This window comes from Lampris incognitus, chromosome 8 (assembly GCF_029633865.1).
Source record: "Lampris incognitus isolate fLamInc1 chromosome 8, fLamInc1.hap2, whole genome shotgun sequence".
Lineage (NCBI taxonomy): Eukaryota > Metazoa > Chordata > Actinopteri > Lampriformes > Lampridae > Lampris > Lampris incognitus.
Genome location: NC_079218.1, coordinates 59,298,898 through 59,370,986, shown reverse-complemented (window position 1 = coordinate 59,370,986; position 72,089 = coordinate 59,298,898).

The window sequence follows — 72,089 nt, the reverse complement described above, 5'->3', positions numbered from 1 at the left end:
TGACTCTTCACATCTGTGTTCTGACCCGCAACTCATGCTGGTGACTCTTCACATCTGTGTTCTGACCCGCAACACATGCTGGTGACTCTTCACACCTGTGTTCTGACCCGCAACACATGCTGGTGACTCTTCACATCTTTGTTCTGACCCGCAACAAATGCTGGTGACTCTTCACACCTGTGTACTGACCCGCAACACATGCTGGTGATTCTTCACATCTGTGTTCTGACCCAAAACACATGCTGGTGACACATCACACCTATGTTCTGAACGGAACTCATGCTGGTGACTCTTTGACCCACAACACATGCTGGTGACTTTTCACATCTGTGTTCTGACCCGAAACTCATGCTGGTGACTCTTCACACCTGTGTTCTGATCCGCAACACATGCTGGTGACTTTTCATATCTGTGTTCTGACCCGTAACTCATGCTGGTGACTCTTCACACCTGTGTACTGACCAGCAACACATGCTGGTGACTCTTCATATCTGTGTTCTGACCCGCAACTCATGCTGGTGACTCTTCACACCTGTGTACTGACCCGCAACACATGCTGGTGACTCTTCACACCTGTGTACTGACCCGCAACACATGCTGGTGACTCTTCACACCTGTGTACTGACCCGCAACACATGCTGGTAACTCTTCATATCTTTGTTCTGACCCGCAACTCATGCTGGTGACTCTTCATACCTGTGTACTGACCCGCAAAACATGCCGGTGACTCTTCACACATGTGTACTGACCCGCAACACATGCCGGTGACTCTTCACACCTGTGTTCTGACCCGCAACACATGCCGGTGTCTCTTCACACCTGTGTTCTGACCCGCAACACATGCTGGTGACTCTTCACACCTGTGTACTGACCCGCAACTCATGCTGGTGACTCTTCACATCTGTGTACTGACCCGCAACTCATGCTGGTGACTCTTCACATCTGTGTACTGACCCGCAACACATGCTGGTGACTCTTCACATCTGTGTACTGACCCGCAACTCATGCTGGTGACTCTTCACACCTGTGTTCTGACACGCAACTCATGCTGGTGACCCGTCACACCTGTGTTCTGACCCGCAACTCATGCTGGTGACTCTTCACAACTGTGTACTGACACGCAACTCATGCTGGTGACCCGTCACACCTGTGTTCTGACCCGCAACTCATGCTGGTGACTCTTCACACCTGTGTTCTGACCCGCAACACATGCTGGTGACTCTTCACATCTGTGTTCTGACCCGCAAACCATGCTGGTGACTCTTCACATCTGTGTTCTGACCCGCAACACATGCTGGTGACTCTTCACTCCTGTGTACTGACCCGCAATACATGCTGGTGACTCTTCACACCTGTGTTCTGACCCGCAACTCATGCTGGTGACTCTTTGACCCGCAACTCATGCTGGTGATTCTTCACATCTGTGTTCTGACCAGCAACACATTCTGGTGACTCTTCACACCTGTGTACTGACCCGCAACACATGCTGGTGACTCTTCACATCTGTGTACTGACCCGCAACACATGCTGGTGACTCTTCACATCTGTGTACTGACCCGCAACTCATGCTGGTGACTCTTCACACCTGTGTTCTGATACGCAACTCATGCTGGTGACCCGTCACACCTGTGTTCTGACCCGCAACTCATGCTGGTGACTCTTCACAACTGTGTACTGACACGCAACTCATGCTGGTGACCCGTCACACCTGTGTTCTGACCCGCAACTCATGCTGGTGACTCTTCACACCTGTGTTCTGACCCGCAACACATGCTGGTGACTCTTCACATCTGTGTTCTGACCCGCAAACCATGCTGGTGACTCTTCACATCTGTGTTCTGACCCGCAACACATGCTGGTGACTCTTCACACCTGTGTACTGACCCGCAACACATGCTGGTGACTCTTCACACCTGTGTTCTGACCCGCAACTCATGCTGGTGACTCTTTGACCCGCAACACATGCTGGTGATTCTTCACATCTTTGTTCTGACCAGCAACACATTCTGGTGACTCTCCACACCTGTGTACTGACCCGCAACACATGCTGGTGACTCTTCACATCTGTGTTCTGACCCGCAACTCATGCTGGTGACTCTTCACATCTGTGTTCTGACCCGCAACACATGCTGGTGACTCTTCACATCTGTGTACTGACACCCAACTCATGCTGGTGACTCTTCACACCTGTGTTCTGACCCGCAACACATGCTGGTGACTCTTCACACCTGTGTACTGACCCGCAACACATGCCGGTGACTCTTCACATCTGTGTTCTGACCCGCAAACCATGCTGGTGACTCTTCACATCTGTGTTCTGACCCACAACACATGCAGGTGACTCATCACACCTATGTTTTGACCCGCAACTCATGCTGGTGACTCTTTGACCCGCAACACATGCTGGTGGCACGTCACACCTGTGTTCTGACCCGCAACACATATTGGTGACTCTTCACATTTGTGTACTGACCCGCAACACATGCTGGTGACTCTTCACACCTGTGTACTGACCCGCAACACTTGTTGGTGACTCTTCATATCTGTGTTCTGACCCGCAACAAATGCTGGTGACTCTTCATATCTGTATTCTGACCCGCAACTCATGCTGGTGACTCTTTACATCTGTGTTCTGACCCGAAACTCATGCTGGTGACACTTCACACCTGTTTACTGACCCGCAGCTCATGCTGGTGACTCTTCACACCTGTGTTCTAACCCGCAACACATGCTGGTGACTTTTCACATCTGTGTTCTGACCCGAAACTCATGCTGGTGACTCTTCACATCTGTGTTCTGACCCGCAAACCATGCTGGTGACTCTTCACATCTGTGTTCTGACCCACAACACATGCTGGTGACTCATCACACCTATGTTTTGATCCGCGACACATGCTGGTGACTCTTCAAACCTGTGTACTGACCCGCAACACATGCTGGTGACTCTTCACACCTGTGTACTGACCCGCAACACATGCTGGTGACTCTTCACACCTGTGTTCTGACCCGCAACACATGCTGGTGACTCTTCACACCTGTGTTCTGACCCGTAACACATGCTGGTGACTCTTCACACCTGTGTACTGACCCGAAACTCATGCTGGTGACTCTTCACACATGTGTACTGACCCGCAACACAAACTGGTGACTCTTCATATCTGTGTTCTGACCCGCAACTCATGCTGGTGACTCTTCACACCTGTGTTCTGACACGCAACTCATGCTGTTGACCCGTCACACTTGTGTTCTGACCCGCAACTCATGCCTGTGACTCTTCACACCTGTGTACTGACACGCAACTCATGCTGGTGACCCGTCACACCTGTGTTCTGACCCGCAACTCATGCTGGTGACTCTTCACACCTGTGTTCTGACCCGCAACACATGCTGGTGACTCTTCACATCTGTGTTCTGACCCGCAACTCATGCTGGTGACTCTTCACATCTGTGTTCTGACCCGCAACACATGCTGGTGACTCTTCACACCTGTGTTCTGACCCGCAACACATGCTGGTGACTCTTCACATCTTTGTTCTGACCCGCAACAAATGCTGGTGACTCTTCACACCTGTGTACTGACCCGCAACACATGCTGGTGATTCTTCACATCTGTGTTCTGACCCAAAACACATGCTGGTAACTCATCACACCTATGTTCTGAACGCAACTCATGCTGGTGACTCTTTGACCCACAACACATGCTGGTGACTCTTCACACCTATGTACTGACCCGCAAAACATACTGGTGACTCTTTACACCTGTGTATTGACCTGCAATACATGCTGGTGACTCTTCACACTTGTGTACTGACCCGCAACTCATGCTGGTGACTGTTCACATCTGTGTACTGACCCGCAACTCATGCTGGTGACTCTTCACGTGTTCTGAAGAGCAGCACATGCTGGTGACTCTTCACATCTGTGTACTGACCCGCAACACATGCTGGTGACTCTTCACATGTGTTCTGACCCGCAACACATGCTGGTGACTCTTCATATCTGTGTTCTGACCCGCAAATCATGCTGGTGACTCTTCACACCTGTGTTCTGACCCGCAACACATGCTGGTGACGCTTCACACCTGTGTTCTGACCCGCAACACATTCTGGTGATTCTTCACACCTGTGTACTGACCCGCAACACATGCTGGTGACTCTTCACACCTATGTTCTGACCCGCAACTCATGCTGGTGACTCGTTGACCCGCAACACATGCTGGTGACTCTTCACACCTGTGTTCTGACCCGCAACACATGCTGGTGACTTTTCACATCTGTGTTCTGACCCGAAACTCATGCTGGTGACTCTTCACACCTGTGTTCTGATCCGCAACACATGCTGGTGACTCTTCACACCTGTGTACTGACCCGAAACACATGCTGCTGGCACGTCACACCTGTGTTCTGACCCGCAACACATGCTGGTGACTCTTCACACATGTGTACTGACCCGCAAAACATACTGGTGACTCTTTACACCTGTGTACTGACCCGCAACTCATGCTGGTGACTGTTCACATCTTTGTACTGACCCGCAACTCATGCTGGTGACTCTTCACACCTGTGTTCTGACCCGCAACACATGCTGGTGACTCTTCACACCTGTGTTCTGTCCCGCAACACATGCTGGTGACTCTTCACACCTGTGTACTGACCCGCAACTCACGCTGGTGACTCTTCAAATCTGTGTTCTGACCCGAAAACCATGCTGGTGACTCTTCACATCTGTGTTCTGACCCACAACACATGCTGGTGACTCATCACACCTATGTTCTGACCCGCAACACATGCTGGTGACTCTTCACACCTGTGTTCTGACCCGCAACACATGCTGGTGACTTTTCACATCTGTGTTCTGACCCGAAACTCATGCTGGTGTCTCTTCACACCTGTGTTCTGATCCGCAACACATGCTGGTGACTTTTCACATCTGTTTTCTGACCCGAAACTCATGCTGGTGACTCTTCACACCTGTGTACTGACCCGCAACACATGCTGGTGACTCTTCACACCTGTTTACTGACCCGCAACACATGCTGGTGACTCTTCATATCTGTGTTCTGACCCGCAACTCATGCTGGTGACTCTTCACATCTGTGTTCTGACCCGCAACACATGCTGGTGACTCTTCACATCTGTGTACTGACCCGCAACACATGCTGGTGACTCTTCACACCTGTGTTCTGACCCGCAACTCATGCTGGTGACTCTTCACATCTGTGTTCTGACCCGCAACACATGCTGGTGACTCTTCACATCTGTGTACTGACACCCAACTCATGCTGGTGACTCTTCACACCTGTGTTCTGACCCGCAACACATGCTGGTGACTCTTCACACCTGTGTACTGACCCGCAACACATGCCGGTGACTCTTCACATCTGTGTTCTGACCCGCAAACCATGCTGGTGACTCTTCACATCTGTGTTCTGACCCACAACACATGCTGGTGACTCATCACACCTATGTTTTGACCCGCAACTCATGCTGGTGACTCTTTGACCCGCAACACATGCTGGTGGCACGTCACACCTGTGTTCTGACCCGCAACACATATTGGTGACTCTTCACATCTGTGTACTGACCCGCAACACATGCTGGTGACTCTTCACACCTGTGTACTGACCCGCAACACTTGTTGGTGACTCTTCATATCTGTGTTCTGACCCGCAACAAATGCTGGTGACTCTTCATATCTGTATTCTGACCCGCAACTCATGCTGGTGACTCTTTACATCTGTGTTCTGACCCGAAACTCATGCTGGTGACACTTCACACCTGTTTACTGACCCGCAACTCATGCTGGTGACTCTTCACACCTGTGTTCTAACCCGCAACACATGCTGGTGACTTTTCACATCTGTGTTCTGACCCGAAACTCATGCTGGTGACTCTTCACATCTGTGTTCTGACCCGCAAACCATGCTGGTGACTCTTCACATCTGTGTTCTGACCCACAACACATGCTGGTGACTCATCACACCTATGTTTTGACCCGCGACACATGCTGGTGACTCTTCAAACCTGTGTACTGACCCGCAACACATGCTGGTGACTCTTCACACCTGTGTACTGACCCGCAACACATGCTGGTGACTCTTCACACCTGTGTTCTGACCCGCAACACATGCTGGTGACTCTTCACACCTGTGTTCTGACCCGTAACACATGCTGGTGACTCTTCACACCTGTGTACTGACCCGAAACTCATGCTGGTGACTCTTCACACATGTGTACTGACCCGCAACACAAACTGGTGACTCTTCATATCTGTGTTCTGACCCGCAACTCATGCTGGTGACTCTTCACACCTGTGTTCTGACACGCAACTCATGCTGTTGACCCGTCACACTTGTGTTCTGACCCGCAACTCATGCTGGTGACTCTTCACACCTGTGTACTGACACGCAACTCATGCTGGTGACCCGTCACACCTGTGTTCTGACCCGCAACTCATGCTGGTGACTCTTCACACCTGTGTTCTGACCCGCAACACATGCTGGTGACTCTTCACATCTGTGTTCTGACCCGCAACTCATGCTGGTGACTCTTCACATCTGTGTTCTGAGCCACAACACATGCTGGTGACTCTTCACACCTGTGTACTGACCCGCAACACATGCTGGTGACTCTTCACACCTGTGTTTTGACCCGCAACTCATGCTGGTGACTCTTTGACCCGCAACACATGCTGGTGATTCTTCACATCTGTGTTCTGACCGGCAACACATTCTGGTGACTCTCCACACCTGTGTACTGACCCGCAACACATGCTGGTGACTCTTCACATCTGTGTTCTGACCCGCAACTCATGCTGGTGACTCTTCACATCTGTGTTCTGACCCGCAACACATGCTGGTGACTCTTCACACCTGTGTTCTGACCCGCAACACATGCTGGTGACTCTTCACATCTTTGTTCTGACCCGCAACAAATGCTGGTGACTCTTCACACCTGTGTACTGACCCGCAACACATGCTGGTGATTCTTCACATCTGTGTTCTGACCCAAAACACATGCTGGTAACTCATCACACCTATGTTCTGAACGCAACTCATGCTGGTGACTCTTTGACCCACAACACATGCTGGTGACTCTTCACACCTATGTACTGACCCGCAAAACATACTGGTGACTCTTTACACCTGTGTATTGACCTGCAATACATGCTGGTGACTCTTCACACTTGTGTACTGACCCGCAACTCATGCTGGTGACTGTTCACATCTGTGTACTGACCCGCAACTCATGCTGGTGACTCTTCACGTGTTCTGAAGAGCAGCACATGCTGGTGACTCTTCACATCTGTGTACTGACCCGCAACACATGCTGGTGACTCTTCACATGTGTTCTGACCCGCAACACATGCTGGTGACTCTTCACATCTGTGTTCTGACCCGCAAATCATGCTGGTGACTCTTCACACCTGTGTTCTGACCCGCAACACATGCTGGTGACGCTTCACACCTGTGTTCTGACCCGCAACACATTCTGGTGATTCTTCACACCTGTGTACTGACCCGCAACACATGCTGGTGACTCTTCACACCTATGTTCTGACCCGCAACTCATGCTGGTGACTCGTTGACCCGCAACACATGCTGGTGACTCTTCACACCTGTGTTCTGACCCGCAACACATGCTGGTGACTTTTCACATCTGTGTTCTGACCCGAAACTCATGCTGGTGACTCTTCACACCTGTGTTCTGATCCGCAACACATGCTGGTGACTCTTCACACCTGTGTACTGACCCGAAACACATGCTGCTGGCACGTCACACCTGTGTTCTGACCCGCAACACATGCTGGTGACTCTTCACACCTGTGTACTGACCCGCAAAACATACTGGTGACTCTTTACACCTGTGTACTGACCCGCAACTCATGCTGGTGACTGTTCACATCTGTGTACTGACCCGCAACTCATGCTGGTGACTCTTCACACCTGTGTTCTGACCCGCAACACATGCTGGTGACTCTTCACACCTGTGTTCTGTCCCGCAACTCATGCTGGTGACTCTTCACACCTGTGTACTGACCCGCAACTCACGCTGGTGACTCTTCAAATCTGTGTTCTGACCCGAAAACCATGCTGGTGACTCTTCACATCTGTGTTCTGACCCACAACACATGCTGGTGACTCATCACACCTATGTTCTGACCCGCAACACATGCTGGTGACTCTTCACACCTGTGTTCTGACCCGCAACACATGCTGGTGACTTTTCACATCTGTGTTCTGACCCGAAACTCATGCTGGTGTCTCTTCACACCTGTGTTCTGATCCGCAACACATGCTGGTGACTTTTCACATCTGTTTTCTGACCCGAAACTCATGCTGGTGACTCTTCACACCTGTGTACTGACCCGCAACACATGCTGGTGACTCTTCACACCTGTGTACTGACCCGCAACACATGCTGGTGACTCTTCATATCTGTGTTCTGACCCGCAAGTCATGCTGGTGACTCTTCACACCTGTGTACTGACACGCTACACATGCTGGTGACTCTTCACACCTGTGTACTGACTCGCAACACATGCTGGTGACTCTTCACACCTGTGTTCTGACCCGCAACACATGCTGGTGACTCTTCACACCTGTGTTCTGACCCGTAACACATGCTGGTGACTCTTCACACCTGTGTACTGACCCGAAACTCATGCTGGTGACTCTTCACATCTGTTTACTGACCCGCAACTCATGCTGGTGACCCTTCACACCTGTGTTCTGACCCACAACACATGCTGGTGACTCTTCACTTCTGTGTACTGACCCGCAACACATGCTGGTGACTCTTCACATTTGTGTTCTGACCCGCAAACCATGTTGGTGACTCTTCACATCTGTGTTCTGACCCACAACACATGCTGGTGACTCATCACACCTATGTTCTGACCCGCAACTCATGCTGGTGACTCGTTGACCCGCAACACATGCTGGTGACTCTTTACACCTGTGTTCTGACCCGCAACACATGCTGGTGACTTTTCACATCTGTGTTCTGACCCGAAACTCATGCTGGTGACTCTTCACACCTGTGTACTGACCCGAAACACATGCTGCTGGCACGTCACACCTGTGTTCTAACCCGCAACACATGCTGGTGACTCTTCACACCTGTGTTCTGACCCGCAACACATGCTGGTGACTCTTCACACCTGTATACTGACCCGCAACACATGCTGGTGACTCTTCACACCTGTGTTCTGACCCGTAACAAATGCTGGTGACTCTTCACACCTGTGTACTGACCCGAAACTCATGCTGGTGACTCTTCACATCTGTTTACTGACCCGCAACTCATGCTGGTGACCCTTCACACCTGTGTTCTGACCCACAACACATGCTGTTGACTCTTCACTTCTGTGTACTGACCCGCAACACATGCTGGTGACTCTTCACATTTGTGTTCTGACCCGCAAACCATGTTGGTGACTCTTCACATCTGTGTTCTGACCCACAACACATGCTGGTGACTCATCACACCTATGTTCTGACCCGCAACTCATGCTGGTGACTCGTTGACCCGCAACACATGCTGGTGACTCTTCACACCTGTGTTTTGACCCGCAACACATGCTGGTGACTTTTCACATCTGTGTTCTCACCCGAAACTCATGCTGGTGACTCTTCACACCTGTGTTCTGATCCGCAACACATGCTGGTGACTTTTCATATCTGTGTTCTGACCCGAAACTCATGCTGGTGACTCTTCACACCTGTGTACTGACCCGAAACACATGCTGCTGGCACGTCACACCTGTGTTCTGACCCGCAACACATGCTGGTGACTCTTCACACCTGTGTACTGACCCGCAAAACATACTGGTGACTCTTTACACCTGTGTATTGACCTGCAATACATGCTGGTGACTCTTCACACCTGTGTACTGACCCGCAACTCATGCTGGTGACTGTTCACATCTGTGTACTGACCCGCAACTCATGCTGGTGACTCTTCACGTGTTCTGAAAAGCAGCACATGCTGGTGACTCTTCACATCTGTATACTGACCCGCAACACATGCTGGTGACTCTTCACATGTGTTCTGACCCGCAACACATGCTGGTGACTCTTCACACCTGTGTTCTGACCCGCAACACATTCTGGTGACTCTTCACGCCTGTGTACTGACCCGCAACACATGCTGGTGACTCTTCACATCTGTGTTCTGACCCGCAAACCATGCTGGTGACTCTTCACATCTGTGTTCTGACCCACAACACATGCTGGTGACTCATCACACCTATGTTCTGACCCGCAACTCATGCTGGTGACTCTTTGACCCGCAACACATGCTGGTGACTCTTCACACCTGTGTTCTGACCCGCAACACATTCTGGTGACTCTTCACACCTGTGTACTGACCCGCAACTCATGCTGGTGACTCTTCACACCTGTGTACTGACCCGAAACACATGCTGCTGGCACATCACACCTGTGTTCTGACCCGCAACACATGCTGGTGACTCTTCACACCTATGTACTGACCCGCAAAACATACTGGTGACTCTTTACACCTGTGTATTGACCTGCAATACATGCTGGTGACTCTTCACACCTGTGTACTGACCCGCAACTCATGCTGGTGACTGTTCACATCTGTGTACTGACCCGCAACTCATGCTGGTGACTCTTCACGTGTTCTGAATAGCAGCACATGCTGGTGACTCTTCACATCTGTGTACTGACCCGCAACACATGCTGGTGACTCTTCACATGTGTTCTGACCCGCAACACATGCTGGTGACTCTTCACATCTGTGTTCTGACCCGCAAATCATGCTGGTGACTCTTCACACCTGTGTTCTGACCCGCAACACATGCTGGTGACTCTTCACACCTGTGTTCTGACCCGCAACACATTCTGGTGACTCTTCACACCTGTGTACTGACCCGCAACACATGCTGGTGACTCTTCACACCTATGTTCTGACCCGCAACTCATGCTGGTGACTCGTTGACCCGCAACACATGCTGGTGACTCTTCACACCTGTGTTCTGACCCGCAACACATGCTGGTGACTTTTCACATCTGTGTTCTGACCCGAAACTCATGCTGGTGACTCTTCACACCTGTGTTCTGATCCGCAACACATGCTGGTGACTCTTCACACCTGTGTACTGACCCGAAACACATGCTGCTGGCACGTCACACCTGTTTTCTGACCCGCAACACATGCTGGTGACTTTTCACACCTGTGTACAGACCCGCAAAACATACTGGTGACTCTTTACACCTGTGTACTGACCCGCAACTCATGCTGGTGACTGTTCACATCTGTGTACTGACCCGCAACTCATGCTGGTGACTCTTCACACCTGTGTTCTGACCCGCAACACATGCTGGTGACTCTTCACACCTGTGTTCTGTCCCGCAACACATGCTGGTGACTCTTCACACCTGTGTACTGACCCGCAACTCACGCTGGTGACTCTTCAAATTTGTGTTCTGACCCGAAAACCATGCTGGTGACTCTTCACATCTGTGTTCTGACCCACAACACATGCTGGTGACTCATCACACCTATGTTCTGACCCGCAACACATGCTGGTGACTCTTCACACCTGTGTTCTGACCCGCAACACATGCTGGTGACTTTTCACATCTGTGTTCTGACCCGAAACTCATGCTGGTGTCTCTTCACACCTGTGTTCTGATCCGCAACACATGCTGGTGACTTTTCACATCTGTTTTCTGACCCGAAACTCATGCTGGTGACTCTTCAAACCTGTGTACTGACCCGCAACACATGCTGGTGACTCTTCACACCTGTTTACTGACCCGCAACACATGCTGGTGACTCTTCATATCTGTGTTCTGACCCGCAAGTCATGCTGGTGACTCTTCACACCTGTGTACTGACACGCAACACATGCTGGTGACTCTTCACACCTGTGTACTGACCCGCAACACATGCTGGTGACTCTTCACACCTGTGTTCTGACCCGCAACACATGCTGGTGACTCTTCACACCTGTGTTCTGACCCGTAACACATGCTGGTGACTCTTCACACCTGTGTACTGACCCGAAACTCATGCTGGTGACTCTTCACATCTGTTTACTGACCCGCAACTCATGCTGGTGACCCTTCACACCTGTGTTCTGACCCACAACACATGCTGGTGACTCTTCACTTCTGTGTACTGACCCGCAACACATGCTGGTGACTCTTCACATTTGTGTTCTGACCCGCAAACCATGTTGATGACTCTTCACATCTGTGTTCTGACCCACAACACATGCTGGTGACTCATCACACCTATGTTCTGACCCGCAACTCATGCTGGTGACTCGTTGACCCGCAACACATGCTGGTGACTCTTTACACCTGTGTTCTGACCCGCAACACATGCTGGTGACTTTTCACATCTGTGTTCTGACCCGAAACTCATGCTGGTGACTCTTCACACCTGTGTACTGACCCGAAACACATGCTGCTGGCACGTCACACCTGTGTTCTAACCCGCAACACATGCTGGTGACTCTTCACACCTGTGTTCTGACCCGCAACACATGCTGGTGACTCTTCACACCTGTATACTGACCCGCAACACATGCTGGTGACTCTTCACACCTGTGTTCTGACCCGTAACAAATGCTGGTGACTCTTCACACCTGTGTACTGACCCGAAACTCATGCTGGTGACTCTTCACATCTGTTTACTGACCCGCAACTCATGCTGGTGACCCTTCACACCTGTGTTCTGACCCACAACACATGCTGTTGACTCTTCACTTCTGTGTACTGACCCGCAACACATGCTGGTGACTCTTCACATTTGTGTTCTGACCCGCAAACCATGTTGGTGACTCTTCACATCTGTGTTCTGACCCACAACACATGCTGGTGACTCATCACACCTATGTTCTGACCCGCAACTCATGCTGGTGACTCGTTGACCCGCAACACATGCTGGTGACTCTTCACACCTGTGTTTTGACCCGCAACACATGCTGGTGACTTTTCACATCTGTGTTCTCACCCGAAACTCATGCTGGTGACTCTTCACACCTGTGTTCTGATCCGCAACACATGCTGGTGACTTTTCATATCTGTGTTCTGACCCGAAACTCATGCTGGTGACTCTTCACACCTGTGTACTGACCCGAAACACATGCTGCTGGCACGTCACACCTGTGTTCTGACCCGCAACACATGCTGGTGACTCTTCACACCTGTGTACTGACCCGCAAAACATACTGGTGACTCTTTACACCTGTGTATTGACCTGCAATACATGCTGGTGACTCTTCACACCTGTGTACTGACCCGCAACTCATGCTGGTGACTGTTCACATCTGTGTACTGACCCGCAACTCATGCTGGTGACTCTTCACGTGTTCTGAAAAGCAGCACATGCTGGTGACTCTTCACATCTGTATACTGACCCGCAACACATGCTGGTGACTCTTCACATGTGTTCTGACCCGCAACACATGCTGGTGACTCTTCACACCTGTGTTCTGACCCGCAACACATTCTGGTGACTCTTCACGCCTGTGTACTGACCCGCAACACATGCTGGTGACTCTTCACATCTGTGTTCTGACCCGCAAACCATGCTGGTGACTCTTCACATCTGTGTTCTGACCCACAACACATGCTGGTGACTCATCACACCTATGTTCTGACCCGCAACTCATGCTGGTGACTCTTTGACCCGCAACACATGCTGGTGACTCTTCACACCTGTGTTCTGACCCGCAACACATTCTGGTGACTCTTCACACCTGTGTACTGACCCGCAACTCATGCTGGTGACTCTTCACACCTGTGTACTGACCCGAAACACATGCTGCTGGCACATCACACCTGTGTTCTGACCCGCAACACATGCTGGTGACTCTTCACACCTATGTACTGACCCGCAAAACATACTGGTGACTCTTTACACCTGTGTATTGACCTGCAATACATGCTGGTGACTCTTCACACCTGTGTACTGACCCGCAACTCATGCTGGTGACTGTTCACATCTGTGTACTGACCCGCAACTCATGCTGGTGACTCTTCACGTGTTCTGAATAGCAGCACATGCTGGTGACTCTTCACATCTGTGTACTGACCCGCAACACATACTGGTGACTCTTCACATGTGTTCTGACCCGCAACACATGCTGGTGACTCTTCACATCTGTGTTCTGACCCGCAAATCATGCTGGTGACTCTTCACACCTGTGTTCTGACCCGCAACACATGCTGGTGACTCTTCACACCTGTGTTCTGACCCGCAACACATTCTGGTGACTCTTCACACCTGTGTACTGACCCGCAACACATGCTGGTGACTCTTCACACCTATGTTCTGACCCGCAACTCATGCTGGTGACTCGTTGACCCGCAACACATGCTGGTGACTCTTCACACCTGTGTTCTGACCCGCAACACATGCTGGTGACTTTTCACATCTGTGTTCTGACCCGAAACTCATGCTGGTGACTCTTCACACCTGTGTTCTGATCCGCAACACATGCTGGTGACTCTTCACACCTGTGTACTGACCCGAAACACATGCTGCTGGCACGTCACACCTGTTTTCTGACCCGCAACACATGCTGGTGACTTTTCACACCTGTGTACAGACCCGCAAAACATACTGGTGACTCTTTACACCTGTGTACTGACCCGCAACTCATGCTGGTGACTGTTCACATCTGTGTACTGACCCGCAACTCATGCTGGTGACTCTTCACACCTGTGTTCTGACCCGCAACACATGCTGGTGACTCTTCACACCTGTGTTCTGTCCCGCAACACATGCTGGTGACTCTTCACACCTGTGTACTGACCCGCAACTCACGCTGGTGACTCTTCAAATTTGTGTTCTGACCCGAAAACCATGCTGGTGACTCTTCACATCTGTGTTCTGACCCACAACACATGCTGGTGACTCATCACACCTATGTTCTGACCCGCAACACATGCTGGTGACTCTTCACACCTGTGTTCTGACCCGCAACACATGCTGGTGACTTTTCACATCTGTGTTCTGACCCGAAACTCATGCTGGTGTCTCTTCACACCTGTGTTCTGATCCGCAACACATGCTGGTGACTTTTCACATCTGTTTTCTGACCCGAAACTCATGCTGGTGACTCTTCAAACCTGTGTACTGACCCGCAACACATGCTGGTGACTCTTCACACCTGTTTACTGACCCGCAACACATGCTGGTGACTCTTCATATCTGTGTTCTGACCCGCAAGTCATGCTGGTGACTCTTCACACCTGTGTACTGACACGCAACACATGCTGGTGACTCTTCACACCTGTGTACTGACCCGCAACACATGCTGGTGACTCTTCACACCTGTGTTCTGACCCGCAACACATGCTGGTGACTCTTCACACCTGTGTTCTGACCCGTAACACATGCTGGTGACTCTTCACACCTGTGTACTGACCCGAAACTCATGCTGGTGACTCTTCACATCTGTTTACTGACCCGCAACTCATGCTGGTGACCCTTCACACCTGTGTTCTGACCCACAACACATGCTGGTGACTCTTCACTTCTGTGTACTGACCCGCAACACATGCTGGTGACTCTTCACATTTGTGTTCTGACCCGCAAACCATGTTGATGACTCTTCACATCTGTGTTCTGACCCACAACACATGCTGGTGACTCATCACACCTATGTTCTGACCCGCAACTCATGCTGGTGACTCGTTGACCCGCAACACATGCTGGTGACTCTTCACACCTGTGTACTGACCCGCAACTCATGCTGGTGACTGTTCACACCTGTGTACTGACCCGCAACTCATGCTGGTGACTGTTCACACCTGTGTTCTGACCCACAACACATGCTGGTGACTCTTCACTTCTGTGTACTGACCCGCAACACAAACTGGTGACTCTTCATATCTGTGTTCTGACCCGCAACTCATGCTGGTGACTCTTCACACCTGTGTTCTGACACGCAACTCATGCTGTTGACCCGTCACACTTGTGTTCTGACCCGCAACTCATGCTGGTGACTCTTCACACCTGTGTACTGACACGCAACTCATGCTGGTGACCCGTCACACCTGTGTTCTGACCCGCAACTCATGCTGGTGACTCTTCACACCTGTGTTCTGACCCGCAACACATGCTGGTGACTCTTCACATCTGTGTTCTGACCCGCAACTCATGCTGGTGACTCTTCACATCTGTGTTCTGAGCCACAACACATGCTGGTGACTCTTCACACCTGTGTACTGACCCGCAACACATGCTGGTGACTCTTCACACCTGTGTTTTGACCCGCAACTCATGCTGGTGACTCTTTGACCCGCAACACATGCTGGTGATTCTTCACATCTGTGTTCTGACCGGCAACACATTCTGGTGACTCTCCACACCTGTGTACTGACCCGCAACACATGCTGGTGACTCTTCACATCTGTGTTCTGACCCGCAACTCATGCTGGTGACTCTTCACATCTGTGTTCTGACCCGCAACACATGCTGGTGACTCTTCACACCTGTGTTCTGACCCGCAACACATGCTGGTGACTCTTCACATCTTTGTTCTGACCCGCAACAAATGCTGGTGACTCTTCACACCTGTGTACTGACCCGCAACACATGCTGGTGATTCTTCACATCTGTGTTCTGACCCAAAACACATGCTGGTAACTCATCACACCTATGTTCTGAACGCAACTCATGCTGGTGACTCTTTGACCCACAACACATGCTGGTGACTCTTCACACCTATGTACTGACCCGCAAAACATACTGGTGACTCTTTACACCTGTGTATTGACCTGCAATACATGCTGGTGACTCTTCACACTTGTGTACTGACCCGCAACTCATGCTGGTGACTGTTCACATCTGTGTACTGACCCGCAACTCATGCTGGTGACTCTTCACGTGTTCTGAAGAGCAGCACATGCTGGTGACTCTTCACATCTGTGTACTGACCCGCAACACATGCTGGTGACTCTTCACATGTGTTCTGACCCGCAACACATGCTGGTGACTCTTCACATCTGTGTTCTGACCCGCAAATCATGCTGGTGACTCTTCACACCTGTGTTCTGACCCGCAACACATGCTGGTGACGCTTCACACCTGTGTTCTGACCCGCAACACATTCTGGTGATTCTTCACACCTGTGTACTGACCCGCAACACATGCTGGTGACTCTTCACACCTATGTTCTGACCCGCAACTCATGCTGGTGACTCGTTGACCCGCAACACATGCTGGTGACTCTTCACACCTGTGTTCTGACCCGCAACACATGCTGGTGACTTTTCACATCTGTGTTCTGACCCGAAACTCATGCTGGTGACTCTTCACACCTGTGTTCTGATCCGCAACACATGCTGGTGACTCTTCACACCTGTGTACTGACCCGAAACACATGCTGCTGGCACGTCACACCTGTGTTCTGACCCGCAACACATGCTGGTGACTCTTCACACATGTGTACTGACCCGCAAAACATACTGGTGACTCTTTACACCTGTGTACTGACCCGCAACTCATGCTGGTGACTGTTCACATCTGTGTACTGACCCGCAACTCATGCTGGTGACTCTTCACACCTGTGTTCTGACCCGCAACACATGCTGGTGACTCTTCACACCTGTGTTCTGTCCCGCAACACATGCTGGTGACTCTTCACACCTGTGTACTGACCCGCAACTCACGCTGGTGACTCTTCAAATCTGTGTTCTGACCCGAAAACCATGCTGGTGACTCTTCACATCTGTGTTCTGACCCACAACACATGCTGGTGACTCATCACACCTATGTTCTGACCCGCAACACATGCTGGTGACTCTTCACACCTGTGTTCTGACCCGCAACACATGCTGGTGACTTTTCACATCTGTGTTCTGACCCGAAACTCATGCTGGTGTCTCTTCACACCTGTGTTCTGATCCGCAACACATGCTGGTGACGTTTCACATCTGTTTTCTGACCCGAAACTCATGCTGGTGACTCTTCACACCTGTGTACTGACCCGCAACACATGCTGGTGACTCTTCACACCTGTTTACTGACCCGCAACACATGCTGGTGACTCTTCATATCTGTGTTCTGACCCGCAACTCATGCTGGTGACTCTTCACATCTGTGTTCTGACCCGCAACACATGCTGGTGACTCTTCACATCTGTGTACTGACCCGCAACACATGCTGGTGACTCTTCACATCTGTGTTCTGACCCGCAACTCATGCTGGTGACTCTTCACATCTGTGTTCTGACCCGCAACACATGCTGGTGACTCTTCACATCTGTGTACTGACACCCAACTCATGCTGGTGACTCTTCACACCTGTGTTCTGACCCGCAACACATGCTGGTGACTCTTCACACCTGTGTACTGACCCGCAACACATGCCGGTGACTCTTCACATCTGTGTTCTGACCCGCAAACCATGCTGGTGACTCTTCACATCTGTGTTCTGACCCACAACACATGCTGGTGACTCATCACACCTATGTTTTGACCCGCAACTCATGCTGGTGGCACGTCACACCTGTGATCTGACCCGCAACACATATTGGTGACTCTTCACATCTGTGTACTGACCCGCAACACATGCTGGTGACTCTTCACACCTGTGTTCTGACCCGCAACAAATGCTGGTGACTCTTCATATCTGTATTCTGACCCGCAACTCATGCTGGTGACTCTTTACATCTGTGTTCTGACCCGAAACTCATGCTGGTGACACTTCACACCTGTTTACTGACCCGCAACTCATGCTGGTGACTCTTCACACCTGTGTTCTAACCCGCAACACATGCTGGTGACTTTTCACATCTGTGTTCTGACCCGAAACTCATGCTGGTGACTCTTCACATCTGTGTTCTGACCCGCAAACCATGCTGGTGACTCTTCACATCTGTGTTCTGACCCACAACACATGCTGGTGACTCATCACACCTATGTTTTGACCCGCGACACATGCTGGTGACTCTTCAAACCTGTGTACTGACCCGCAACACATGCTGGTGACTCTTCACACCTGTGTACTGACCCGCAACACATGCTGGTGACTCTTCACACCTGTGTTCTGACCCGCAACACATGCTGGTGACTCTTCACACCTGTGTTCTGACCCGTAACACATGCTGGTGACTCTTCACACCTGTGTACTGACCCGAAACTCATGCTGGTGACTCTTCACACATGTGTACTGACCCGCAACACAAACTGGTGACTCTTCATATCTGTGTTCTGACCCGCAACTCATGCTGGTGACTCTTCACACCTGTGTTCTGACACGCAACTCATGCTGTTGACCCGTCACACTTGTGTTCTGACCCGCAACTCATGCTGGTGACTCTTCACACCTGTGTACTGACACGCAACTCATGCTGGTGACCCGTCACACCTGTGTTCTGACCCGCAACTCATGCTGGTGACTCTTCACACCTGTGTTCTGACCCGCAACACATGCTGGTGACTCTTCACATCTGTGTTCTGACCCGCAACTCATGCTGGTGACTCTTCACATCTGTGTTCTGAGCCACAACACATGCTGGTGACTCTTCACACCTGTGTACTGACCCGCAACACATGCTGGTGACTCTTCACACCTGTGTTTTGACCCGCAACTCATGCTGGTGACTCTTTGACCCGCAACACATGCTGGTGATTCTTCACATCTGTGTTCTGACCGGCAACACATTCTGGTGACTCTCCACACCTGTGTACTGACCCGCAACACATGCTGGTGACTCTTCACATCTGTGTTCTGACCCGCAACTCATGCTGGTGACTCTTCACATCTGTGTTCTGACCCGCAACACATGCTGGTGACTCTTCACACCTATGTTCTGAACGCAACTCATGCTGGTGACTCTTTGACCCACAACACATGCTGGTGACTCTTCACACCTATGTACTGACCCGCAAAACATACTGGTGACTCTTTACACCTGTGTATTGACCTGCAATACATGCTGGTGACTCTTCACACTTGTGTACTGACCCGCAACTCATGCTGGTGACTGTTCACATCTGTGTACTGACCCGCAACTCATGCTGGTGACTCTTCACGTGTTCTGAAGAGCAGCACATGCTGGTGACTCTTCACATCTGTGTACTGACCCGCAACACATGCTGGTGACTCTTCACATGTGTTCTGACCCGCAACACATGCTGGTGACTCTTCACATCTGTGTTCTGACCCGCAAATCATGCTGGTGACTCTTCACACCTGTGTTCTGACCCGCAACACATGCTGGTGACGCTTCACACCTGTGTTCTGACCCGCAACACATTCTGGTGATTCTTCACACCTGTGTACTGACCCGCAACACATGCTGGTGACTCTTCACACCTATGATCTGACCCGCAACTCATGCTGGTGACTCGTTGACCCGCAACACATGCTGGTGACTCTTCACACCTGTGTTCTGACCCGCAACACATGCTGGTGACTTTTCACATCTGTGTTCTGACCCGAAACTCATGCTGGTGACTCTTCACACCTGTGTTCTGACCCGCAACACATGCTGGTGACTCTTCACATCTGTGTTCTGACCCGCAAATCATGCTGGTGACTCTTCACACCTGTGTTCTGACCCGCAACACATGCTGGTGACTCTTCACACCTGTGTACTGACCCGCAACACATGCTGGTGATTCTTCACATCTGTGTTCTGACCCAAAACACATGCTGGTAACTCATCACACCTATGTTCTGAACGCAACTCATGCTGGTGACTCTTTGACCCACAACACATGCTGGTGACTCTTCACACCTATGTACTGACCCGCAAAACATACTGGTGACTCTTTACACCTGTGTATTGACCTGCAATACATGCTGGTGACTCTTCACACTTGTGTACTGACCCGCAACTCATGCTGGTGACTGTTCACATCTGTGTACTGACCCGCAACTCATGCTGGTGACTCTTCACGTGTTCTGAAGAGCAGCACATGCTGGTGACTCTTCACATCTGTGTACTGACCCGCAACACATGCTGGTGACTCTTCACATGTGTTCTGACCCGCAACACATGCTGGTGACTCTTCACATCTGTGTTCTGACCCGCAAATCATGCTGGTGACTCTTCACACCTGTGTTCTGACCCGCAACATATGCTGGTGACGCTTCACACCTGTGTTCTGACCCGCAACACATTCTGGTGATTCTTCACACCTGTGTACTGACCCGCAACACATGCTGGTGACTCTTCACACCTATGTTCTGACCCGCAACTCATGCTGGTGACTCGTTGACCCGCAACACATGCTGGTGACTCTTCACACCTGTGTTCTGACCCGCAACACATGCTGGTGACTTTTCACATCTGTGTTCTGACCCGAAACTCATGCTGGTGACTCTTCACACCTGTGTTCTGATCCGCAACACATGCTGGTGACTCTTCACACCTGTGTACTGACCCGAAACACATGCTGCTGGCACGTCACACCTGTGTTCTGACCCGCAACACATGCTGGTGACTCTTCACACCTGTGTACTGACCCGCAAAACATACTGGTGACTCTTTACACCTGTGTACTGACCCGCAACTCATGCTGGTGACTGTTCACATCTGTGTACTGACCCGCAACTCATGCTGGTGACTCTTCACACCTGTGTTCTGACCCGCAACACATGCTGGTGACTCTTCACACCTGTGTTCTGTCCCGCAACACATGCTGGTGACTCTTCACACCTGTGTACTGAACCGCAACTCACGCTGGTGACTCTTCAAATCTGTGTTCTGACCCGAAAACCATGCTGGTGACTCTTCACATCTGTGTTCTGACCCACAACACATGCTGGTGACTCATCACACCTATGTTCTGACCCGCAACACATGCTGGTGACTCTTCACACCTGTGTTCTGACCCGCAACACATGCTGGTGACTTTTCACATCTGTGTTCTGACCCGAAACTCATGCTGGTGTCTCTTCACACCTGTGTTCTGATCCGCAACACATGCTGGTGACTTTTCACATCTGTTTTCTGACCCGAAACTCAAGCTGGTGACTCTTCACACCTGTGTACTGACCCGCAACACATGCTGGTGACTCTTCACACCTGTTTACTGACCCGCAACACATGCTGGTGACTCTTCATATCTGTGTTCTGACCCGCAAGTCATGCTGGTGACTCTTCACACCTGTGTACTGACACGCTACACATGCTGGTGACTCTTCACACCTGTGTACTGACTCGCAACACATGCTGGTGACTCTTCACACCTGTGTTCTGACCCGCAACACATGCTGGTGACTCTTCACACCTGTGTTCTGACCCGTAACACATGCTGGTGACTCTTCACACCTGTGTACTGACCCGAAACTCATGCTGGTGACTCTTCACATCTGTTTACTGACCCGCAACTCATGCTGGTGACCCTTCACACCTGTGTTCTGACCCACAACACATGCTGGTGACTCTTCACTTCTGTGTACTGACCCGCAACACATGCTGGTGACTCTTCACATTTGTGTTCTGACCCGTAACACATGCTGGTGACTCTTCACACCTGTGTACTGACCCGAAACTCATGCTGGTGACTCTTCACATCTGTTTACTGACCCGCAACTCATGCTGGTGACCCTTCACACCTGTGTTCTGACCCACAACACATGCTGGTGACTCTTCACACCTGTGTACTGACCCGCAACACATGCTGGTGACTCTTCACACCTGTTTACTGACCCGCAACACATGCTGGTGACTCTTCATATCTGTGTTCTGACCCGCAAGTCATGCTGGTGACTCTTCACACCTGTGTACTGACACGCAACACATGCTGGTGACTCTTCACACCTGTGTACTGACTCGCAACACATGCTGGTGACTCTTCACACCTGTGTTCTGACCCGCAACACATGCTGGTGACTCTTCACACCTGTGTTCTGACCCGTAACACATGCTGGTGACTCTTCACACCTGTGTACTGACCCGAAACTCATGCTGGTGACTCTTCACATCTGTTTACTGACCCGCAACTCATGCTGGTGACCCTTCACACCTGTGTTCTGACCCACAACACATGCTGGTGACTCTTCACTTCTGTGTACTGACCCGCAACACATGCTGGTGACTCTTCACATTTGTGTTCTGACCCGCAAACCATGTTGATGACTCTTCACATCTGTGTTCTGACCCACAACACATGCTGGTGACTCATCACACCTATGTTCTGACCCGCAACTCATGCTGGTGACTCGTTGACCCGCAACACATGCTGGTGACTCTTCACACCTGTGTTCTGACCCGCAACACATGCTGGTGACTCTTCACATCTGTGTTCTGACCCGAAACTCATGCTGGTGACTCTTCACACCTGTGTACTGACCCGAAACACATGCTGCTGGCACGTCACACCTGTGTTCTGACCCGCAACACATGCTGGTGACTCTTCACACCTGTGTACTGACCCGCAAAACATACTGGTGACTCTTTACACCTGTGTATTGACCTGCAATACATGCTGGTGACTCTTCACACCTGTGTACTGACCCGCAACTCATGCTGGTGACTGTTCAAATCTGTGTACTGACCCGCAACTCATGCTGGTGACTCTTCACACCTGTGTTCTGACCCGCAACACATGCTGGTGACTCTTCACACCTGTGTTCTGACCCGCAACACATTCTGGTGACTCTTCACACCTGTGTACCGACCCGCAACACATGCTGGTGTCTCTTCACATCTGTGTTCTGACCCGCAAACCATGCTGGTGACTCTTCACATCTGTGTTCTGACCCACAACACATGCTGGTGACTCATCACACCTATGTTCTGACCCGCAACTCATGCTGGTGACTCTTTGACCCGCAACACATGCTGGTGACTCTTTGACCCGCAACACATGCTGGTGACTCTTCACACCTGTGTTCTGACCCGCAACACATGCTGGTGACATTTCACATCTGTGTTCTGACCCGAAACTCATGCTGGTGACTCCTCACACCTGTGTTCTGATCCGCAACACATGCTGGTGACTTTTCACATCTGTGATCTGACCCGAAACTCATACTGGTGACTCTTCACACCTGTGTACTGACCCGCAACACATGCTGGTGGCACCTCACATCTGTGTTCTGACCCGCAACAAATGCTGGTGACTCTTCACATCTGTGTACTGACCCGCAACACATGCTGGTGACTCTTCACACCTGTGTACTGACCCGCAACACATGCTGGTGACTCTTCACACCTGTGTTCTGACCCGCAAGTCATGCTGGTGACTCTTCACACCTCTGTACTGACACGCAACACATGCTGGTGACTCTTCACACCTGTGTACTGACACGCAACACATGCTGTTGACTCTTCACACCTGTGTTCTGACCCGCAATACATGCTGGTGACTGTTCACACCTGTGCTCTGACCCGTAACACATGCTGGTGACTCTTCACACCTGTGTACTGACCCGAAACTCATGCTGGTGACTCTTCACATCTGTTTACTGACCCGCAACTCATGCTGGTGACCCTTCACACCTGTGTTCTGACCCACAACACATGCTGGTGACTCTTCACTTCTGTGTACTGACCCGCAACACATGCTGGTGACTCTTCACATTTGTGTTCTGACCCGCAAACCATGTTGGTGACTCTTCACATCTGTGTTCTGACCCACAACACATGCTGGTGACTTATCACACCTATGTTCTGACCCACAACTCATGCTGGTGACTCGTTGACCCGCAACACATGCTGGTGACTCTTCACACCTGTGTTCTGACCCGCAACACATGCTGGTGACGCTTCACACCTGTGTTCTGACCCGCAACACATTCTGGTGATTCTTCACACCTGTGTACTGACCCGCAACACATGCTGGTGACTCTTCACACCTATGATCTGACCCGCAACTCATGCTGGTGACTCGTTGACCCGCAACACATGCTGGTGACTCTTCACACCTGTGTTCTGACCCGCAACACATGCTGGTGACTTTTCACATCTGTGTTCTGACCCGAAACTCATGCTGGTGACTCTTCACACCTGTGTTCTGACCCGCAACACATGCTGGTGACTCTTCACATCTGTGTTCTGACCCGCAAATCATGCTGGTGACTCTTCACACCTGTGTTCTGACCCGCAACACATGCTGGTGACTCTTCACACCTGTGTACTGACCCGCAACACATGCTGGTGATTCTTCACATCTGTGTTCTGACCCAAAACACATGCTGGTAACTCATCACACCTATGTTCTGAACGCAACTCATGCTGGTGACTCTTTGACCCACAACACATGCTGGTGACTCTTCACACCTATGTACTGACCCGCAAAACATACTGGTGACTCTTTACACCTGTGTATTGACCTGCAATACATGCTGGTGACTCTTCACACTTGTGTACTGACCCGCAACTCATGCTGGTGACTGTTCACATCTGTGTACTGACCCGCAACTCATGCTGGTGACTCTTCACGTGTTCTGAAGAGCAGCACATGCTGGTGACTCTTCACATCTGTGTACTGACCCGCAACACATGCTGGTGACTCTTCACATGTGTTCTGACCCGCAACACATGCTGGTGACTCTTCACATCTGTGTTCTGACCCGCAAATCATGCTGGTGACTCTTCACACCTGTGTTCTGACCCGCAACATATGCTGGTGACGCTTCACACCTGTGTTCTGACCCGCAACACATTCTGGTGATTCTTCACACCTGTGTACTGACCCGCAACACATGCTGGTGACTCTTCACACCTATGTTCTGACCCGCAACTCATGCTGGTGACTCGTTGACCCGCAACACATGCTGGTGACTCTTCACACCTGTGTTCTGACCCGCAACACATGCTGGTGACTTTTCACATCTGTGTTCTGACCCGAAACTCATGCTGGTGACTCTTCACACCTGTGTTCTGATCCGCAACACATGCTGGTGACTCTTCACACCTGTGTACTGACCCGAAACACATGCTGCTGGCACGTCACACCTGTGTTCTGACCCGCAACACATGCTGGTGACTCTTCACACCTGTGTACTGACCCGCAAAACATACTGGTGACTCTTTACACCTGTGTACTGACCCGCAACTCATGCTGGTGACTGTTCACATCTGTGTACTGACCCGCAACTCATGCTGGTGACTCTTCACACCTGTGTTCTGACCCGCAACACATGCTGGTGACTCTTCACACCTGTGTTCTGTCCCGCAACACATGCTGGTGACTCTTCACACCTGTGTACTGACCCGCAACTCACGCTGGTGACTCTTCAAATCTGTGTTCTGACCCGAAAACCATGCTGGTGACTCTTCACATCTGTGTTCTGACCCACAACACATGCTGGTGACTCATCACACCTATGTTCTGACCCGCAACACATGCTGGTGACTCTTCACACCTGTGTTCTGACCCGCAACACATGCTGGTGACTTTTCACATCTGTGTTCTGACCCGAAACTCATGCTGGTGTCTCTTCACACCTGTGTTCTGATCCGCAACACATGCTGGTGACTTTTCACATCTGTTTTCTGACCCGAAACTCAAGCTGGTGACTCTTCACACCTGTGTACTGACCCGCAACACATGCTGGTGACTCTTCACACCTGTTTACTGACCCGCAACACATGCTGGTGACTCTTCATATCTGTGTTCTGACCCGCAACACATGCTGGTGACCCTTCACACCTGTGTTCTGACCCACAACACATGCTGGTGACTCTTCACTTCTGTGTACTGACCCGCAACACATGCTGGTGACTCTTCACATTTGTGTTCTGACCCGTAACACATGCTGGTGACTCTTCACACCTGTGTACTGACCCGAAACTCATGCTGGTGACTCTTCACATCTGTTTACTGACCCGCAACTCATGCTGGTGACCCTTCACACCTGTGTTCTGACCCACAACACATGCTGGTGACTCTTCACACCTGTGTACTGACCCGCAACACATGCTGGTGACTCTTCACACCTGTTTACTGACCCGCAACACATGCTGGTGACTCTTCATATCTGTGTTCTGACCCGCAAGTCATGCTGGTGACTCTTCACACCTGTGTACTGACACGCAACACATGCTGGTGACTCTTCACACCTGTGTACTGACTCGCAACACATGCTGGTGACTCTTCACACCTGTGTTCTGACCCGCAACACATGCTGGTGACTCTTCACACCTGTGTTCTGACCCGTAACACATGCTGGTGACTCTTCACACCTGTGTACTGACCCGAAACTCATGCTGGTGACTCTTCACATCTGTTTACTGACCCGCAACTCATGCTGGTGACCCTTCACACCTGTGTTCTGACCCACAACACATGCTGGTGACTCTTCACTTCTGTGTACTGACCCGCAACACATGCTGGTGACTCTTCACATTTGTGTTCTGACCCGCAAACCATGTTGATGACTCTTCACATCTGTGTTCTGACCCACAACACATGCTGGTGACTCATCACACCTATGTTCTGACCCGCAACTCATGCTGGTGACTCGTTGACCCGCAACACATGCTGGTGACTCTTCACACCTGTGTTCTGACCCGCAACACATGCTGGTGACTCTTCACATCTGTGTTCTGACCCGAAACTCATGCTGGTGACTCTTCACACCTGTGTACTGACCCGAAACACATGCTGCTGGCACGTCACACCTGTGTTCTGACCCGCAACACATGCTGGTGACTCTTCACACCTGTGTACTGACCCGCAAAACATACTGGTGACTCTTTACACCTGTGTATTGACCTGCAATACATGCTGGTGACTCTTCACACCTGTGTACTGACCCGCAACTCATGCTGGTGACTGTTCAAATCTGTGTACTGACCCGCAACTCATGCTGGTGACTCTTCACACCTGTGTTCTGACCCGCAACACATGCTGGTGACTCTTCACACCTGTGTTCTGACCCGCAACACATTCTGGTGACTCTTCACACCTGTGTACCGACCCGCAACACATGCTGGTGTCTCTTCACATCTGTGTTCTGACCCGCAAACCATGCTGGTGACTCTTCACATCTGTGTTCTGACCCACAACACATGCTGGTGACTCATCACACCTATGTTCTGACCCGCAACTCATGCTGGTGACTCTTTGACCCGCAACACATGCTGGTGACTCTTTGACCCGCAACACATGCTGGTGACTCTTCACACCTGTGTTCTGACCCGCAACACATGCTGGTGACATTTCACATCTGTGTTCTGACCCGAAACTCATGCTGGTGACTCCTCACACCTGTGTTCTGATCCGCAACACATGCTGGTGACTTTTCACATCTGTGATCTGACCCGAAACTCATACTGGTGACTCTTCACACCTGTGTACTGACCCGCAACACATGCTGGTGGCACCTCACATCTGTGTTCTGACCCGCAACAAATGCTGGTGACTCTTCACATCTGTGTACTGACCCGCAACACATGCTGGTGACTCTTCACACCTGTGTACTGACCCGCAACACATGCTGGTGACTCTTCACACCTGTGTTCTGACCCGCAAGTCATGCTGGTGACTCTTCACACCTCTGTACTGACACGCAACACATGCTGGTGACTCTTCACACCTGTGTACTGACACGCAACACATGCTGTTGACTCTTCACACCTGTGTTCTGACCCGCAATACATGCTGGTGACTGTTCACACCTGTGCTCTGACCCGTAACACATGCTGGTGACTCTTCACACCTGTGTACTGACCCGAAACTCATGCTGGTGACTCTTCACATCTGTTTACTGACCCGCAACTCATGCTGGTGACCCTTCACACCTGTGTTCTGACCCACAACACATGCTGGTGACTCTTCACTTCTGTGTACTGACCCGCAACACATGCTGGTGACTCTTCACATTTGTGTTCTGACCCGCAAACCATGTTGGTGACTCTTCACATCTGTGTTCTGACCCACAACACATGCTGGTGACTTATCACACCTATGTTCTGACCCACAACTCATGCTGGTGACTCGTTGACCCGCAACACATGCTGGTGACTCTTCACACCTGTGTTCTGACCCGCAACACATGCTGGTGACTCTTCACACCTGTGTACTGACCCGCAACACATGCTGGTGACTCTTCACACCTGTGTACTGACCCGAAACTCATGCTGGTGACTCTTCACATCTGTTTACTGACCCGCAACTCATGCTGGTGACCCTTCACACCTGTGTTCTGACCCACAACACATGCTGGTGACTCTTCACTTCTGTGTACTGACCCGCAACACATGCTGGTGACTCTTCACATTTGTGTTCTGACCCGCAAACCATGTTGGTGACTCTTCACATCTGTGTTCTGACCCACAACACATGTTGGTGACTCATCACACCTATGTTCTGACCCACAACTCATGCTGGTGACTCGTTGACCCGCAACACATGCTGGTGACTCTTCACACCTGTGTTCTGACCCGCAACACATGCTGGTGACTTTTCACATCTGTGTTCTGACCCGAAACTCATGCTGGTGACTCTTCACACCTGTGTTCTGATCCGCAACACATGCTGGTGACTTTTCATATCTGTGTTCTGACCCGAAACTCATGCTGGTGACTCTTCACACCTGTGTACTGACCCGAAACACATGCTGCTGGCACGTCACACCTGTGTTCTGACCCGCAACACATGCTGGTGACTCTTCACATCTCTGTACTGACCCGCAACTCATGCTGGTGACTCTTCACGTGTTCTGAAAAGCAGCACATGCTGGTGACTCTTCACATCTGTATACTTACCCGCAACACATGCTGGTGACTCTTCACATGTGTTCTGACCCGCAACACATGCTGGTGACTCTTCACATCTGTGTTCTGACCCGCAACTCATGTTGGTGACTCTTCACACCTGTGTTCTGACCCGCAACACATGCTAGTGACTCTTCTCACCTGTGTTCTGACCCGCAACACATTCTGGTGACTCTTCACACCTGTGTACTGACCCGCAACACATGCTGGTGACTCTTCACATCTGTGTTCTGACCCGCAAACCATGCTGGTGACTCTTCACATCTGTGTTCTGACCCACAACACATGCTGGTGACTCATCACACCTATGTTCTGACCCGCAACTCATGCTGGTGACTCTTTGACCCGCAACACATGCTGGTGACTCTTCACATCTGTGTTCTGACCCGCAAACCATGCTGGTGACTCTTCACATCTGTGTCCTGACCCACAACACATGCTGGTGACTCATCACACCTATGTTCTGACCCGCAACTCATGCTGGTGACTCTTTGACCCGCAACACATGCTGGTGACTCTTTGACCCACAACACATGCTGGTGACTCATCACACCTATGTTCTGACCCACAACTCATGCTGGTGACTCGTTGACCCGCAACACATGCTGGTGACTCTTCACACCTATGTTCTGACCCGCAACACATGCTGGTGACTCTTTGACCCGCAACACATGCTGGTGACTCATTGACCCGCAACACATGCTGGTGACTCTTCACACCTGTGTTCTGACCCGCAACACATGCTGGTGACATTTCACATCTGTGTTCTGACCCGAAACTCATGCTGGTGACTCCTCACACCTGTGTTCTGATCCGCAACACATGCTGGTGACTTTTCACATCTGTGATCTGAACCGAAACTCATACTGGTGACTCTTCACACCTGTGTACTGACCCGCAACACATGCTGGTGGCACGTCATATCTGTGTTCTGACCGCAACAAATGCTGGTGACTCTTCACAACTGTGTACTGACCCACAACACATGCTGGTGACTCTTCACACCTGTGTACTGACCCGCAACACATGCTGGTGACTCTTCATATCTGTATTCTGACCCGCAACTCATGCTGGTGACTCTTCACACCTGTTTACTGACCCGCATCACATGCTGGTGACTCTTCACATCTGTGTTCTGACGCACAACAAATGCTGGTGACTCTTCACACCTGTGTACTGACCCGCAACACATGCTGGTGACTCTTCACACCTGTGTACTGACCCGCAACACATGCTGGTGACTCTTCACACCTGTGTAATGACCCACAACACATGCTGGTGACTCTTCATATCTGTGTTCTGACCCGCAAGTCATGCTTGTGACTCTTCACACCTGTGTACTGACACGCAACACATGCTGGTGACTCTTCACACCTGTGTACTGACCCGCAACACATGCTGGTGACTCTTCACACCTGTGTTCTGACCCGCAACACATGCTGGTGACTCTTCACACCTGTGTTCTGACCCGTAACACATGCTGGTGACTCTTCACACCTGTGTACTGACCCGAAACTCATGCTGGTGACTCTTCATATCTGTGTTCTGACCCGCAAGTCATGCTTGTGACTCTTCACACCTGTGTTCTGACCCGCAACACATGCTGGTGACTCTTCACATCTCTGTACTGACCCGCAACTCATGCTGGTGACTCTTCACGTGTTCTGAAAAGCAGCACATGCTGGTGACTCTTCACATCTGTATACTTACCCGCAACACATGCTGGTGACTCTTCACATGTGTTCTGACCCGCAACACATGCTGGTGACTCTTCACATCTGTGTTCTGACCCGCAACTGATGTTGGTGACTCTTCACACCTGTGTTCTGACCCGCAACACATGCTGGTGACTCTTCTCACCTGTGTTCTGACCCGCAACACATTCTGGTGACTCTTCAAATCTGTGTACTGACCCGCAACACATGCTGGTGACTCTTCACATCTGTGTTCTGACCCGCAAACCATGCTGGTGACTCTTCACATCTGTGTTCTGACCCACAACACATGCTGGTGACTCATCACACCTATGTTCTGACCCGCAACTCATGCTGGTGACTCTTTGACCCGCAACACATGCTGGTGACTCTTCACATCTGTGTTCTGACCCGCAAACCATGCTGGTGACTCTTCACATCTGTGTCCTGACCCACAACACATGCTGGTGACTCATCACACCTATGTTCTGACCCGCAACTCATGCTGGTGACTCTTTGACCCGCAACACATGCTGGTGACTCTTTGACCCACAACACATGCTGGTGACTCATCACACCTATGTTCTGACCCACAACTCATGCTGGTGACTCGTTGACCCGCAACACATGCTGGTGACTCTTCACACCTATGTTCTGACCCGCAACTCATGCTGGTGACTCTTTGACCCGCAACACATGCTGGTGACTCATTGACCCGCAACACATGCTGGTGACTCTTCACACCTGTGTTCTGACCCGCAACACATGCTGGTTACATTTCACATCTGTGTTCTGACCCGAAACTCATGCTGGTGACTCCTCACACCTGTGTTCTGATCCGCAACACATGCTGGTGACTTTTCACATCTGTGATCTGACCCGAAACTCATACTAGTGACTCTTCACACCTGTGTACTGACCCGCAACACATGCTGGTGGCACGTCATATCTGTGTTCTGACCGCAACAAATGCTGGTGACTCTTCACAACTGTGTACTGACCCACAACACATGCTGGTGACTCTTCACACCTGTGTACTGACCCGCAACACATGCTGGTGACTCTTCATATCTGTATTCTGACCCGCAACTCATGCTGGTGACTCTTCACACCTGTTTACTGACCCGCATCACATGCTGGTGACTCTTCACATCTGTGTTCTGACCCACAACAAATGCTGGTGACTCTTCACACCTGTGTACTGACCCGCAACACATGCTGGTGACTCTTCACACCTGTGTACTGACCCGCAACACATGCTGGTGACTCTTCACACCTGTGTAATGACCCACAACACATGCTGGTGACTCTTCACACCTGTGTTCTGACCCGCAACACATGCTGGTGACTCTTCACATCTGTGTTCTGACCCGAAACTCATGCTGGTGACTCTTCACACCTGTGTACTGACCCGAAACACATGCTGCTGGCACGTCACACCTGTGTTCTGACCCGCAACACATGCTGGTGACTCTTCACACCTGTGTACTGACCCGCAAAACATACTGGTGACTCTTTACACCTGTGTATTGACCTGCAATACATGCTGGTGACTCTTCACACCTGTGTACTGACCCGCAACTCATGCTGGTGACTGTTCAAATCTGTGTACTGACCCGCAACTCATGCTGGTGACTCTTCACACCTGTGTTCTGACCCGCAACACATGCTGGTGACTCTTCACACCTGTGTTCTGACCCGCAACACATTCTGGTGACTCTTCACACCTGTGTACCGACCCGCAACACATGCTGGTGTCTCTTCACATCTGTGTTCTGACCCGCAAACCATGCTGGTGACTCTTCACATCTGTGTTCTGACCCACAACACATGCTGGTGACTCATCACACCTATGTTCTGACCCGCAACTCATGCTGGTGACTCTTTGACCCGCAACACATGCTGGTGACTCTTTGACCCGCAACACATGCTGGTGACTCTTCACACCTGTGTTCTGACCCGCAACACATGCTGGTGACATTTCACATCTGTGTTCTGACCCGAAACTCATGCTGGTGACTCCTCACACCTGTGTTCTGATCCGCAACACATGCTGGTGACTTTTCACATCTGTGATCTGACCCGAAACTCATACTGGTGACTCTTCACACCTGTGTACTGACCCGCAACACATGCTGGTGGCACCTCACATCTGTGTTCTGACCCGCAACAAATGCTGGTGACTCTTCACATCTGTGTACTGACCCGCAACACATGCTGGTGACTCTTCACACCTGTGTACTGACCCGCAACACATGCTGGTGACTCTTCACACCTGTGTTCTGACCCGCAAGTCATGCTGGTGACTCTTCACACCTCTGTACTGACACGCAACACATGCTGGTGACTCTTCACACCTGTGTACTGACACGCAACACATGCTGTTGACTCTTCACACCTGTGTTCTGACCCGCAATACATGCTGGTGACTGTTCACACCTGTGCTCTGACCCGTAACACATGCTGGTGACTCTTCACACCTGTGTACTGACCCGAAACTCATGCTGGTGACTCTTCACATCTGTTTACTGACCCGCAACTCATGCTGGTGACCCTTCACACCTGTGTTCTGACCCACAACACATGCTGGTGACTCTTCACTTCTGTGTACTGACCCGCAACACATGCTGGTGACTCTTCACATTTGTGTTCTGACCCGCAAACCATGTTGGTGACTCTTCACATCTGTGTTCTGACCCACAACACATGCTGGTGACTTATCACACCTATGTTCTGACCCACAACTCATGCTGGTGACTCGTTGACCCGCAACACATGCTGGTGACTCTTCACACCTGTGTTCTGACCCGCAACACATGCTGGTGACTCTTCACACCTGTGTACTGACCCGCAACACATGCTGGTGACTCTTCACACCTGTGTACTGACCCGAAACTCATGCTGGTGACTCTTCACATCTGTTTACTGACCCGCAACTCATGCTGGTGACCCTTCACACCTGTGTTCTGACCCACAACACATGCTGGTGACTCTTCACTTCTGTGTACTGACCCGCAACACATGCTGGTGACTCTTCACATTTGTGTTCTGACCCGCAAACCATGTTGGTGACTCTTCACATCTGTGTTCTGACCCACAACACATGTTGGTGACTCATCACACCTATGTTCTGACCCACAACTCATGCTGGTGACTCGTTGACCCGCAACACATGCTGGTGACTCTTCACACCTGTGTTCTGACCCGCAACACATGCTGGTGACTTTTCACATCTGTGTTCTGACCCGAAACTCATGCTGGTGACTCTTCACACCTGTGTTCTGATCCGCAACACATGCTGGTGACTTTTCATATCTGTGTTCTGACCCGAAACTCATGCTGGTGACTCTTCACACCTGTGTACTGACCCGAAACACATGCTGCTGGCACGTCACACCTGTGTTCTGACCCGCAACACATGCTGGTGACTCTTCACATCTCTGTACTGACCCGCAACTCATGCTGGTGACTCTTCACGTGTTCTGAAAAGCAGCACATGCTGGTGACTCTTCACATCTGTATACTTACCCGCAACACATGCTGGTGACTCTTCACATGTGTTCTGACCCGCAACACATGCTGGTGACTCTTCACATCTGTGTTCTGACCCGCAACTCATGTTGGTGACTCTTCACACCTGTGTTCTGACCCGCAACACATGCTAGTGACTCTTCTCACCTGTGTTCTGACCCGCAACACATTCTGGTGACTCTTCACACCTGTGTACTGACCCGCAACACATGCTGGTGACTCTTCACATCTGTGTTCTGACCCGCAAACCATGCTGGTGACTCTTCACATCTGTGTTCTGACCCACAACACATGCTGGTGACTCATCACACCTATGTTCTGACCCGCAACTCATGCTGGTGACTCTTTGACCCGCAACACATGCTGGTGACTCTTCACATCTGTGTTCTGACCCGCAAACCATGCTGGTGACTCTTCACATCTGTGTCCTGACCCACAACACATGCTGGTGACTCATCACACCTATGTTCTGACCCGCAACTCATGCTGGTGACTCTTTGACCCGCAACACATGCTGGTGACTCTTTGACCCACAACACATGCTGGTGACTCATCACACCTATGTTCTGACCCACAACTCATGCTGGTGACTCGTTGACCCGCAACACATGCTGGTGACTCTTCACACCTATGTTCTGACCCGCAACACATGCTGGTGACTCTTTGACCCGCAACACATGCTGGTGACTCATTGACCCGCAACACATGCTGGTGACTCTTCACACCTGTGTTCTGACCCGCAACACATGCTGGTGACATTTCACATCTGTGTTCTGACCCGAAACTCATGCTGGTGACTCCTCACACCTGTGTTCTGATCCGCAACACATGCTGGTGACTTTTCACATCTGTGATCTGAACCGAAACTCATACTGGTGACTCTTCACACCTGTGTACTGACCCGCAACACATGCTGGTGGCACGTCATATCTGTGTTCTGACCGCAACAAATGCTGGTGACTCTTCACAACTGTGTACTGACCCACAACACATGCTGGTGACTCTTCACACCTGTGTACTGACCCGCAACACATGCTGGTGACTCTTCATATCTGTATTCTGACCCGCAACTCATGCTGGTGACTCTTCACACCTGTTTACTGACCCGCATCACATGCTGGTGACTCTTCACATCTGTGTTCTGACGCACAACAAATGCTGGTGACTCTTCACACCTGTGTACTGACCCGCAACACATGCTGGTGACTCTTCACACCTGTGTACTGACCCGCAACACATGCTGGTGACTCTTCACACCTGTGTAATGACCCACAACACATGCTGGTGACTCTTCATATCTGTGTTCTGACCCGCAAGTCATGCTTGTGACTCTTCACACCTGTGTACTGACACGCAACACATGCTGGTGACTCTTCACACCTGTGTACTGACCCGCAACACATGCTGGTGACTCTTCACACCTGTGTTCTGACCCGCAACACATGCTGGTGACTCTTCACACCTGTGTTCTGACCCGTAACACATGCTGGTGACTCTTCACACCTGTGTACTGACCCGAAACTCATGCTGGTGACTCTTCATATCTGTGTTCTGACCCGCAAGTCATGCTTGTGACTCTTCACACCTGTGTTCTGACCCGCAACACATGCTGGTGACTCTTCACATCTCTGTACTGACCCGCAACTCATGCTGGTGACTCTTCACGTGTTCTGAAAAGCAGCACATGCTGGTGACTCTTCACATCTGTATACTTACCCGCAACACATGCTGGTGACTCTTCACATGTGTTCTGACCCGCAACACATGCTGGTGACTCTTCACATCTGTGTTCTGACCCGCAACTGATGTTGGTGACTCTTCACACCTGTGTTCTGACCCGCAACACATGCTGGTGACTCTTCTCACCTGTGTTCTGACCCGCAACACATTCTGGTGACTCTTCAAATCTGTGTACTGACCCGCAACACATGCTGGTGACTCTTCACATCTGTGTTCTGACCCGCAAACCATGCTGGTGACTCTTCACATCTGTGTTCTGACCCACAACACATGCTGGTGACTCATCACACCTATGTTCTGACCCGCAACTCATGCTGGTGACTCTTTGACCCGCAACACATGCTGGTGACTCTTCACATCTGTGTTCTGACCCGCAAACCATGCTGGTGACTCTTCACATCTGTGTCCTGACCCACAACACATGCTGGTGACTCATCACACCTATGTTCTGACCCGCAACTCATGCTGGTGACTCTTTGACCCGCAACACATGCTGGTGACTCTTTGACCCACAACACATGCTGGTGACTCATCACACCTATGTTCTGACCCACAACTCATGCTGGTGACTCGTTGACCCGCAACACATGCTGGTGACTCTTCACACCTATGTTCTGACCCGCAACTCATGCTGGTGACTCTTTGACCCGCAACACATGCTGGTGACTCATTGACCCGCAACACATGCTGGTGACTCTTCACACCTGTGTTCTGACCCGCAACACATGCTGGTTACATTTCACATCTGTGTTCTGACCCGAAACTCATGCTGGTGACTCCTCACACCTGTGTTCTGATCCGCAACACATGCTGGTGACTTTTCACATCTGTGATCTGACCCGAAACTCATACTAGTGACTCTTCACACCTGTGTACTGACCCGCAACACATGCTGGTGGCACGTCATATCTGTGTTCTGACCGCAACAAATGCTGGTGACTCTTCACAACTGTGTACTGACCCACAACACATGCTGGTGACTCTTCACACCTGTGTACTGACCCGCAACACATGCTGGTGACTCTTCATATCTGTATTCTGACCCGCAACTCATGCTGGTGACTCTTCACACCTGTTTACTGACCCGCATCACATGCTGGTGACTCTTCACATCTGTGTTCTGACCCACAACAAATGCTGGTGACTCTTCACACCTGTGTACTGACCCGCAACACATGCTGGTGACTCTTCACACCTGTGTACTGACCCGCAACACATGCTGGTGACTCTTCACACCTGTGTAATGACCCACAACACATGCTGGTGACTCTTCATATCTGTGTTCTGACCCGCAAGTCATGCTTGTGACTCTTCACACCTGTGTACTGACACGCAACACATGCTGGTGACTCTTCACACCTGTGTACTGACCCGCAACACATGCTGGTGACTCTTCACACCTGTGTTCTGACCCGCAACACATGCTGGTGACTCTTCACACCTGTGTACTGACCCGCAACACATGCTGGTGACTCTTCACACCTGTGTTCTGACCCGCAACACATGCTGGTGACTCTTCACACCTGTGTTCTGACCCGCAAACCATGTTGGTGACTCTTCACATCTGTGTTCTGACCCACAACACATGCTGGTGACTCATCACACCTATGTTCTGACCCACAACTCATGCTGGTGACTCGTTGACCCGCAACACATGCTGGTGACTCTTCACACCTGTGTACTGACCCGCAACACATGCTGGTGACTCTTCAAACCTGTGTACTGACCCGCAACACATGCTGGTGACTCTTCATATCTGTGTTCTGACCCGCAAGTCATGCTGGTGACTCTTCACACCTGTGTACTGACACGCAACACATGCTGGTGACTCTTCACACCTGTGTACTGACCCGCAACACATGCTGGTGACTCTTCACACCTGTGTTCTGACCCGCAACACATGCTGGTGACTCTTCACACCTGTGTTCTGACCCGTAACACATGCTGGTGACTCTTCACACCTGTGTACTGACCCGAAACTCATGCTGGTGACTCTTCACATCTCTTTACTGACCCGCAACTCATGCTGGTGACCCTTCACACCTGTGTTCTGACCCACAACACATGCTGGTGACTCTTCACTTCTGTGTACTGACCCACAACACATGCTGGTGACTCTTCACATTTGTGTTCTGACCCGCAAACCATGTTGGTGACTCTTCACATCTGTGTTCTGACCCACAACACATGCTGGTGACTCATCACACCTATGTTCTGACCCACAACTCATGCTGGTGACTCGTTGACCAGCAACACATGCTGGAGAGTCTTCACACCTGTGTTCTGACCCGCAACACATGCTGGTGACTTTTCACATCTGTGTTCTGACCCGAAACTCATGCTGGTGACTCTTCACACCTGTGTTCTGATCCGCAACACATGCTGGTGACTTTTCATATCTGTGTTCTGACCCGAAACTCATGCTAGTGACTCTTCACACCTGTGTACTGACACGAAACACATGCTGCTGGCACGTCACACCTGTGTTCTGACCCGCAATACATACTGGTGACTCTTCACACCTGTGTACTGACCCGCAACACATGCTGGTGACTCTTTACACCTGTGTATTGACCTGCAATACATGCTGGTGACTCTTCACACCTGTGTACTGACCCGCAACTCATGCTGGTGACTGTTCACATCTGTGTACTGACCCGCAACTCATGCTGGTGACTCTTCACGTGTTCTGAAAAGCAGCACATGCTGGTGACTCTTCACATCTGTATACTGACCCGCAACACATGCTGGTGACTCTTCACATCTGTGTTCTGACCCACAACACATGCTGGTGACTCATCACACCTATGTTCTGACCCACAACTCATGCTGGTGACTCGTTGACCCGCAACACATGCTGGTGACTCTTCACACCTATGTTATGACCCGCAACTCATGCTGGTGACTCTTTGACCCGCAACACATGCTGGTGACTCATTGACCCGCAACACATGCTGGTGACTCTTCACACCTGTGTTCTGACCCGCAACACATGCTGGTGACATTTCACATCTGTGTTCTGACCCGAAACTCATGCTGGTGACTCCTCACACCTGTGTACTGACCCGCAACACATGCTGGTGGCACGTCATATCTGTGTTCTGACCCGCAACAAATGCTGGTGACTCTTCACAACTGTGTACTGACCCGCAACACATGCTGGTGACTCTTCACACCTGTGTACTGACCCGCAACACATGCTGGTGACTCTTCTCACCTGTGTTCTGACCCGCAACACATTCTGGTGACTCTTCACACCTGTGTACTGACCCGCAACACATGCTGGTGACTCTTCACATCTGTGTTCTGACCCGCAAACCATGCTGGTGACTCTTCACATCTGTGTTCTGACCCACAACACATGCTGGTGACTCATCACACCTATGTTCTGACCCGCAACTCATGCTGGTGACTCTTTGACCCGCAACACATGCTGGTGACTCTTCACATCTGTGTTCTGACCCGCAAACCATGCTGGTGACTCTTCACATCTGTGTCCTGACCCACAACACATGCTGGTGACTCATCACACCTATGTTCTGACCCGCAACTCATGCTGGTGACTCTTTGACCCGCAACACATGCTGGTGACTCTTTGACCCACAACACATGCTGGTGACTCATCACACCTATGTTCTGACCCACAACTCATGCTGGTGACTCGTTGACCCGCAACACATGCTGGTGACTCATCACACCTATGTTCTGACCCGCAACTCATGCTGGTGACTCTTTGACCCGCAACACATGCTGGTGACTCATTGACCCGCAACACATGCTGGTGACTCTTCACACCTGTGTTCTGACCCGCAACACATGCTGGTGACATTTCACATCTTTGTTCTGACCCGAAACTCATGCTGGTGACTCCTCACACCTGTGTTCTGATCCGCAACACATGCTGGTGACTTTTCACATCTGTGATCTGACCCGAAACTCATACTGGTGACTCTTCACACCTGTGTACTGACCCGCAACACATGCTGGTGGCACGTCATATCTGTGTTCTGACCGCAACAAATGCTGGTAACTCTTCACAACTGTGTACTGACCCACAACACATGCTGGTGACTCTTCACACCTGTGTACTGACCCGCAACACATGCTGGTGACTCTTCATATCTGTATTCTGACCCGCAACTCATGCTGGTGACTCTTCACACCTGTTTACTGACCCGCATCACATGCTGGTGACTCTTCACATCTGTGTTCTGACCCACAACAAATGCTGGTGACTCTTCACACCTGTGTACTGACCCGCAACACATGCTGGTGACTCTTCACACCTGTGTACTGACCCGCAACACATGCTGGTGACTCTTCACACCTGTGTAATGACCCACAACACATGCTGGTGACTCTTCATATCTGTGTTCTGACCCGCAAGTCATGCTTGTGACTCTTCACACCTGTGTACTGACACGCAACACATGCTGGTGACTCTTCACACCTGTGTACTGACCCGCAACACATGCTGGTGACTCTTCACACCTGTGTTCTGACCCGCAACACATGCTGGTGACTCTTCACACCTGTGTTCTGACCCGTAATACATGCTGGTGACTCTTCACACCTGTGTACTGACCCGAAACTCATGCTGGTGACTCATCACATCTGTTTACTGACCCGCAACTCATGCTGGTGACCCTTCACACCTGTGTTCTGACCCACAACACATGCTGGTGACTCTTCACTTCTGTGTACTGACCCGCAACACATGCTGGTGACTCTTCACATTTGTGTTCTGACCCGCAAACCATGTTGGTGACTCTTCACATCTGTGTTCTGACCCACAACACATGCTGGTGACTCATCACACCTATGTTCTGACCCACAACTCATGCTGGTGACTCGTTGACCCGCAACACATGCTGGTGACTCTTCACACCTGTGTACTGACCCGCAACACATGCTGGTGACTCTTCAAACCTGTGTACTGACCCGCAACACATGCTGGTGACTCTTCATATCTGTGTTCTGACCCGCAAGTCATGCTGGTGACTCTTCACACCTGTGTACTGTCACGCAACACATGCTGGTGACTCTTCACACCTGTGTACTGACCCGCAACACATGCTGGTGACTCTTCACACCTGTGTTCTGACCCGCAACACATGCTGGTGACTCTTCACACCTGTGTTCTGACCCGTAACACATGCTGGTGACTCTTCACACCTGTGTACTGACCCGAAACTCATGCTGGTGACTCTTCACATCTGTTTACTGACCCGCAACTCATGCTGGTGACCCTTCACACCTGTGTTCTGACCCACAACACATGCTGGTGACTCTTCACTTCTGTGTACTGACCCGCAACACATGCTGGTGACTCTTCACATTTGTGTTCTGACCCGCAAACCATGTTGGTGACTCTTCACATCTGTGTTCTGACCCACAACACATGCTGGTGACTCATCACACCTATGTTCTGACCCACAACTCATGCTGGTGACTCGTTGACCAGCAACACATGCTGGAGAGTCTTCACACCTGTGTTCTGACCCGCAACACATGCTGGTGACTTTTCACATCTGTGTTCTGACCCGAAACTCATGCTGGTGACTCTTCACACCTGTGTTCTGATCCGCAACACATGCTGGTGACTTTTCATATCTGTGTTCTGACCCGAAACTCATGCTAGTGACTCTTCACACCTGTGTACTGACACGAAACACATGCTGCTGGCACGTCACACCTGTGTTCTGACCCGCAATACATACTGGTGACTCTTCACACCTGTGTACTGACCCGCAACACATGCTGGTGACTCTTTACACCTGTGTATTGACCTGCAATACATGCTGGTGACTCTTCACACCTGTGTACTGACCCGCAACTCATGCTGGTGACTGTTCACATCTGTGTACTGACCCGCAACTCATGCTGGTGACTCTTCACGTGTTCTGAAAAGCAGCACATGCTGGTGACTCTTCACATCTGTATACTGACCCGCAACACATGCTGGTGACTCTTCACATCTGTGTTCTGACCCACAACACATGCTGGTGACTCATCACACCTATGTTCTGACCCACAACTCATGCTGGTGACTCGTTGACCCGCAACACATGCTGGTGACTCTTCACACCTATGTTATGACCCGCAACTCATGCTGGTGACTCTTTGACCCGCAACACATGCTGGTGACTCATTGACCCGCAACACATGCTGGTGACTCTTCACACCTGTGTTCTGACCCGCAACACATGCTGGTGACATTTCACATCTGTGTTCTGACCCGAAACTCATGCTGGTGACTCCTCACACCTGTGTACTGACCCGCAACACATGCTGGTGGCACGTCATATCTGTGTTCTGACCCGCAACAAATGCTGGTGACTCTTCACAACTGTGTACTGACCCGCGACACATGCTGGTGACTCTTCACACCTGTGTACTGACCCGCAACACATGCTGGTGACTCTTCATATCTGTATTCTGACCCGCAACTCATGCTGGTGACTCTTCACACCTGTTTACTGACCCGCATCACATGCTGGTGACTCTTCACATCTGTGTTCTGACCCACAACAAATGCTGGTGACTCTTCACACCTGTGTACTGACCCGCAACACATGCTGGTGACTCTTCACACCTGTGTACTGACCCGCAACACATGCTGGTGACTCTTCACACCTGTGTACTGACCCACAACACATGCTGGTGACTCTTCATATCTGTGTTCTGACCCGCAAGTCATGCTGGTGACTCTTCACACCTGTGTACTGACACGCAACACATGCTGGTGACTCTTCACACCTGTGTACTGACCCGCAACACATGCTGGTGACTCTTCACACCTGTGTTCTGACCCGCAACACATGCTGGTGACTCTTCACACCTGTGTTCTGACCCGTAACACATGCTGGTGACTCTTCACACCTGTGTACTGACCCGAAACTCATGCTGGTGACTCTTCACATCTGTTTACTGAACCGCAACTCATGCTGGTGACCCTTCACACCTGTGTTCTGACCCACAACACATGCTGGTGACTCTTCACTTCTGTGTACTGACCCGCAACACATGCTGGTTACTCTTCACATTTGTGTTCTGACCCGCAAACCATGTTGGTGACTCTTCACATCTGTGTTCTGACCCACAACACATGCTGGTGACTCATCACACCTATGTTCTGACCCACAACTCATGCTGGTGACTCGTTGACCCGCAACACATGCTGGTGACTCTTCACACCTGTGTTCTGACTCGTAACACATGCTGGTGACTCTTCACACCTGTGTACTGACCCGAAACCCATGCTGTTGACTCTTCACATCTGTTTATCGACCCGCAACTCATGCTGGTGACCCTTCACACCTGTGTTCTGACCCACAACACATGCTGGTGACTCTTCACTTTTGTGTACTGACCCGCAACACATGCTGGTGACTCTTCATATCTGTGTTCTGACCCGCAAGTCATGCTGGTGACTCTTCACACCTGTGTACTGACACGCAACACATGCTGGTGACTCTTCACACCTGTGTACTGACCCGCAACACATGCTGGTGACTCTTCACACCTGTGTTCTGACCCGCAACACATGCTGGTGACTCTTCACACCTGTGTTCTGACCCGTAACACATGCTGGTGACTCTTCACACCTGTGTACTGACCCGAAACTCATGCTGGTGACTCTTCACATCTGTTTACTGACCCGCAACTCATGCTGGTGACCCTTCACACCTGTGTTCTGACCCACAACACATGCTGGTGACTCTTCACTTCTGTGTACTGACCCGCAACACATGCTGGTGACTCTTCACATTTGTGTTCTGACCCGCAAACCATGTTGGTGACTCTTCACATCTGTGTTCTGACCCACAACACATGCTGGTGACTCATCACACCTATGTTCTGACCCACAACTCATGCTGGTGACTCGTTGACCCGCAACACATGCTGGTGACTCTTCACACCTGTGTACTGACCCGAAACACATGCTGGTGACTCTTCAAACCTGTGTACTGACCCGCAACACATGCTGGTGACTCTTCATATCTGTGTTCTCACCCGCAAGTCATGCTGGTGACTCTTCACACCTGTGTACTGACACGCAACACATGCTGGTGACTCTTCACACCTGTGTACTGACCCGCAACACATGCTGGTGACTCTTCACACCTGTGTTCTGACCCGCAACACATGCTGGTGACTCTTCACACCTGTGTTCTGACCCGTAACACATGCTGGTGACTCTTCACACCTGTGTACTGACCCGAAACTCATGCTGGTGACTCTTCACATCTGTTTACTGACCCGCAACTCATGCTGGTGACCCTTCACACCTGTGTTCTGACCCACAACACATGCTGGTGACTCTTCACTTCTGTGTACTGACCCGCAACACATGCTGGTGACTCTTCACATTTGTGTTCTGACCCGCAAACCATGTTGGTGACTCTTCACATCTGTGTTCTGACCCACAACACATGCTGGTGACTCATCACACCTATGTTCTAACCCACAACTCATGCTGGTGACTCGTTGACCCGCAACACATGCTGGTGACTCTTCACACCTGTGTTCTGACCCGCAACACATGCTGGTGACTTTTCACATCTGTCTTCTGACCCGAAACTCATGCTGGTGACTCTTCACACCTGTGTTCTGATCCGCAACACATGCTGGTGACTTTTCATATCTGTGTTCTGACCCGAAACTCATGCTGGTGACTCTTCACACCTGTGTACTGACACGAAACACATGCTGCTGGCACGTCACACCTGTGTTCTGACCCGCAATACATGCTGGTGACTCTTCACACCTGTATGCTGACCCGCAACTCATGCTGGTGACTGTTCACATCTGTGTACTGACCCGCAACTCATGCTGGTGACTCTTCACGTGTTCTGAAAAACAGCACATGCTGGTGACTCTTCACATGTGTTCTGACCCGCAACACATGCGGGTGACTCTTCACTTCTGTGTACTGACCCGCAACACATGCTGGTGACTCTTCACATTTGTGTTCTGACCCGCAAACCATGTTGGTGACTCTTCACATCTGTGTTCTGACCCACAACACATGCTGGTGACTCATCACACCTATGTTCTGACCCACAACTCATGCTGGTGACTCTTCACACCTGTGTACTGACCCGCAACACATGCTGGTGACTCTTCACATCTGTGTTCTGACCCGCAAACCATGCTGGTGACTCTTCACATCTGTGTTCTGACCCGCAACTCATGCTGGTGACTCTTTGACCCGCAACACATGCTGGTGACTCTTTGACCCGCAACACATGCTGGTGACTCTTCACACCTGTGTTCTGACCCGCAACACATGCTGGTGACATTTCACATCTGTGTTCTGACCCGAAACTCATGCTGGTGACTCCTCACACCTGTGTTCTGATTCTCACCACATGCTTGTGACTTTTCACATCTGTGATCTGACCCGAAACTCATACTGGTGACTCTTCACACCTGTGTACTGACCCGCAACACATGCTGGTGTTACGTCACATCTGTGTTCTGACCGAGAACAAATGCTGGTGACTCTTCACAACTGTGTACTGACCCGCAACACATGCTGGTGACACTTCACACCTGTGTACTGACCCGCAACACATGCTGGTGACTCTTCATATCTGTATTCTGACCCGCAACTCATGCTGGTGACTCTTCACACCTGTTTACTGACCCGCATCACATGCTGGTGACTCTTCACATCTGTGTTCTGACCCGCAACAAATGCTGGTGACTCTTCACACCTGTGTACTGACCCGCAACACATGCTGGTGACTCTTCACACCTGTGTACTGACCCGCAACACATGCTGGTGACTCTTCAAACCTGTGTACTGACCCGCAACACATGCTGGTGACTCTTCATATCTGTGTTCTGACCCGCAAGTCATGCTGGTGACTCTTCACACCTGTGTTCTGACCCGCAACACATGCTGGTGACTCTTCACACCTGTGTTCTGACCCGCAACACATGCTGGTGACTCTTCACACCTGTGTTCTGACCCGTAACACATGCTGGTGACTCTTCACACCTGTGTTCTGACCCGTAACACATGCTGGTGACTCTTCACACCTGTGTACTGACCCGAAACTCATGCTGGTGACTCTTCATATCTGTTTACTGACCCGCAACTCATGCTGGTGACCCTTCACACCTGTGTTCTGACCCACAACACATGCTGTTGACTCTTCACTTCTGTGTACTCACCCGCAACACATGCTGGTGACTCTTCATATTTGTGTTCTGACCCGCAAACCATGTTGGTGACTCTTCACATCTGTGTTCTGACCCACAACACATGCTGGTGACTCATCACACCTATGTTCTGACCCACAACTCATGCTGGTGACTCGTTGACCCGCAACACATGCTGGTGACTCTTCACACCTGTGTACTGACCCGCAACACATGCTGGTGACTCTTCAAACCTGTGTACTGACCCGCAACACATGCTGGTGACTCTTCATATCTGTGTTCTGACCCGCAAGTCATGCTGGTGACTCTTCACACCTGTGTACTGACCCGCAACACATGCTGGTGACTCTTCACACCTGTGTTCTGACCCGCAACACATGCTGGTGACTGTTCACACCTGTGTTCTGACCCGTAACACATGCTGGTGACTCTTCACACCTGTGTACTGACCCGAAACTCATGCTGGTGACTCTTCACATCTGTTTACTGACCCGCAACTCATGCTGGTGACCCTTCACACCTGTGTTCTGACCCACAAAACATGTTGGTGACTCTTCACTTCTGTGTACTGACCCGCAACACATGCTTATGACTCTTCACATTTGTGTTCTGACCCGCAAACCATGTTGGTGACTCTTCACATCTGTGTTCTGACCCACAACACATGCTGGTGACTCATCACACCTATGTTCTGACCCAAAACTCATGCTGGTGACTCGTTGACCCGCAACACATGCTGGTGACTCTTCACACCTGTGTTCTGACCCGCAACACATGCTGGTGACTCTTCACACCTGTGTACTGACCCGAAACTCATGCTGGTGACTCTTCACATCTGTTTACTGACCCGCAACTCATGCTGGTGACCCTTCACACCTGTGTTCTGACCCACAACACATGCTGGTGACTTTTCACATCTGTGTTCTGACCCGAAACTCATGCTGGTGACTCTTCACACCTGTGTTCTGATCCGCAACACATGCTGGTGACTTTTCATATCTGTGTTCTGACCCGAAACTCATGCTGCTGGCACGTCACACCTGTGTTCTGACCCGCAATACATACTGGTGACTCTTCACACCTGTGTACTGACACGAAACACATGCTGCTGGCACGTCACACCTGTGTTCTGACCCGCAATACATACTGGTGACTCTTCACACCTGTGTACTGACCCGCAACACATGCTGGTGACTCTTTACACCTGTGTATTGACCTGCAATACATGCTGGTGACTCTTCACACCTGTGTACTGACCCGCAACTCATGCTGGTGACTGTTCACATCTGTGTACTGACCCGCAACTCATGCTGGTGACTCTTCACGTGTTCTGAAAAGCAGCACATGCTGGTGACTCTTCACATCTGTATACTGACCCGCAACACATGCTGGTGACTCTTCACATGTGTTCTGACCCGCAACACATGCGGGTGACTCTTCACTTCTGTTTACTGACCCGCAACACATGCTGGTGACTCTTCACATTTGTGTTCTGACCCGCAAACCATGTTGGTGACTCTTCACATCTGTGTTCTGACCCACAACACATGCTGGTGACTCATCACACCTATGTTCTGACCCACAACTCATGCTGGTGACTCGTTGACCCGCAACACATGCTGGTGACTCTTCACACCTATGTTCTGACCCGCAACTCATGCTGGTGACTCTTTGACCCGCAACACATGCTGGTGACTCATTGACCCGCAACACATGCTGGTGACTCTTCACACCTGTGTTCTGACCCGCAACACATGCTGGTGACATTTCACATCTGTGTTCTGACCCGAAACTCATGCTGGTGACTCCTCACACCTGTGTTCTGATCCGCAACACATGCTGGTGACTTTTCACATCTGTGATCTGACCCGAAATTCATACTGGTGACTCTTCACACCTGTGTACTGACCCGCAACTCATGCTGGTGACTGTTCACATCTGTGTACTGACCCGCAACTCATGCTGGTGACTCTTCACGTGTTCTGAAAAGCAGCACATGCTGGTGACTCTTCACATCTGTATACTGACCCGCAACACATGCTGGTGACTCTTCACATGTGTTCTGACCCGCAACACATGCGGGTGACTCTTCACTTCTGTTTACTGACCCGCAACACATGCTGGTGACTCTTCACATTTGTGTTCTGACCCGCAAACCATGTTGGTGACTCTTCACATCTGTGTTCTGACCCACAACACATGCTGGTGACTCATCACACCTATGTTCTGACCCACAACTCATGCTGGTGACTCGTTGACCCGCAACACATGCTGGTGACTCTTCACACCTATGTTCTGACCCGCAACTCATGCTGGTGACTCTTTGACCCGCAACACATGCTGGTGACTCATTGACCCGCAACACATGCTGGTGACTCTTCACACCTGTGTTCTGACCCGCAACACATGCTGGTGACATTTCACATCTGTGTTCTGACCCGAAACTCATGCTGGTGACTCCTCACACCTGTGTTCTGATCCGCAACACATGCTGGTGACTTTTCACATCTGTGATCTGACCCGAAATTCATACTGGTGACTCTTCACACCTGTGTACTGACCCGCAACACATGCTGGTGACTCTTCACACCTGTGTACTGACCCGCAACACATGCTGGTGACTCTTCATATCTGTATTCTGACCCGCAACTCATGCTGGTGAGTCTTCACACCTGTTTACTGACCCGCATCACATACTGGTGACTCTTCACATCTGTGTTCTGACCCACAACAAATGCTGGTGACTCTTCACACCTGTGTACTGACCCGCAACACATGCTGGTGACTCTTCACACCTGTGTACTGACCCGCAACACATGCTGGTGACTCTTCACACCTGTGTACTGACCCACAACACATGCTGGTGACTCTTCATATCTGTGTACTGACACGCAACACATGCTGGTGACTCTTCACACCTGTATACTGACCCGCAACACATGCTGGTGACTCTTCACACCTGTGTTCTGACCCGCAACACATGCTGGTGACTCTTCACACCTGTGTTCTGACCCGTAACACATGCTGGTGACTCTTCACACCTGTGTACTGACCCGAAACTCATGCTGGTGACTCTTCACATCTGTTTACTGACCCGCAACTCATGCTGGTGACCCTTCACACCTGTGTTCTGACCCACAACACATGCTGGTGACTCATCACACCTATGTTCTGACCCGCAACTCATGCTGGTGATTCTTTGACCCGCAACACATGCTGGTGACTCATTGACCCGCAACACATGCTGGTGACTCTTCACACCTGTGTTCTGACCCGCAACACATGCTGGTGACATTTCACATCTGTGTTCTGACCCGAAACTCATGCTGGTGACTCCTCACACCTGTGTTCTGATCCGCAACACATGCTGGTGACTTTTCACATCTGTGATCTGACCCGAAACTCATACTGGTGACTCTTCACACCTGTGTACTGACCCGCAACACATGCTGGTGGCACGTCATATCTGTGTTCTGACCCGCAACAAATGCTGGTGACTCTTCACAACTGTGTACTGACCCGCAACACATGCTGGTGACTCTTCACACCTGTGTACTGACCCGCAACACATGCTGGTGACTCTTCATATCTGTATTCTGACCCGCAACACATGCTGGTGACTCTTCACACCTGTTTACTGACCCGCATCACATGCTGGTGACTCTTCACATCTGTGTACTGACACGCAACACATGCTGGTGACTCTTCACACCTGTGTACTGACCCGCAACACATGCTGGTGACTCTTCACACCTGTGTTCTGACCCGCAACACATGCTGGTGACTCTTCACACCTGTTTTCTGACCCGTAACACATGCTGGTGACTCTTCACACCTGTGTACTGACCCGAAACTCATGCTGGTGACTCTTCACATCTGTTTACTGACCTGCAACTCATGCTGGTGACCCTTCACACCTGTGTTCTGACCCACAACACATGCTGGTGACTCTTCACTTCTGTGTACTGACCCGCAACACATGCTGGTGACTCTTCACATTTGTGTTCTGACCCGCAAACCATGTTGGTGACTCTTCACATCTGTGTTCTGACCCACAACACATGCTGGTGACTCATCACACCTATGTTCTGACCCACAACTCATGCTGGTGACTCGTTGACCCGCAACACATGCTGGTGACTCTTCACACCTGTGTACTGACCCGCAACACATGCTGGTGACTCTTCAAACCTGTGTACTGACCCGCAACACATGCTGGTGACTCTTCATATCTGTGTTCTGACCCGCAAGTCATGCTGGTGACTCTTCACACCTGTGTACTGACACGCAACACATGCTGGTGACTCTTCACACCTGTGTACTGACCCGCAACACATGCTGGTGACTCTTCACACCTGTGTTCTGACCCGCAACACATGCTGGTGACTCTTCACACCTGTGTTCTGACCCGTAACACATGCTGGTGACTCTTCACACCTGTGTACTGACCCAAAACTCATGCTGGTGACTCTTCACATCTGTTTACTGACCCGCAACTCATGCTGGTGACCCTTCACACCTGTGTTCTGACCCACAACACATGCTGGTGACTCTTCACTTCTGTGTACTGACCCGCAACACATGCTGGTGACTCTTCACATTTGTGTTCTGACCCGCAAACCATGTTGGTGACTCTTCACATCTGTGTTCTGACCCACAACACATGCTGGTGACTCATCACACCTATGTTCTGACCCACAACTCATGCTGGTGACTCGTTGACCCGCAACACATGCTGGTGACTCTTCACACCTGTGTTCTGACCCGCAACACATGCTGGTGACTTTTCACATCTGTGTTCTGACCCGAAACTCATGCTGGTGACTCTTCACACCTGTGTTCTGATCCGCAACAAATGCTGGTGACTTTTCATATCTGTGTTCTGACCCGAAACTCATGCTGGTGACTCTTCACACCTGTGTACTGACACGAAACACATGCTGCTGGCACGTCACACCTGTGTTCTGACCCGCAATACATACTGGTGACTCTTCACACCTGTGTACTGACCCGCAACACATGCTGGTGACTCTTTACACCTGTGTATTGACCTGCAATACATGCTGGTGACTCTTCACACCTGTGTACTGACCCGCAACTCATGCTGGTGACTGTTCACATCTGTGTACTGACCCGCAACTCATGCTGGTGACTCTTCACGTGTTCTGAAAAGCAGCACATGCTGGTGACTCTTCACATCTGTATACTGACCCGCAACACATGCTGGTGACTCTTCACATGTGTTCTGACCCGCAACACATGCGGGTGACCCTTCACATCTGTGTTCTGACCCGCAACTCATGCTGGTGACTCTTCACACCTGTGTTCTGACCCGCAACACATGCTGGTGACTCTTCACACCTGTGTTCTGACCCGCAACACATTCTGGTGACTCTTCACACCTGTGTACTGACCCGCAACTCATGCTGGTGACTCTTCACGCGTTCTGAAAAGCAGCACATGCTGGTGACTCTTCACATCTGTATACTGACCCGCAACACATGCTGGTGACTCTTCACATGTGTTCTGACCCGCAACACATGCGGGTGACCCTTCACATCTGTGTTCTGACCCGCAACTCATGCTGGTGACTCTTCACACCTGTGTTCTGACCCGCAACACATGCTGGTGACTCTCAACACCTGTGTTCTGACCCGCAACACATTCTGGTGACTCTTCACACCTGTGTACTGACCCGCAACACATGCTGGTGACTCTTCACATCTGTGTTCTGACCCGCAAACCATGCTGGTGACTCTTCACATCTGTGTTCTGACCCACAACACATGCTGGTGACTCATCACACCTATGTTCTGACCCGCAACTCATGCTGGTGACTCTTTGACCCGCAACACATGCTGGTGACTCTTTGACCCGCAACACATGCTGGTGACTCTTCACACCTGTGTTCTGACCCGCAACACATGCTGGTGACATTTCACATCTGTGTTCTGACCCGAAACTCATGCTGGTGACTCCTCACACCTGTGTTCTGATCCGCAACACATGCTGGTGACTTTTCACATCTGTGATCTGACCCGAAACTCATACTGGTGACTCTTCACACCTGTGTACTGACCCGCAACACATGCTGGTGACTCTTCACACCTGTGTACTGACCCGCAACACATGCTGGTGACTCTTCATATCTGTATTCTGACCCCCAACTCATGCTGGTGACTCGTCACACCTGTTTACTGACCCGCATCACATGCTGGTGACTCTTCACATCTGTGTTCTGACCCGCAACAAATGCTGGTGACTCTTCACACCTGTGTACTGACCCGCAACACATGCTGGTGACTCTTCACACCTGTGTACTGACCCGCAACACATGCTGGTGACTCTTCAAACCTGTGTACTGACCCGCAACACATGCTGGTGACTCTTCATATCTGTGTTCTGACCCGCAAGTCATGCTGGTGACTCTTCACACCTGTGTACTGACACGCAAAACATGCTGGTGACTCTTCACACCTGTGTACTGACCCGCAACACATGCTGGTGACTCTTCACACCTGTGTTCTGACCCGCAACACATGCTGGTGACTCTTCACACCTGTGTTCTGACCCGTAACACATGCTGGTGACTCTTCACACCTGTGTACTGACCCGACACTCATGCTGGTGACTCTTCACATCTGTTTACTGACCCGCAACTCATGCTGGTGACCCTTCACACCTGTGTTCTGACCCACAACACATGCTGGTGACTCTTCACTTCTGTGTACTGACCCGCAACACATGCTGGTGACTCTTCACATCTGTGTTCTGACCCACAACACATGCTGGTGACTCATCACACCTATGTTCTGACCCACAACTCATGCTGGTGACACGTTGACCCGCAACACATGCTGGTGACTCTTCACACCTGTGTACTGACCCGCAACACATGCTGGTGACTCTTCAAACCTGTGTACTGACCCGCAACACATGCTGGTGACTCTTCATATCTGTGTTCTGACCCGCAAGTCATGCTGGTGACTCTTCACACCTGTGTACTGACACGCAACACATGCTGGTGACTCTTCACACCTGTGTACTGACCCGCAACACATGCTGGTGACTCTTCACACCTGTATTCCGACCCGCAACACATGCTGGTGACTCTTCACACCTGTGTTCTGACCCGTAACACATTCTGGTGACTCTTCACACCTGTGTACTGACCCGAAACTCATGCTGGTGACTCTTCACATCTGTTTACTGACCCGCAACTCATGCTGGTGACTCTTCACATCTGTGTTCTGACCCACAACACATGCTGGCGACTCATCACACCTATATTCTGACCCACAACTCATGCTGGTGACTCGTTGACCCGCAACACATGCTGGTGACTCTTCACACCTGTGTTCTGACCCGCAACACATAATGGTGACTTTTCACATTTGTGTTCTGACCCGAAACTCATGCTGGTGACTCTTCACACCTGTGTTCTGATCCGCAACACATGCTGGTGACTTTTCATATCTGTGTTCTGACCCGAAACTCATGCTGGTGACTCTTCACACCTGTGTACTGACACGAAACACATGCTGCTGGCACATCACACCTGTGTTCTGACCCGCAATACATACTGGTGACTCTTCACACCTGTGTACTGACCCGCAAAACATACTGGTGACTCTTTACACCTGTGTATTGACCTGCAATACATGCTGGTGACTCTTCACACCTGTGTACTGACCCGCAACTCATGCTGGTGACTGTTCACATCTGTGTACTGACCCGCAGCTCATGCTGGTGACTCTTCACGTGTTCTGAAAAGCAGCACATGCTGGTGACTCTTCACATCTGTATACTGACCCGCAACACATGCTGGTGACTCTTCACACCTGTGTTCTGACCCGCAACACATGCTGGTGACTCTTCACACCTGTGTTCTGACCCGCAACACATTCTGGTGACTCTTCACACCTGTGTACTGACCCGCAACACATGCTGGTGACTCTTCACATCTGTGTTCTGACCCGCAACTCATGCTGGTGACTCTTTGACCCGCAGCACATGCTGGTGACTCTTTGACCCGCAACACATGCTGGTGACTCTTCACACCTGTGTTCTGACCCGCAACACATGCTGGTGACATTTCACATCTGTGTTCTGACCCGAAACTCATGCTGGTGACTCCTCACACCTGTGTTCTGATCCGCAACACATGCTGGTTACTTTTCACATCTGTGATCTGACCCGAAACTCATACTGGTGACTCTTCACACCTGTGTACTGACCCGCAACACATGCTGGTGGCACGTCACATCTGTGTTCTGACTCGCAACAAATGCTGGTGACTCTTCACACCTGTGTACTGACCCGCAACACATGCTGGTGACTCTTCACACCTGTGTACTGACCCGCAACACATGCTGGTTACTCTTCATATCTGTATTCTGACCCGCAACTCATGCTGGTGACTCTTCACACCTGTTTACTGACCCGCAACACATGCTGGTGACTCTTCACATCTGCGTTCTGACCCGCAACAAATGCTGGTGACTCTTCACACCTGTGTACTGACCCGCAACACATGCTGGTGACTCTTCACACCTGTGTACTGACCCGCAACACATGCTGGTGACTCTTCATATCTGTGTTCTGACCTGCAACTCACGCTGGTGACTCTTCACACCTGTTTACTGACCCGCAACACATGCTGGTGACTCTTCACACCTGTGTACTGACCCGCAACACATGCTGGTGACTCTTCACACCTGTGTTCTGACCTGCAACACAAGCTGGTGACTCTTCACACCTGTGTTCTGACCCGTAACACATGCTGGTGACTCTTCACACCTGTTTACTGACCCGCAACTCATGCTGGTGACTCTTCACACCTGTGTTCTGACCCGTAACACATGCTGGTGACTCTTCACACCTGTGTTCTGACCCGTAACACATGCTGGTGACTCTTCACATGTGTTCTGACCTGCAGCACATGCTGTTGACACTTCACATCTGTTTACTGACCTGCAACACATGCTGGTGACTCTTCACATGTGTTCTGACCCGCAAGACATGCTGGTGACTCTTCACATCTGTGTTCTGACCCGCAACTCATGCTGGTGACTCTTCACATCTGTGTTCTGACCCGCAACTCATGCTGGTGACTCTTCACATCTGTGTTCTGACCCGCAACTCATGCTGGTGACTCTTCACATCTGTGTACTGACCCGCAACACATGCTGGTGACCCTTCACACCTGTGTACTGACCCGCAACTCATGCTGGTGACTTTTCACATCTGTGTTCTGACCCGAAAACCATGCTGGTGACTCTTCACATCTGTGTTCTGACCCACAACACATGCTGGTGACTCATCACACCTATGTTCTGACCCGAAACTCATGCTGGTGACTCTTTGACCCGCAACACATGCTGGTGACTCTTCCCACCTGTGTTCTGATCCGCAACACATGCTGGTGACTTTTCACATCTGTTTTCTGACCCGCAACTCATGCTGGTGACTCTTCACACCTGTGTACTAACTCGCAACACATGCTGGTGGCACGTCACACCTGTGTTCTGACCCGCAACACATGCTGGTGACTCTTCACATCTGTGTTCTGACCCGCAACAAATGCTGGTGACTCTTCACACCTGTGTACTGACCCGCAACAATGCTGGTGACTCTTCACATCTATGTTCTGACCCGCAACTCATGCTGGTGACTCGTTGACCCGCAACACATGCTGGTGACTCTTCACACCTGTGTTCTGACCCGCAACACATGCTGGTGACTTTTCACATCTGTGTTCTGACCCGCAACACATGCTGGTGACTCTTCACACCTGTGTTCTGACCCGTAACACATGCTGGTGACTCTTCACACCTGTGTACTGACCCGCAACACATGCTGGTGACTCTTCATATCTGTGTTCTGACCTGCAACTCACGCTGGTGACTCTTCACACCTGTTTACTGACCCGCAACACATGCTGGTGACTCTTCACACCTGTGTTCTGACCTGCAACACAAGCTGGTGACTCTTCACACCTGTGTTCTGACCCGTAACACATGCTGGTGACTCTTCACACCTGTTTACTGACCCGCAACTCATGCTGGTGACTCTTCACACCTGTGTTCTGACCCGTAACACATGCTGGTGACTCTTCACACCTGTGTTCTGACCCGTAACACATGCTGGTGACTCTTCACATGTGTTCTGACCTGCAGCACATGCTGGTGACACTTCACATCTGTTTACTGACCTGCAACACATGCTGGTGACTCTTCACATGTGTTCTGACCAGCAAGACATGCTGGTGACTCTTCACATCTGTGTTCTGACCCGCAACTCATGCTGGTGACTCTTCACATCTGTGTTCTGACCCGCAACTCATGCTGGTGACTCTTCACATCTGTGTTCTGACCCGCAACACATGCTGGTGACTCTTCACATCTGTGTACTGACCCGCAACACATGCTGGTGACCCTTCACACCTGTGTACTGACCCGCAACTCATGCTGGTGACTTTTCACATCTGTGTTCTGACCCGAAAACCATGCTGGTGACTCTTCACATCTGTGTTCTGACCCACATCACATGCTGGTGACTCATCACACCTATGTTCTGACCCGAAACTCATGCTGGTGACTCTTTGACCCGCAACACATGCTGGTGACTCTTCCCACCTGTGTTCTGATCCGCAACACATGCTGGTGACTTTTCACATCTGTTTTCTGACCCGCAACTCATGCTGGTGACTCTTCACATCTGTGTTCTGACCCGCAACAAATGCTGGTGACTCTTCACACCTGTGTACTGACCCGCAACAAATGCTGGTGACTCTTCACATCTATGTTCTGACCCGCAACTCATGCTGGTGACTCGTTGACCCGCAACACATGCCGGTGACTCTTCACACCTGTGTTCTGACCCGCAACACATGCTGGTGACTTTTCACATCTGTGTTCTGACCCGCAACACATGCTGGGGACTCTTCACACCTGTGTTCTGACCCGTAACACATGCTGGTGACTCTTCACACCTGTGTACTGACCCGAAACTCATGCTGGTGACTCTTCACATCTGTTTACTGACCCGCAACTCATGCTGGTGACTCTTCACATGTGTTCTGAAAAGCAGCACATGCTGGTGACTCTTCACATCTGTTTACTGACCCGCAACACATGCTGGTGACTCTTCACATGTGTTCTGACCCGCAACTCATGCTGGTGACTCTTCACATCTATTTACTTTCCCACAACAAACGCTGGTGACTCTTCACTTCTGTGTACTGACCCGCAACTCATGCTGGTGACTCTTCACACCTATGTTCTAACCCGCCACTCATGCTGGTGACTCTTTGACCCGCAACACATGCTGGTGACTTTTCACACCTGTGTTCTGATCCGCAACACATGCTGGTGACTTTTCACATCTTTGTTCTGACCCGAAACTCATGCTGGCGACTCTTCACACCTGTGTTCTGATCCGCAACACATGCTGGTGACTTTTCATTTCTGTGTTTTGACCCGAAAGTCATGCTGGTGACTCTTCACACCTGTGTACTGGCCCGCAACACATGCTGGTGGCACTTCACATCTGTGTTCTGACCCGCAACACATGCTGGTGACTCTTCACTCCTTTGTACTGACCCGCAAAACATGCTGGTGACTCTTCACACCTGTGTCCTGACCCGCAATACATGCTGGTGACTCTTCAAACCTGTGTCCTGACCCGCAATACATGCTGGTGACTCTTAACACCTGTGTACTGACCCGCAACTCATGCTGGTGACTGTTCATATCTGTGTACTGACCCGCAACTCATGCTGGTGACTCTTCACATCTGTGTACTGACCCGCAACTCATGCTGGTGACTCTTCACACCTGTGTTCTGACCCGCAACACATGCTGGTGACTCTTCACACCTGTGTACTGACCCGCAACACATGCTGGTGACTCTTCACATCTGTGTACTGACCCGCAACTCATGCTGGTGACTCATCACACATATGTTCTGATTCGCAACTCATGCTGGTGACTCTTTGACCCGCAACACATGCTGGTGACTCTTCACACCTGTGTTCTGACCCGCAACACATGCTGGTGACTTTTCAAATCTGTGCTCTGACCCGAAACTCATGCTGGTGACTCTACACACCTGTGTACTGACCCGCAACACATGCTGGTGGCATGTCACACCTGTGTTGTGACCCGCAACACATGCTGGTGACTCTTCACATCTGTTTACTGACCTGCAACACATGCTGGTGACTCTTCACATCTGTGTTCTGACCCGCAACTCATGCTGGTGACTGTTCACATCTGTGTTCTGACCCGCAACACATGCTGGTGACTCTTCACATCTGTGTACTGACCCGCAACACATGCTGGTGACCCTTCACACCTGTGTACTGACCCGCAACTCATGCTGGTGACTCTTCACACCTGTGTTCTGACCCGCAACACATGCTGGTGACTCTTCACATGTGTTCTGACCCGCAACACATGCTGGTGACTCTTCACATCTGTGTTCTGACCCGCAACTCATGCTGGTGACTCTTCAAACCTGTGTTCTGACCCGCAACATATGCTGGTGACTCTTCACACCTGTGTTCTGACCCGCAACACATTCTGGTGACTCTTCACACCTGTGTACTGACCCGCAACACATGCTGGTGACTCTTCACATCTGTGTTCTGACCCGCAACTCATGCTGGTGACTCTTTGACCCGCAACACATGCTGGTGACTCTTTGACCCGCAACACATGCTGGTGACTCTTCACACCTGTGTTCTGACCCGCAACACATGCTGGTGACATTTCACATCTGTGTTCTGACCCGAAACTCATGCTGGTGACTCCTCACACCTGTGTTCTGATCCGCAACACATGCTGGTGACTTTTCACATCTGTGATCTTACCCGAAACTCATACTGGTGACTCTTCACACCTGTGTACTGACCCGCAACACATGCTGGTGGCACGTCACATCTGTGTTCTGACTCGCAACAAATGCTGGTGACTCTTCACACCTGTTTACTGACCCGCAACACATGCTGGTGACTCTTCACACCTGTGTACTGACCCGCAACACATGCTAGTGACTCTTCACACCTGTGTTCTGACCTACAACACAAGCTGGTGACTCTTCACACCTGTGTTCTGACCCGTAACACATGCTGGTGACTCTTCACACCTGTTTACTGACCCGCAACACATGCTGGTGACTCTTCACATCTGTGTTCTGACCCGCAACAAATGCTGGTGACTCTTCACACCTGTGTACTGACCCGCAACACATGCTGGTGACTCTTCACACCTGTGTACTGACCCGCAACACATGCTGGTTACTCTTCATATCTGTATTCTGACCCGCAACTCATGCTGGTGACTCTTCACACCTGTTTACTGACCCGCAACACATGCTGGTGACTCTTCACATCTGTGTTCTGACCCGCAACACATGCTGGTGACTCTTCACACCTGTGTACTGACCCGCAACACATGCTGGTGACTCTTCATATCTGTGTTCTGACCTGCAACTCATGCTGGTGACTCTTCACATCTGTGTTCTGACCCGCAACACATGCTGGTGACTCTTCACACCTGTGTACTGACCCGCAACACATGCTGGTGACTCTTCACACCTGTGTACTGACCCGCAACTCATGCTGGTGACTGTTCACATCTGTGTACTGACCCGCAACTCATGCTGGTGACTCTTCACGTGTTCTGAAAAGCAGCACATGCTGGTGACTCTTCACATCTGTATACTGACCCGCAACACATGCTGGTGACTCTTCACATGTGTTCTGACCCGCAACACATGCGGGTGACTCTTCACTTCTGTTTACTGACCCGCAACACATGCTGGTGACTCTTCAAATTTGTGTTCTGACCCGCAAACCATGTTGGTGACTCTTCACATCTGTGTTCTGACCCACAACACATGCTGGTGACTCATCACACCTATGTTCTGACCCACAACTCATGCTGGTGACTCGTTGACCCGCAACACATGCTGGTGACTCTTCACACCTATGTTCTGACCCGCAACTCATGCTGGTGACTCTTTGACCCGCAACACATGCTGGTGACTCATTGACCCGCAACACATGCTGGTGACTCTTCACACCTGTGTTCTGACCCGCAACACATGCTGGTGACATTTCACATCTGTGTTCTGACCCGAAACTCATGCTGGTGACTCCTCACACCTGTGTTCTGATCCGCAACACATGCTGGTGACTTTTCACATCTGTGATCTGACCCGAAATTCATACTGGTGACTCTTCACACCTGTGTACTGACCCGCAACTCATGCTGGTGACTGTTCACATCTGTGTACTGACCCGCAACTCATGCTGGTGACTCTTCACGTGTTCTGAAAAGCAGCACATGCTGGTGACTCTTCACATCTGTATACTGACCCGCAACACATGCTGGTGACTCTTCACATGTGTTCTGACCCGCAACACATGCGGGTGACTCTTCACTTCTGTTTACTGACCCGCAACACATGCTGGTGACTCTTCACATTTGTGTTCTGACCCGCAAACCATGTTGGTGACTCTTCACATCTGTGTTCTGACCCACAACACATGCTGGTGACTCATCACACCTATGTTCTGACCCACAACTCATGCTGGTGACTCGTTGACCCGCAACACATGCTGGTGACTCTTCACACCTATGTTCTGACCCGCAACTCATGCTGGTGACTCTTTGACCCGCAACACATGCTGGTGACTCATTGACCCGCAACACATGCTGGTGACTCTTCACACCTGTGTTCTGACCCGCAACACATGCTGGTGACATTTCACATCTGTGTTCTGACCCGAAACTCATGCTGGTGACTCCTCACACCTGTGTTCTGATCCGCAACACATGCTGGTGACTTTTCACATCTGTGATCTGACCCGAAATTCATACTGGTGACTCTTCACACCTGTGTACTGACCCGCAACACATGCTGGTGACTCTTCACACCTGTGTACTGACCCGCAACACATGCTGGTGACTCTTCATATCTGTATTCTGACCCGCAACTCATGCTGGTGAGTCTTCACACCTGTTTACTGACCCGCATCACATACTGGTGACTCTTCACATCTGTGTTCTGACCCACAACAAATGCTGGTGACTCTTCACACCTGTGTACTGACCCGCAACACATGCTGGTGACTCTTCACACCTGTGTACTGACCCGCAACACATGCTGGTGACTCTTCACACCTGTGTACTGACCCACAACACATGCTGGTGACTCTTCATATCTGTGTTCTGACCCGCAAGTCATGCTGGTGACTCTTCACACCTGTGTACTGACACGCAACACATGCTGGTGACTCTTCACACCTGTATACTGACCCGCAACACATGCTGGTGACTCTTCACACCTGTGTTCTGACCCGCAACACATGCTGGTGACTCTTCACACCTGTGTTCTGACCCGTAACACATGCTGGTGACTCTTCACACCTGTGTACTGACCCGAAACTCATGCTGGTGACTCTTCACATCTGTTTACTGACCCGCAACTCATGCTGGTGACCCTTCACACCTGTGTTCTGACCCACAACACATGCTGGTGACTCATCACACCTATGTTCTGACCCGCAACTCATGCTGGTGACTCTTTGACCCGCAACACATGCTGGTGACTCATTGACCCGCAACACATGCTGGTGACTCTTCACACCTGTGTTCTGACCCGCAACACATGCTGGTGACATTTCACATCTGTGTTCTGACCCGAAACTCATGCTGGTGACTCCTCACACCTGTGTTCTGATCCGCAACACATGCTGGTGACTTTTCACATCTGTGATCTGACCCGAAACTCATACTGGTGACTCTTCACACCTGTGTACTGACCCGCAACACATGCTGGTGGCACGTCATATCTGTGTTCTGACCCGCAACAAATGCTGGTGACTCTTCACAACTGTGTACTGACCCGCAACACATGCTGGTGACTCTTCACACCTGTGTACTGACCCGCAACACATGCTGGTGACTCTTCATATCTGTATTCTGACCCGCAACACATGCTGGTGACTCTTCACACCTGTTTACTGACCCGCATCACATGCTGGTGACTCTTCACATCTGTGTACTGACACGCAACACATGCTGGTGACTCTTCACACCTGTGTACTGACCCGCAACACATGCTGGTGACTCTTCACACCTGTGTTCTGACCCGCAACACATGCTGGTGACTCTTCACACCTGTTTTCTGACCCGTAACACATGCTGGTGACTCTTCACACCTGTGTACTGACCCGAAACTCATGCTGGTGACTCTTCACATCTGTTTACTGACCTGCAACTCATGCTGGTGACCCTTCACACCTGTGTTCTGACCCACAACACATGCTGGTGACTCTTCACTTCTGTGTACTGACCCGCAACACATGCTGGTGACTCTTCACATTTGTGTTCTGACCCGCAAACCATGTTGGTGACTCTTCACATCTGTGTTCTGACCCACAACACATGCTGGTGACTCATCACACCTATGTTCTGACCCACAACTCATGCTGGTGACTCGTTGACCCGCAACACATGCTGGTGACTCTTCACACCTGTGTACTGACCCGCAACACATGCTGGTGACTCTTCAAACCTGTGTACTGACCCGCAACACATGCTGGTGACTCTTCATATCTGTGTTCTGACCCGCAAGTCATGCTGGTGACTCTTCACACCTGTGTACTGACACGCAACACATGCTGGTGACTCTTCACACCTGTGTACTGACCCGCAACACATGCTGGTGACTCTTCACACCTGTGTTCTGACCCGCAACACATGCTGGTGACTCTTCACACCTGTGTTCTGACCCGTAACACATGCTGGTGACTCTTCACACCTGTGTACTGACCCAAAACTCATGCTGGTGACTCTTCACATCTGTTTACTGACCCGCAACTCATGCTGGTGACCCTTCACACCTGTGTTCTGACCCACAACACATGCTGGTGACTCTTCACTTCTGTGTACTGACCCGCAACACATGCTGGTGACTCTTCACATTTGTGTTCTGACCCGCAAACCATGTTGGTGACTCTTCACATCTGTGTTCTGACCCACAACACATGCTGGTGACTCATCACACCTATGTTCTGACCCACAACTCATGCTGGTGACTCGTTGACCCGCAACACATGCTGGTGACTCTTCACACCTGTGTTCTGACCCGCAACACATGCTGGTGACTTTTCACATCTGTGTTCTGACCCGAAACTCATGCTGGTGACTCTTCACACCTGTGTTCTGATCCGCAACAAATGCTGGTGACTTTTCATATCTGTGTTCTGACCCGAAACTCATGCTGGTGACTCTTCACACCTGTGTACTGACACGAAACACATGCTGCTGGCACGTCACACCTGTGTTCTGACCCGCAATACATACTGGTGACTCTTCACACCTGTGTACTGACCCGCAACACATGCTGGTGACTCTTTACACCTGTGTATTGACCTGCAATACATGCTGGTGACTCTTCACACCTGTGTACTGACCCGCAACTCATGCTGGTGACTGTTCACATCTGTGTACTGACCCGCAACTCATGCTGGTGACTCTTCACGTGTTCTGAAAAGCAGCACATGCTGGTGACTCTTCACATCTGTATACTGACCCGCAACACATGCTGGTGACTCTTCACATGTGTTCTGACCCGCAACACATGCGGGTGACCCTTCACATCTGTGTTCTGACCCGCAACTCATGCTGGTGACTCTTCACACCTGTGTTCTGACCCGCAACACATGCTGGTGACTCTTCACACCTGTGTTCTGACCCGCAACACATTCTGGTGACTCTTCACACCTGTGTACTGACCCGCAACTCATGCTGGTGACTCTTCACGCGTTCTGAAAAGCAGCACATGCTGGTGACTCTTCACATCTGTATACTGACCCGCAACACATGCTGGTGACTCTTCACATGTGTTCTGACCCGCAACACATGCGGGTGACCCTTCACATCTGTGTTCTGACCCGCAACTCATGCTGGTGACTCTTCACACCTGTGTTCTGACCCGCAACACATGCTGGTGACTCTCAACACCTGTGTTCTGACCCGCAACACATTCTGGTGACTCTTCACACCTGTGTACTGACCCGCAACACATGCTGGTGACTCTTCACATCTGTGTTCTGACCCGCAAACCATGCTGGTGACTCTTCACATCTGTGTTCTGACCCACAACACATGCTGGTGACTCATCACACCTATGTTCTGACCCGCAACTCATGCTGGTGACTCTTTGACCCGCAACACATGCTGGTGACTCTTTGACCCGCAACACATGCTGGTGACTCTTCACACCTGTGTTCTGACCCGCAACACATGCTGGTGACATTTCACATCTGTGTTCTGACCCGAAACTCATGCTGGTGACTCCTCACACCTGTGTTCTGATCCGCAACACATGCTGGTGACTTTTCACATCTGTGATCTGACCCGAAACTCATACTGGTGACTCTTCACACCTGTGTACTGACCCGCAACACATGCTGGTGACTCTTCATATCTGTATTCTGACCCCCAACTCATGCTGGTGACTCGTCACACCTGTTTACTGACCCGCATCACATGCTGGTGACTCTTCACATCTGTGTTCTGACCCGCAACAAATGCTGGTGACTCTTCACACCTGTGTACTGACCCGCAACACATGCTGGTGACTCTTCACACCTGTGTACTGACCCGCAACACATGCTGGTGACTCTTCAAACCTGTGTACTGACCCGCAACACATGCTGGTGACTCTTCATATCTGTGTTCTGACCCGCAAGTCATGCTGGTGACTCTTCACACCTGTGTACTGACACGCAAAACATGCTGGTGACTCTTCACACCTGTGTACTGACCCGCAACACATGCTGGTGACTCTTCACACCTGTGTTCTGACCCGCAACACATGCTGGTGACTCTTCACACCTGTGTTCTGACCCGTAACACATGCTGGTGACTCTTCACACCTGTGTACTGACCCGACACTCATGCTGGTGACTCTTCACATCTGTTTACTGACCCGCAACTCATGCTGGTGACCCTTCACACCTGTGTTCTGACCCACAACACATGCTGGTGACTCTTCACTTCTGTGTACTGACCCGCAACACATGCTGGTGACTCTTCACATCTGTGTTCTGACCCACAACACATGCTGGTGACTCATCACACCTATGTTCTGACCCACAACTCATGCTGGTGACACGTTGACCCGCAACACATGCTGGTGACTCTTCACACCTGTGTACTGACCCGCAACACATGCTGGTGACTCTTCAAACCTGTGTACTGACCCGCAACACATGCTGGTGACTCTTCATATCTGTGTTCTGACCCACAAGTCATGCTGGTGACTCTTCACACCTGTGTACTGACACGCAACACATGCTGGTGACTCTTCACACCTGTGTACTGACCCGCAACACATGCTGGTGACTCTTCACACCTGTATTCCGACCCGCAACACATGCTGGTGACTCTTCACACCTGTGTTCTGACCCGTAACACATTCTGGTGACTCTTCACACCTGTGTACTGACCCGAAACTCATGCTGGTGACTCTTCACATCTGTTTACTGACCCGCAACTCATGCTGGTGACTCTTCACATCTGTGTTCTGACCCACAACACATGCTGGCGACTCATCACACCTATATTCTGACCCACAACTCATGCTGGTGACTCGTTGACCCGCAACACATGCTGGTGACTCTTCACACCTGTGTTCTGACCCGCAACACATAATGGTGACTTTTCACATTTGTGTTCTGACCCGAAACTCATGCTGGTGACTCTTCACACCTGTGTTCTGATCCGCAACACATGCTGGTGACTTTTCATATCTGTGTTCTGACCCGAAACTCATGCTGGTGACTCTTCACACCTGTGTACTGACACGAAACACATGCTGCTGGCACATCACACCTGTGTTCTGACCCGCAATACATACTGGTGACTCTTCACACCTGTGTACTGACCCGCAAAACATACTGGTGACTCTTTACACCTGTGTATTGACCTGCAATACATGCTGGTGACTCTTCACACCTGTGTACTGACCCGCAACTCATGCTGGTGACTGTTCACATCTGTGTACTGACCCGCAGCTCATGCTGGTGACTCTTCACGTGTTCTGAAAAGCAGCACATGCTGGTGACTCTTCACATCTGTATACTGACCCGCAACACATGCTGGTGACTCTTCACACCTGTGTTCTGACCCGCAACACATGCTGGTGACTCTTCACACCTGTGTTCTGACCCGCAACACATTCTGGTGACTCTTCACACCTGTGTACTGACCCGCAACACATGCTGGTGACTCTTCACATCTGTGTTCTGACCCGCAACTCATGCTGGTGACTCTTTGACCCGCAGCACATGCTGGTGACTCTTTGACCCGCAACACATGCTGGTGACTCTTCACACCTGTGTTCTGACCCGCAACACATGCTGGTGACATTTCACATCTGTGTTCTGACCCGAAACTCATGCTGGTGACTCCTCACACCTGTGTTCTGATCCGCAACACATGCTGGTTACTTTTCACATCTGTGATCTGACCCGAAACTCATACTGGTGACTCTTCACACCTGTGTACTGACCCGCAACACATGCTGGTGGCACGTCACATCTGTGTTCTGACTCGCAACAAATGCTGGTGACTCTTCACACCTGTGTACTGACCCGCAACACATGCTGGTGACTCTTCACACCTGTGTACTGACCCGCAACACATGCTGGTTACTCTTCATATCTGTATTCTGACCCGCAACTCATGCTGGTGACTCTTCACACCTGTTTACTGACCCGCAACACATGCTGGTGACTCTTCACATCTGCGTTCTGACCCGCAACAAATGCTGGTGACTCTTCACACCTGTGTACTGACCCGCAACACATGCTGGTGACTCTTCACACCTGTGTACTGACCCGCAACACATGCTGGTGACTCTTCATATCTGTGTTCTGACCTGCAACTCACGCTGGTGACTCTTCACACCTGTTTACTGACCCGCAACACATGCTGGTGACTCTTCACACCTGTGTACTGACCCGCAACACATGCTGGTGACTCTTCACACCTGTGTTCTGACCTGCAACACAAGCTGGTGACTCTTCACACCTGTGTTCTGACCCGTAACACATGCTGGTGACTCTTCACACCTGTTTACTGACCCGCAACTCATGCTGGTGACTCTTCACACCTGTGTTCTGACCCGTAACACATGCTGGTGACTCTTCACACCTGTGTTCTGACCCGTAACACATGCTGGTGACTCTTCACATGTGTTCTGACCTGCAGCACATGCTGTTGACACTTCACATCTGTTTACTGACCTGCAACACATGCTGGTGACTCTTCACATGTGTTCTGACCCGCAAGACATGCTGGTGACTCTTCACATCTGTGTTCTGACCCGCAACTCATGCTGGTGACTCTTCACATCTGTGTTCTGACCCGCAACTCATGCTGGTGACTCTTCACATCTGTGTTCTGACCCGCAACACATGCTGGTGACTCTTCACATCTGTGTACTGACCCGCAACACATGCTGGTGACCCTTCACACCTGTGTACTGACCCGCAACTCATGCTGGTGACTTTTCACATCTGTGTTCTGACCCGAAAACCATGCTGGTGACTCTTCACATCTGTGTTCTGACCCACAACACATGCTGGTGACTCATCACACCTATGTTCTGACCCGAAACTCATGCTGGTGACTCTTTGACCCGCAACACATGCTGGTGACTCTTCCCACCTGTGTTCTGATCCGCAACACATGCTGGTGACTTTTCACATCTGTTTTCTGACCCGCAACTCATGCTGGTGACTCTTCACACCTGTGTACTAACTCGCAACACATGCTGGTGGCACGTCACACCTGTGTTCTGACCCGCAACACATGCTGGTGACTCTTCACATCTGTGTTCTGACCCGCAACAAATGCTGGTGACTCTTCACACCTGTGTACTGACCCGCAACAATGCTGGTGACTCTTCACATCTATGTTCTGACCCGCAACTCATGCTGGTGACTCGTTGACCCGCAACACATGCTGGTGACTCTTCACACCTGTGTTCTGACCCGCAACACATGCTGGTGACTTTTCACATCTGTGTTCTGACCCGCAACACATGCTGGTGACTCTTCACACCTGTGTTCTGACCCGTAACACATGCTGGTGACTCTTCACACCTGTGTACTGACCCGCAACACATGCTGGTGACTCTTCATATCTGTGTTCTGACCTGCAACTCACGCTGGTGACTCTTCACACCTGTTTACTGACCCGCAACACATGCTGGTGACTCTTCACACCTGTGTTCTGACCTGCAACACAAGCTGGTGACTCTTCACACCTGTGTTCTGACCCGTAACACATGCTGGTGACTCTTCACACCTGTTTACTGACCCGCAACTCATGCTGGTGACTCTTCACACCTGTGTTCTGACCCGTAACACATGCTGGTGACTCTTCACACCTGTGTTCTGACCCGTAACACATGCTGGTGACTCTTCACATGTGTTCTGACCTGCAGCACATGCTGGTGACACTTCACATCTGTTTACTGACCTGCAACACATGCTGGTGACTCTTCACATGTGTTCTGACCAGCAAGACATGCTGGTGACTCTTCACATCTGTGTTCTGACCCGCAACTCATGCTGGTGACTCTTCACATCTGTGTTCTGACCCGCAACTCATGCTGGTGACTCTTCACATCTGTGTTCTGACCCGCAACACATGCTGGTGACTCTTCACATCTGTGTACTGACCCGCAACACATGCTGGTGACCCTTCACACCTGTGTACTGACCCGCAACTCATGCTGGTGACTTTTCACATCTGTGTTCTGACCCGAAAACCATGCTGGTGACTCTTCACATCTGTGTTCTGACCCACATCACATGCTGGTGACTCATCACACCTATGTTCTGACCCGAAACTCATGCTGGTGACTCTTTGACCCGCAACACATGCTGGTGACTCTTCCCACCTGTGTTCTGATCCGCAACACATGCTGGTGACTTTTCACATCTGTTTTCTGACCCGCAACTCATGCTGGTGACTCTTCACATCTGTGTTCTGACCCGCAACAAATGCTGGTGACTCTTCACACCTGTGTACTGACCCGCAACAAATGCTGGTGACTCTTCACATCTATGTTCTGACCCGCAACTCATGCTGGTGACTCGTTGACCCGCAACACATGCCGGTGACTCTTCACACCTGTGTTCTGACCCGCAACACATGCTGGTGACTTTTCACATCTGTGTTCTGACCCGCAACACATGCTGGGGACTCTTCACACCTGTGTTCTGACCCGTAACACATGCTGGTGACTCTTCACACCTGTGTACTGACCCGAAACTCATGCTGGTGACTCTTCACATCTGTTTACTGACCCGCAACTCATGCTGGTGACTCTTCACATGTGTTCTGAAAAGCAGCACATGCTGGTGACTCTTCACATCTGTTTACTGACCCGCAACACATGCTGGTGACTCTTCACATGTGTTCTGACCCGCAACTCATGCTGGTGACTCTTCACATCTATTTACTTTCCCACAACAAACGCTGGTGACTCTTCACTTCTGTGTACTGACCCGCAACTCATGCTGGTGACTCTTCACACCTATGTTCTAACCCGCCACTCATGCTGGTGACTCTTTGACCCGCAACACATGCTGGTGACTTTTCACACCTGTGTTCTGATCCGCAACACATGCTGGTGACTTTTCACATCTTTGTTCTGACCCGAAACTCATGCTGGCGACTCTTCACACCTGTGTTCTGATCCGCAACACATGCTGGTGACTTTTCATTTCTGTGTTTTGACCCGAAAGTCATGCTGGTGACTCTTCACACCTGTGTACTGGCCCGCAACACATGCTGGTGGCACTTCACATCTGTGTTCTGACCCGCAACACATGCTGGTGACTCTTCACTCCTTTGTACTGACCCGCAAAACATGCTGGTGACTCTTCACACCTGTGTCCTGACCCGCAATACATGCTGGTGACTCTTCAAACCTGTGTCCTGACCCGCAATACATGCTGGTGACTCTTAACACCTGTGTACTGACCCGCAACTCATGCTGGTGACTGTTCATATCTGTGTACTGACCCGCAACTCATGCTGGTGACTCTTCACATCTGTGTACTGACCCGCAACTCATGCTGGTGACTCTTCACACCTGTGTTCTGACCCGCAACACATGCTGGTGACTCTTCACACCTGTGTACTGACCCGCAACACATGCTGGTGACTCTTCACATCTGTGTACTGACCCGCAACTCATGCTGGTGACTCATCACACATATGTTCTGATTCGCAACTCATGCTGGTGACTCTTTGACCCGCAACACATGCTGGTGACTCTTCACACCTGTGTTCTGACCCGCAACACATGCTGGTGACTTTTCAAATCTGTGCTCTGACCCGAAACTCATGCTGGTGACTCTACACACCTGTGTACTGACCCGCAACACATGCTGGTGGCATGTCACACCTGTGTTGTGACCCGCAACACATGCTGGTGACTCTTCACATCTGTTTACTGACCTGCAACACATGCTGGTGACTCTTCACATCTGTGTTCTGACCCGCAACTCATGCTGGTGACTGTTCACATCTGTGTTCTGACCCGCAACACATGCTGGTGACTCTTCACATCTGTGTACTGACCCGCAACACATGCTGGTGACCCTTCACACCTGTGTACTGACCCGCAACTCATGCTGGTGACTCTTCACACCTGTGTTCTGACCCGCAACACATGCTGGTGACTCTTCACATGTGTTCTGACCCGCAACACATGCTGGTGACTCTTCACATCTGTGTTCTGACCCGCAACTCATGCTGGTGACTCTTCAAACCTGTGTTCTGACCCGCAACATATGCTGGTGACTCTTCACACCTGTGTTCTGACCCGCAACACATTCTGGTGACTCTTCACACCTGTGTACTGACCCGCAACACATGCTGGTGACTCTTCACATCTGTGTTCTGACCCGCAACTCATGCTGGTGACTCTTTGACCCGCAACACATGCTGGTGACTCTTTGACCCGCAACACATGCTGGTGACTCTTCACACCTGTGTTCTGACCCGCAACACATGCTGGTGACATTTCACATCTGTGTTCTGACCCGAAACTCATGCTGGTGACTCCTCACACCTGTGTTCTGATCCGCAACACATGCTGGTGACTTTTCACATCTGTGATCTTACCCGAAACTCATACTGGTGACTCTTCACACCTGTGTACTGACCCGCAACA